This window comes from Eumetopias jubatus, unplaced genomic scaffold (genome assembly GCF_037043125.1).
Source record: "Eumetopias jubatus isolate StellerSeaLion01/CBP00866 unplaced genomic scaffold, mEumJub1_p1.0 scaffold_12, whole genome shotgun sequence".
NCBI lineage: Eukaryota > Metazoa > Chordata > Mammalia > Carnivora > Otariidae > Eumetopias > Eumetopias jubatus.
In genome coordinates, this window is record NW_028274818.1 from 88,420,327 (window position 1) to 88,491,002 (window position 70,676).

The following is a 70,676-nucleotide window of genomic DNA, read 5'->3' on the forward strand; positions in this document are numbered from 1 at the left end:
TTCCTCTGATCCCTGCTGCAGTGAGGCTGGAATTTGGAGTTTGACCCGCAAGGAGGCTCTCAGCTGTAGGCGGTGCAGGAGAGGGTGGCCACTGTCCTCTCAAGCTTTGGCTGTGAGGGGAGAGGGAGCCCAGGCGTTCCCCCATCTCGCAGCCCCCTCCTGCCTCCGAAGCCACGGACGGCCCCCCGCCCCGGGCAGGCGAGCCCTGAATCTGGAGGAAGGTAAGATTCCTTACCTGCCCCCCCAGCCAACCTGACAGCCATTCTCCAAACTGGGGAGGTTGGTCTGGGGACAGGAGGACATGGTGGCAGAGAGGACTCCAGCTGTGAGCAGGGGGCCCGGGGGTGGGGGTGTGGGGCACGGCTCCTCTCCCTGGAGAAGGCTCCTTGCATACCAGGCCACTGGAGTGCGTTTGGGGGGGGACAGCCAGGATACCAGGCATGTGTCCCTGTTCTTCCATATCCCAAGTTCAGAGACTCAGCTCACTGAGCCTCAGATTCTTACCTGTTTTTTTTTTTTTTTAAGATTTTATTTATTTATTTGACAGAGAGAGACAGAGCGAGAGAAGGGAACACAAGCAGGGGGAGTGGGAGAGGGAGAAGCAGGCTTCCCGCAGAGCAGGAGCCCGATGTGGGACTCGATCCCAGGACCCCGGGATCATGACCTGAGCCGAAGGCAGACGCTTAACCTAAGACTGAGCCACCCAGGTGCCCCTCAGATTCTTATCTGTTAAAGGGGATTATAAACCCCAGCCCAGCCCAGCCTCTAGGCGTGGCGTCTCCGAAGGACCCAAAGAAAAATGCGGGTGGAAATATCTATGTAACAGCAGAAGGCTGGCGGGATACGTTGCTGCCACCAGGGCAAATCTGAGTTTCACTGAAACATGCTGGGCACGTGCAGAGGGCTTCCCTCCCCGGGCCTGGTCTCACTGGACAGTCATCCTGGTCTCACTAGGACACTGCCACCCTAACTCACAGACGGACAGAAAGCCATTAAGAAACATGCCTGAGTTTGCACGGATCGTGAGTGGCAAAGCCAAGACTCAACCGTCACAGCCGCGAGCTGACCCACAACGTCTGGGTTTCCGATAGTGTTCTTTTGAGTGATCCTGGGGACGTGGGAGGAGAGAAGTGCCCTCCCCAGGTCCTGAGGATAGGACTTTGGGGAGGAGGGCCCACAATGTGCAGGGGTATATGTATATAGCAAAAGCTCTGAAAATCCCATGTTTGTTACACAGATGTATATTGAGTGTCAGCTTTGGGGACACCAAGTGAGTAAGGCAGACACAGTCTCTGCCTTCAAGGAGCTTCCAGGGTCTCGGGCACAGGCAGTGATGGGACTCGTACAAATCAGATGTGCTGTTTGATTCGACAGACAGTGAGGAAAAAATGTTTGCTATGATGGCAGATCACTTAAGGACCCAATTTAGATTGAGGCTGAAAGAAAGCTCCTCTGGGGGGCGCCTGGGTGGCTCAGTCGTTAAGCGTCTGCCTTCGGCTCAGGTCATGGTCCCAGGGTCCTGGAATCGAGCCCCACATCGGGCTCCCTGCTCTGTGGGAAGCCTGCTTCTCCCTCTCCCACTCCCCCTGCTTGTGTTCCCTCTCTCACTGTGTCTCTCTCTGTCAAATAAATAAAAATCCTTAAAAAAAAAAAAAAGAAAGAAAGAAAGCTCCTCTGGGGAAGGGACAGTTGGGTGACATCTGAAGGATGGGTCAAGCTGGTCAAGCTGAGGCCGTAGGGAAGAGCATTCAGGCAGAGGGGAATGAATTAGGGACCATCAGATTCTGGGAATCGAGAAAGAGACACTGTAAATGCTTTGGTGGTGTGTTGGCATGCCGTGGCTGCTGCTGTCCTCAGGCACATGGTAGGTGCTCACGGACCACTGGATGGATAAGTCAGTGATGACCGCAGGACTTTAGGCTCACGAGTGTCTTGTATGAGCATCAGGGTGGGCGAAGTGGCCTCTTGGGTGGGATGGGGTTGTGCTGAGGTTGAAGAGCATGGTCTCCAAGTAGGATGTGTTTTCTTGGAGAGGCCATGTTGGCATTTGGATGCTCTATTCTCTAGGAAATTATGAGACAAGGTCATCACTCCTGGAATTTTCCCTGCCAAGGGTCCACGTGCCAGGCGGTAGTTACGAGCTCAGGGGTTAAGCCTGGGCTGGACCTGGGTTCAGTCATTTACCAGCATTGTGACCTTGGGCCCGGGGCCTCGGCTTTGTTTTCCTCACCTTTCAATGGGGTTAATCCAAGACCTGACCTCTTGGGGTGCTCTGCATTTAAAATGAGATTTACACATGCAGGTGGTCAGGATCTGCTGGACCACAAAGTCCAGGCTTTTTTTTTTTTTTTTATAACAAGGACAGGGACAGACCCAAGTATTCTAGACCTAATCATGTTATATAATGAACTCACCTGATACTCTTAACAAACCTGTGACAGGTCTGATTACTATCTCCATTTGTTTTTTTTTAAGTAGGGGCTTTTTTTTTTTAAGATTTTTATTTATTTGTCAGAGAGAGAGAGGGAGAGAGAGTACAAGTGGGGGGGGCGGCAGGCAGAGGGAGAAGCAGGCTCCCTGCTGAGCAAGGATCCCGATGCGGGGCTCGATCCCAGGACCCTGGGACCATGACCTGAGCTGAAGGCAGACGCTTAACTGACTGAGCCACCCAGGTGCCCCAAGTAAGAGCTTTTTTAAAAAAATTGTTTTATTGTTATGTTAATCACCATACATGACATCATTAGTTTTGGATGTAGTGTTCCATGATTCACTGTTTGTGCATAACACCCAGTGCTCCACGCAGAACGTGCCCTCTTTAATACCCATCACCAGGCCAACGCCCCTCCCCTCTAGAACCCTCAGTTTGTTTTTCAGAGTCCATCATCTCTCATGGTCCAAGTAAGAGCTTTTTTAATGCGGGGCTTGAACTCAGAACCCCGAGATCAAGATCAGACACTTAACCGACTGAGCCACCCAGGTGCCCCTCTATCCCCATTTTGTAGATGGGGAAACTGAGCCTCAGAGAGTTTCCTGGCCCAAGATCACGGAGCTAGTAAGAGGTAGAGTTGGGATTTGAACCAGGCCATGTAGTTCTAACATCTTTATTAGAGCACATCTCTTTTCCGGAGAGTTTTTGTCTATAATTAAAACTTGTAGTAAAGCTGTCATCTCTGGTCCCTGCAGGGCCCCTCCCTAGTATCTGTCTGTCTCTCATTCTCTGTCCCCACTGATGTGTTTGACATTCTTCGGCAAATAAGTCTGCACCCTGGCAAAATACTCGAGCTATTTTGTGTCTTGGAATGTATTTAACATACGCAGATGGTTTTACGCTGTAAATTTTGTTCTGTTCATTTTTCTTTTGTTATGAAATGTTTCAAGATGCACAAAAGCTAACGAATGATGTTGTACGCTTCCCCGCCCACCGTGGATGCACACAGGGGAGCCAACCTACAGAACCAAATGCCCCCACCCCACCTGCAGCCAAGTTTCCCAGTCTTGTCCTCGCACTGGGGCATGGAAAATTTCCACATCTGCTATGGCAAATTATGTAACGGCTGCAAGGAAAAGGGTGAGCAGCCGTCCCTGGGTGCTGAGCTTCCTTTGTTCTCTGGCCCATCGGTGACTGCGAGGCCAGGGTGTTCTGACAAACAAAGCCGATGTTACAACGCTGGCTTTGTCCAAAGCCAGACTCCCCTTAACCCGGCCCTCCCACACAGAGGGTCCCTCACAGGAGGGGAAGCCGGAGCCCACCCCCAGCTTGGCCATTCTGGAGCAGTGCAAGGGCCAAGGGCTGCCAGGGGCTGGTGAAAGAACCCACCAGGACAAGGGACCATGCCCGCCTTGCTCACTACTTTGTCCTCTGTGTCTAGCACAGAGCCTGGCACATAGCTGGTGCCTAATGTGGAAGAAAACCAGAAGGATGGAGGGAAGGAGTGAGGGAGTTGAGCAGATGGGGAAGGAGGTTGGGAGGAAGGGAAGGAATAAAGACAGAGCAGTCAGTATTGGGTGATGGCAGTGCCTGCAGTTGAGGACCTGGTTTTGAATCCCACCTCCTGCATTTCTGTGCCCTAGAAGCAAGGGGCTAGGACCCGAACCCCAGCTCACTGTTCCCTCTTCATGCCTCCCTTTCACACCTGTAAGGGGACTGGTAACTGTGTCTGCCTCACCAGGGTGACCAGATGCGGTAAGAGGCCAGCTGTGAAGTGGGTTCCATGCCTGGTGCACAGTGCTCACGGAATCGCCGAGAAGGGGCGCGTTAGCTTGTGAGCGTGTGGCCCAAGCGGCAGCAGCGGGGTTCCCAGCTTCACTGGTCCCTGCTCCTAGTCCTGCTGTGCAGAAGGGCCAGTCCCTCCTGGCCCCTGGCAGGGCCCCCACCTCCCGGGCACTCAGGAAGAGCCTGGAGCCGGTGCCAGTCTGCCCAGAGCCGCGATGAATAAGTTGTTTATCTGCCCCCACCGCCCTCGGTGCCTGGCGGGCAGAGGCCTGCAAGGGGCAGCTTGGGGGAGGGGCTGGCCCCATGGTCGGCCCACTGCCCGCCCCTCCTGCCTCCCTTTCAGACCTGTTGGGTTCTAGAACAATCTACCCTCCTGCCCAGTTCAGCATCAGTCTCCACCTTGAACTGTTTCCCAAGCTCCTAGCCCTCACCTTTCCCAAAGGCCCCGGATTTGGAAGCAGCAGGTTGAAGTGTTTAAAAACAGGCTGTGAAACCATACAGATGTGGGTTCGAGCCCTGGCTTTGGACATGATGCCAAACCTCCCAGAGCCACAAGCTCTCACCTTGCCTGTAATGTGCAGTAACAGTACCTAATAGGGATTTCATTCCTGAGATAACGTGACAGACCATCTCCTCGAGCCTCCAGAATGTGCCTTTCCCTCCTTTGTTATTATTTTTTAAGATTTAATTTTAGAGAGTGTGAGTGGGGGAAGGGGCAGAAGGCGAGAGAGAGAGCGGGGGCGGGGGGAAGAGAGAGAGAGAGAGTCTCAAGCAGACTCTGCACAGAGTACGGAGCCTGTCTCGGGCTTGATCTCTTGACCCCGAAATCATGATCTGAGCCAAAACCAAGAGCAGGATGCTCAACTGACTGAGCCACCCAGGCACCCCTTTCCTTTATGGGCCTCTGTTCCCCCTCTAGAAACTGCAGCCTCCTTCCCACTTCCTCGCACAAAGGCTTTGCAAGTATCTGGTCCAGGTGGGTTCGTCCGGAGCAGGTTATTACCCCATTTCATAGATGGCAATGATCATGAAATCTAGACTGAGGGGTGAGGGGAATTCCGGCTTCTGCTACTTCCTTCCTCCCGCATTAGGGCACAGTAAGTGTCTGAGCTGGACGAGCCCAGGAGCGGCTGTCTCCCTTCTCTTCCTCCCTCTCCCGCTCTGTCATTTTTCCTTTCCATCAGTGCAGTGGATCCCTGCTTGCTTGGGTCCTCCTTCCCCGGGAGAGGGCCACCACGTCCGAGGTCTGAGCAGCGATGAGCTCCCTTGCAACAATACAAAGCAAGGTGCAGCCCCAGGGAGAAGTCCAGAGCGTGGGAAGGGAACTTAAGATCCTGGAGCGCCCCCCTGAGGCATCTTGTCTAAATGAACATCCAGCTGCCTTGTTTAGGGCAATAAGACATCTCGTAGCAGGAGGTTGTTAAACATCCTACAGTGCACAGGATAACCTTCCCACCCCATAACAGAATGATCCAGCCCAAAATGTCAATAGTTTTGAAGTTGAGCGAATTTACTCTAGGAACAAAGAACATCCTGCTCAAGTAATCAGGTAGTTCTGTCTGTGGGAGGCTCTGATCAGAAGCACGAAAGAAGCATTACCCTGTTGACTAATCACCAAGCCCTACTGATTTTAACCCCAAATTACTTCTCAGATCCTCTGTGCCCCCCTCTCTACTTCATCTCAAGTCTGAGTCATTACACTGTGACCTTCCTGCCTCCCTTCTTCTACTCAAGCTTCCCCCACCCCTGTCTGATCACACTATTCACTTGTCCCTTAACCTAGAGCAAGGGCATACAGCGGATGCATTGCTGCCCATTGGGAGATGCACTGAACATGTATGGGAGCACTTTCAGCTGTGACCATGATTTGGGGGTACCATGGAGGCCAGAGATGCTAGACTCCCCGAAATACACGGAACTGCCCCATGCAATATGAACTTTCAGATATTCTACGAGACCTTCATGTGGGTGAACAACATGCTTATAACTGAGACTAAAACCTACCTTCAGTTTACATGAAACACAAAATGTTGGTTTTTTTTTTTTTAATTTTAAAGCAGTGAACGTGCCCGCTTTTATCTCGACAGCATTGTCTCAGATATTTTTCAGAGTGCTTGGTCTTAAAAAGATGGCATATCATGGCAATTGCTTGGACCTTTTTTTTTTAAAGATTTTATTTATTTATTTGACAGAGAGAGAGACAGCGAGAGAGGGAACACAAGCAGGGGGAGTGGGAGAGGGAGAAGCAGGCTTCCCGCTGAGCAAGGAGCCAGATGTGGGACTCGATTGCAGGACCCTGGGATCATGACCTGAGCTGAAGGTAGATGCTTAACCATCTGAGCCACCCAGGTGCCCTTTTTTTTTTTCTTTAGATTTATTTATTTGAGAGAGAGCGCACGAGTGGGGAGGGACAGAGGGAGGGGGCGTGGAAGAGGGAGAAGCAGGCTTCCCACTGAGCAGGGAGCCCGATGCGGAGCCCGACCCCAGGACCCCGGGATCATGACCTGAGCTGAAGGCAGACGCTTATCCGACTGAGCCACCCAGGCGGTCTGGACTTTGGGGGATCCTGGCTGGCTCAGTCAGTAGAGCATCTGACTCTTGATCTCAGGGTCATGGGTTCAAGCCCCCCACTGGGCATGGAGCCTCCTTAAAAAATAATGAAATCACAAAGTATGCTCACAAATGCAAGCATTTTGTGTATATACACTTGACCCTTGAACAACATGGGTTTGAACTACACAGGTCCACTGACACATAGATTTTTTTTTTTATAAATACAGTGCAGTACTATAAATGTATTCTCATATTTTTTTTATATTTTATCTTCTCTACCTTAATTGTAAGAATACAGTATATAGTACATATAACATACAAAATATGTGTTAATCAACTATTATTGGTAAGGCTTCTGGTCAACAGTAGCCTATTTGTAGTGAAATTTGGGGGAGTCAGTAGCTACCTGTGGATTTTCTGCTGCACGGGGGTGGGGGTCAGAGGCTGTTCAAGGGTCGACTGTTCAGTTTCTATGCTGGTGTTCCTTTGCAGATCCACTTTTTATTCTGAGTTTGGGGAATAAAATGGCTTTTGACTTTATTTCTCTTAAATTCAAAACTTAGTATCGTAGGTACAAGTGTCTGACTGCCTCTTAGGGTCTGCCCGTGGAGTGAGACAGAATGCAATTGCATGTTGATGTATTCATCATTTTATCATTAATTGATTTCCTTTTATTTCTCTTGGAGTTAAAGCATTGACTTTTTAAAAAATTATTTATTTACTTAATTTTTAATTTTTTGTAGTTTCTTATTTAATTTTTTTGAAAATTTTATTTATTTGAGAGAGAGATTGAGAGAATGTGTGGGAGGAGGGGCAGAGGGAGAAGCAGACCCCCTGCTGAGCAGGGAGCCTGATGGGGGGCTCAAACCCAGGACCCTGGGATCATGACCTGAGCCAAAGGTGGATGCTTGATGACTGAGCCACCCAGGCACCCTACTTACTTTAGAGAAAGAGAGAGAGTGGGCAGAGGCAGAGGGAGAGACAGAATCTTAAGCAGGCTCCACACCCAGCATGGAGCCTGATGTGGGGTTTGATCTCAAGACCCTGAGATCATGACCGGAGCTAAAATCAAGAGTCAGCTGCTCAACCGACTGAGCCACCGAGGCTCCCCAGAATCTGGTGGATTCTTAATTGTGACATGCTTATTTGCACCTCAGTGTGTAGATGCTGTTGTCTTGGCCTGGAATGCTCTCTTATCCCTGCTCTCACATCTAGAACCACCGACTCATTCTTCAAAACTCAGCTTTTATGCTACTGTTTGGATCTCTTCATTGACAGTGAGGTGGTCTTTACCTCACTCACTGAATATTGTAGACAATCCTGTTAATCATGATAATAATAGCGGCCAGAATTTATGGGGCACAACTGTGCAAGCAGTGCACACAGACCTTCATAAGTATGAGCTCACCGCGGTCTCTCAATACACACTCTTATTGACCATTTAGAGAATTTGTCCTGGTTCTCAGGATTGCCCAGTGGTGGAGCCAGCTCTGTGGCTTCTAAGCCCCCATCCTTAACACATCTGCCTCTAAGCACCTCCCCTATATGGAACATCTTTATGTTGTTATCTGATGAGTGAATTTCCCCATTACTGGGCTGCCCGTCGTAGAGGTCAGGGACTGAGTCTTTTCATTCTCAACACCCCAGAGTGGAGTCATACATTAACACAGGAATAAGTCAATGCTTAAATCACTTATGGTCAAAAATCACACTTGGGAATTTTATTAGTTAACAATTACCAGCAGTGTAGCAGCTTGAAACAACACAGGGTTATTATCTTACGGTTCTGGAAGTCAAAAGTTCTAAGTGGGTCTCACTGGGCTAACATCAAGGTGACAGCAGAGCTGAATTCTTTTTGGATGCTCTAGGATGGAACGCATTAATTTGTGTTTCCAGCTTCTAGAAGCCACCTGAGTTCCTTGGTTTGTGGTCCCTATTTTTCCATCTTCAAAGCCAGCAACATTCGGCCAAATCCTTCTCACACAGTCATCTCTGGTTCTCTCTTCTGATTCCCTTTCACTTTTAAGGACCCTGTGGTTGCATTGGGCTCACTCAGATAATCCAGGAAAAAAATCTGCAAATTTGATTGTCCTCCGGCCATGTAACTAACATATTCACAGGTTCTGGGGATTAAAATGACACATCCTTGAGGGGGGCATTTACCTGCTTACCACAGAAATCCCTTAAATTACACACAAATGCAGGATACTGAGAAACAGCTTAGGATAGTAGTTCAAAGTATGGATTCTGGAGCAAGATCGTTTGCCTTCAAATCCTAGCTCTGCCACTTGAGCTGTATTACCTTAAGCAAGTAACTTATCTTCCCTGTGCCTCAGTTTTACCATCTGTAAAATGGGGATGATGACAGTAGCACTTACTAATAGTAAACACTTAGAATGATGCCCAGCACTTAGGAGGCACTATATGTATCACTAAATATGTGCAATTTTATGGGCCATCCAGCATTGGAATAAGATAGTAGTGTCTAGCTGACCCTCGGACAAAATGGTCAGCTTGACCTTCACCCAGCTCAGAGGTTCCTCAGAAATGGGGAGTAACCCAGGTGTCTTGCTTTACTTACACTCTTGGAGTGGGAAACCGTTTGTACTATTCATGCTGTTTATTCTTTTTAATATTTTGCCAAGTGAGTGACTGAATTGCTAAAAAATCAGCAGTTGATTGGATGTGACTTCACTGTATATGCTGAATGAATGAGTGAACGGATGGACGGACAGATGGGTGGGTGGCTCTGCCTTCCCGGGGGACGGGTCCCCACTACACATCCCCCTGCACTGTCCTCTGGTTTGCGTGCTCCGAGGAGGCAGCCGCGGAGAGGGTGAGAAAAGCGCCTCTGGTTCTGGCATCTGATGCACATTTGCACTTCCCGCAGGAGTGAACGTTTGCTCAGGACCATGGAGAGCAGCTCCAGCAGCCCTCAGCTCACCCAGTCAGAGCCCCTGGAGGCTTTTCCACAGAGGAACCTGGAGCCAGGTGACATTGCCGTGCTGGTTCTGTACTTCCTCTTTGTCCTGGCTGTGGGACTATGGGTAAGCCAGGCCAGGGAAGGCGGGGGAAGAAACTCGCCTAAGGTCATCAAGTAATCCAAACTTGACACTTGTAAAAACGGACCGAGTGTGGATCATAAATCAGGTGTTGTCTTAGGCACTTGCAAATTTGTGTTACCCCATGTACTTTGCACAGATGTCTATGAAGAAGACACTACTACTGTACCCATTTTATAGGCAAGGAAACTGAGGCTCAAAAATGTAAGCTCCTAGGGGCGCCTGGGTGGCTCAGTCATTAAGCGTCTGCCTTCGGCTCAGGTCATGATCCCAGGGTCCTGGAATCGAGCCCCACATTGGGCTCCCTGCTCGGTGGGAAGCCTGCTTCTCCCTCTCCCACTCCCCCTGCTTGTGTTCCCTCTCTCGCTGTGTCTCTCTCTGTCAAGTAGACAAAAAAATCTTTAAAAAAAAATGTAAGCTCCTTGTATGTTAGTTAACAGAGCTGGAGTTAGAAGCCAATATTTCCTTCACTTTGAAAGTCATGTTCTCTTTTCTTTTTTAAAGGAAGGTTTGTTTTTTGTTTTGTTTTGTTTTTTTAAAGGCAATACAGCCTCATGGTTCAAAAATAAAAGCAACTTAAAATGACATACAGTGAAAAGTCTCACTACTACACTTCCCTTCACAGGTAACTACTGTTGTTAACTTGTTCGCACGTTAGTTTGAGTTTCCTTATGGAAATCCAAGCAAATATTATTGTGTGTATTTACCTCTTTCTTAAATGGGAAATTGCTTATTCTACACATTTTTTAAAAAGATTTTATTATCTGACAGAGAGAGATACAGCGAGAGAGGGAACACAAGCAGAGGGAGGGGGAGAGGGAGAACCAGGCTTCCTGCAGAGCCGGGAGCCCGATGTGGGGCTCGATCCCAGGACCCTGGGATCATGACCCGAGCCGAAGGCAGATGTTTAACGACTGAGCCACCCAGGTGCCCTACATGTTGTTTCTTCACCTTGCTATTTTTCACCTATCATAGTCTCTTGGCTATTTTTTCATATCAGTACATAGATGCTTCCTTGCCTTAAAAGTTGCACAGGATTCCATGAGATGATCGTACCGTGATTTATTTAGCCTGTTTTCTTCTGAGGGTCATTTGGATTGCTTCCTGTCTCTTACTGTCACAAACTATGTTGCAGTCAACAAATCAACAAATCTTATACACTCATTATTTTGGATGTGTGCAACTATAATGTAGGATAAATTCCTACAACGTATGAGGTTGTCAGACTGAAGGATGTAGGAGTCTGTAATCATTGAGACCTGGGTCTGAATTCCCGGCCTTTCTGCTCTCTAGAAATATGGCACAAGATAAGTAACTTTGCTTCCAAGCCTCAGGGTCTTCATCTGTTAGGTTGTGGTCTAATGACACCAACTTCATAGAGGTTGGTAGGGAATAACATGAGATGAGCTCTAGAAGCTTAGCATGGTGTCTACCAGCTCTGTTACTGTGATGCTATGCTGCACTCGTTCTCAGGAAATGGTACCCATCATGAGCTCTCCTACATAAGCCCTGGGTTGAAAACTCAAATACGTAGGTGAGCCGTACATATGCGAAGCAGGGTGTGGCAGGAGTTGTATTGACCCGAAGAATTTGTCTCCTCTAAAGCATTCAAATTAAAATCCTCTTAAACCATGGGTTTAAAAAACAAAACAAAACAAAAAACCCTAAACGATATTTGATGTCCAGATCTGGCCTGCTGGACTCTAGTGGTTGGTAATCTATGGCTCAGGAGCTCTGGGATGCCTCTGATTGTTACCTGCCCTCTTCTTTGTTTCAGTCCACAGTGAAGACCAAGAGAGACACAGTGAAAGGCTACTTCCTAGCTGGAGGGGACATGGTGTGGTGGCCAGTAAGTGATCTTTGATTCAATTAAAGTCACTTCTCAAAGATTCTTCGAGGGCTGATGTTCTGTTTAGCGTTGGGTCTCGCAGGACTCCGGTTGTATGTAGTGTGAAAGTCACAGTCTAGAGAAGGCTTAGCTCCAATGCAAATGTGTTTGAGCAAAAAAGATTCATCAGCTCACCCAAGGGAAAAATCTAGTTAGGCTGGTTTTAGGGATGGCTGAGGGCAAGGGCTCAAGTGTTGTCACTAGGACCTGTTTTCCCTCCCTCCCCTCATCCCTTCTTTCCTTCTTTCCTTCCTTCCATCTGTCCATATCAACTTTTCTTCTTCTGGATAGACACTATTCCCAAACAGGGCCAACTTCATGGCAACAAGATGGCAGACACTGCTCCGGACTTTTCATCTTCTTAAGTTCAGTCCCGTATGGGAAGAGCACCTGCCTCCATGGCAGTATCCCCGGAAAATATTTTATCTCTGATTGTGTCCCATGCCCACCTCTGTGCCAGTCTCTGCCAATCCTCCTGATTACATAAAATAAAAATTCACAGTTTAGTACTAATATATCTCTATCAACCTTCCATCACTGGCTAATCTCTATGTTTAGCCAAGAGAATGCCGGCCTCAGTGATCGAAACTAGCTAGGATTTAGTAACAGAGATTGTGTCCCAGTTCCAGATTTGCAGGAGAGAAAATGTAATTGATCCAGCTTGGGCCAGGTGCCCAGGGCTGTCTGGTCCAATCAGTTGAGACCAGGGATTGGGATCACTGAATATAAGCTTGGCCACTTAGTGTTCTACCAGGAGGGTTATCTACATGCTAAATTAGAAGCAGAACTGGAATAGAACACAGGCTTCCTGATTCTCATCATGAAGCACCTTCCACAATACCCGTCATCCTTTTCCCTGGGGTGCTGCATACAGTTGTTCATGTTGTGCACTGCACAACCCTATGGCGCACAATTCACATTTTAGCCATCATAAATATACATGTTTATTATGCTAATTTTTGATGGTTGGAAGTAAAAGAGTCTTGGGGAAGAAGAATCTTTTTCTAATTTGGAAAAAAAAGGTGTCAGATAGGCTAGGGATGGCCCTGCCTTCTCTACTTCTCCTTCTATCTTGGTCCCTCTGGAGCATGGGAAGAACTGAGGGTGGGGAGAAGGTACCATAGACCATCGCTCCAAGATCGGACTTGTCCATCTCCTAACAGGTGGGCGCATCCTTGTTTGCCAGCAACGTGGGAAGTGGACATTTTGTTGGCCTGGCAGGGTCAGGCGCTGCTGCAGGCCTTTCTGTCACTGCTTATGAATTAAATGTAAGTATTTTACCAGGGCGGGTACAGCTCACCCTTTGCCTACTAGGTAGATCCTGGGGGACAGTGTGAATGCCCCATACTTTCATTTATTTATTTTTGTTAAAGATTTTATTTATTTATTTTAGAGAGAGAGAGCAAGAGAGGGAGCGTGAGTGGTGGAAGGGGTGGAGGGAGAGAATCCCAAGCAGTCTCCATGGCTGAGCACAGAGCCCGGGGCGGGGCCAATTCCCTGACCCTGAGATCCTGACCTGAGCTGAAACCAAGAATCGGACGCTCAACTCACCAGGCCACCCAGGCGCCCCTACCCCGTACTTTTTAAAAATAGAGTTGTACTTCATGAGAAAACAAACAAGCACCAAAGGCACCCCTGGTCAGCAAAAATCAGTTTGATCTGCAAGCTTCAGGCTTGTCTGGTTTTGCTTGATCCTGGGACCAGAAGGCCGGGACCCTAAAACACCAATGTGCAGGAGAAGAGGACTCAGAAGCTCTCCCTTGTGGATGCAGAAGATAGAAGGACCTGAAGGGTACCAGTCAGCCATCACAAAAATGTAGTTCTGTGGTTCAGTGGTTCTTAACCTTTCTGGCACCCCACAGACACCCCAGAGATGGGACACACTGTCCTGTGTAGCAGGGCTCGTGCAGGGCATGATGTTCATTGACCGGGCAGGCATGTACTCTTAGTAGTGAGTTTCGTCTTCACAGTGACTAACAATTTTTTTAAAAAACAAGCTTTATTTATTTATTTATTTATTTATTTATTTATTTATTTATTTTTAAGTCGTTTCCACACCCAGCGTGGGGCTCGAACTCACTACCCCGAGCTCGAGAGTGACTCGCTCCACCCACTGAGCCGGCCCCTTAGTGACTAACATTTTTAAAATGCTCATTCTGTGCTGCACACTGCAGTACACTACGCATATTACTGTATGATGGGGTTCACTTAAGGAGCCCATCCTGGCTCACGCCTGGATGAAGGGGGACGACGTGAGGTTTTGGGGGACATCGAATGAGGAGTCACGGGAAAGCTTCTATTTCCACGCTTCCCTCCTTCTTCCCCTTCTCCCATTATCAATGTGGGAATATGATAGCCTGGGGAGGATGAGGTACTGAACCCAAGACTGAGCCAGGCCAGGTGACCTCCAAGTGCGGAGGGAAATCCAAATCAGCACCTCGATGTAGGTGGGAGCTGAGTCCTGATTCTGTTTTCTCGGGCAGGGCCTGTTCTCTGTGTTGATGTTGGCCTGGATCTTCCTCCCCATCTACATAGCTGGGCAGGTGAGTTGGGGTGCTCTGGGATGCGGAGACCCTTGGGGAGGGTCACCCTCGAGTTCCCTCCCTCCCACCTGAGGACATCCGTTAGCCAGTCCCTGGGAGCTCCCTGCATGGTGAAGGATGCTGCCCAGGCGATACCGGGGAGCCCTGTCCTCAGCACCTCCCACCTCCTGACCCATGAGGAAGATGGGCACAGGCTTTCAGATGTTTCATGTTTCAGAAACATTTTTTTTCAGTGCCTCACACAGTGATAGATGGGTATATTCCCCTGCACAGAACCCCAATTCCTCCACACCCCACTCCTCTGCCCGTTTCCTCCTTCCTTCTTTTTTTTTTTTTTTAAGATTTTATTCATTTGAGAGAGAGAGCGAGCACAAGCAGGGGGAAGGGCAGAAGGAGAAGCAGGGTCGCCTTGGAGCAGGGAGCCCGACTCAAGACTCGATCCCAGGATGCTGGGATCATGACCTGAGCCGAAGGCAGATGTTTAACCCACTGAGCCCCCATTTTCTCCTCCCTTCTTAAGTCTATGATTAAGAAGACCATCAGTGCTGCTGAGTTTGGAGAGGACATGGGGAGGGGAGGGGAAGGGCCAGTGCCCTGAGGCCATTTGCCCCAAATTGGGTGGGTGGTGACCGCTCAGCTCTGGCCCCCAGGTCACCACGATGCCAGAATACCTAAGGAAGCGCTTTGGTGGCAACAGGATCCCTGTCATCCTGGCTGTGCTCTACCTGTTCATTTACATCTTCACCAAGATCTCGGTAAGGCGGGGACGCAGCCTGGCCACGTCCCTACAGCCTGGTGAGAAGATCGATTACAGCCATTAGTCGTGTGTCCTGCGCATGCATTTCCTACCCTTGGGCAGGCTTCAGGGAGCTTGGTAGATGGGAGGGGTGGGGAAGAGGGTAAGCATGGGGAGGAAGTTGGGAGAAAAGGTAGAGGGAAGGACACCTCTTTCCACTCCCGCTTTGGCAACATGTCAGGGTGGTGCAGGTCTCAGAACGGGACTCTTTGAGAGCCCTGCCAGGCCTTGGTGGGGGGCTGTTCTTTTCCTCCTGGGATCAGGCCGTCATCAGGTATTCATCAGGTGTGCTGAGGCCCATTGGGCCTGCCCCATCCTGGCCTTTGGTTGGATGGGCAGATCTCCAGAAAGAGGCCAAGAGCAGATGCACTGCAGCCTCCAGGCACGTGTGCTCAGCCAGCCTGACTCAACGCTGATGCTGTCTCCGCTTCCAGCTGGGGCTGGGGAGAGCTTGCCCCAAGTGGGGGGGTGGTGCAGAGAAATTGCATTCAATCCAAACAACAATAATGGACTCTACACCAGCTGCAGGCTTGAAAGACAGACGTTCGATGACAGCATCCTTTCAGAACTCTGCCTCTCAGTCTGGTGGGAAACTATAGATGTGGGGAAGCTTTCACAGGGGAAGTTATGACCGAGGATGATTACCAACTGGGGAGAGGGGGACTGGCATTCCAGATGGATGAGCAGGGCTTGTTAGGGAAGCAGGGAATGTGAAGGGAGTGAAGGAAATGAGGCCAAGGGGCGAGCAGACTGTGAAGCTTGGCATGCAATTCTAATGTATTTATGTAGACATTATCATGGGGGCCATGGGGGGGCACTGAAGAATTTTAATGAGCAGGAGAAGGATGTTTGATCATGACAGTATTTGATAAAGGTTGCAGTGTTGAGGGTGGAAGGTGGAAGCCCAAGAGTAGAAGCAAGACCACTGAGGAGGTTGTTGTATTAGCCCAGTGAATGGGTGTCACATGTAACTGCCCACAGGGCTGCAATTGGAGAACCCTGATCTGGGAAGAGGTGGCTGAAGAAAGGGGAGTAGAGAACTCTTCCATGTTTGCCAGAATCCAGGCCTAGCAGAGCCTGTGCTGAAAATGTCCCTCCTTTCATTCATCTGGCAACTTCCTGTCTCCCCAGGTGGACATGTATGCAGGCGCCATCTTTATCCAGCAGTCTCTGCACCTCGATCTCTACCTGGCCATAGTTGGGCTGTTGGCCATCACGGCTCTGTACACTGTTGCAGGTGTGTCTGAACAAGGGGTGATGCTTGAGAGACTGTGGCCCACCACCCCCCCAATCTTTTCCTGGCCCATGTTCTGATGTTCCCGTGTGTTAAAACCATTCATTATTACATCTCACTCCACAACCCCAGACAAGGTGATTTCTCTTAGCCATTGTCCAAAGGAAGAAGGTTTCCCAGTTAGAAGGAGGATTTAAAAATGCACCACAACTGCATCAAGCTATTTTCCATTTGTTTATTGAAGAACTATCAGTGCATATTTATTCACGTGCACTCTGTAAAGCTAGAGGGTAAGCGGCTCTAATTCTGGAGCTGAGGTCAGGCAGCCTCCTCTTTCCCCATCAGAGCTGCATTGTAGGAGAGAGACTGGCCTATAGTAGGACCCGGACAAGTATCTGGTTTGGAATATTTGCCTTTTTATTTTCATTCTGCTCCAGCTTCACCCTTGTCTGTCTCCTTTTGGTGTAATATAATCCCTTCTGCAAATATATCTGTATATTACCTAGTATGTGTGAGACATCATGCTAGGAATGGGGCAGAGCAGTAAACAAAACAGACAAAACCTTTACCCGAAGGGACTTTATATTCTAATGGGGAGACAGACAACGAACAAGGAAACGAAGATATTTCTTGGTATATCATGGTATATCAGGATATATTAGTATAATCTGATAAGTGTTCCGAAGGAAGTTTAAGCAGGGCAAGATGGGGAGTGATGGGATAAGGGAGTTTTGTTTTTTGTTTTTTTCCACATAGAATGTCCGGGGAAGGCCTTTGTAAAGTGATGCTTGAACCACATTTAAATGATATGAAGGCAGCTCTAAAGAGAAGTGCAGGGGAAGGGAAGTCCAGGCAGAGGGCATATGTAAGTAAAGACTCTTAGGATGAGAACATGCTGATTTGGGAAACAAAAGGGCGGTCACTGTGGCTGACGCTGAGCGAGCAAATGGTTGTTCGGGCCGCGTCCCGCTCAGCTCCAGGGGCCGTTCCCACAAGCCAGAGAGGGATGCACGCCTGGCACTGTGTGGCAGAGCAGCCCTAATGAGGGAGAAAGACCAGCCACCAGCGCCTCGCAGGGGACAAAATGTGCCTGGATTTTGTTCTAAGTGCCGTGGATCTCCACTGGAGGCTCTAAGCGGAAAAGCAACTAAATTGAACATATGCAAAGGCCCCCCAAAGGATCTCAGGGGGGTCAGCACTCATGGAAGCCCTGTGCCTGGAGCCCAGGGAAACAGAAGGGCTAGCGGCAATAGCCGGTTTATCTTTGTGTTTCCTTGTTTGGGGGTCTGTGTCCCCATTACACTGATCTCTCTGAGGACCGGGGACATGCTGTTTTGTTTGCCTCTCTTTCCCTACCACATAGAGCTTGGCAGGGCGCTCCCCAGAGATTCGGTGAACAATTGAATAAAACACTGAACCCAGTGCGTGGCGCATGATAAATGCTCATAATCGTCAGTATAGAAATAATGCTGGCTTTTAGTGGTGGGATCTCACCACGCTCAGGCCGGCTAATTGCAGCAGCGGGCTGGGGCCACAACAGACCCCGGGTCTCTCTCCACGTTTGTGACGGGGCCCTGTTCCCACTGGCAAGGAGGCAGAATCAGAGTAGAACACCACAGCTCTGTGCAGCGTTTTTTGTTTTTTTTAAGATTTTATTTATTTATTGTCAGCATAAGGCAGGGAGAGTAGCAGGCAGAGGGAGCAGGGAGCCTGATGCAGGACTCGATCCCAGGACCCTGGGATCATGACCTGAGCTGAAGGCAGGTGCTTAACCGACTGAACCACCCAGGTGCCCCTCTGTGCATGTTTTGTATTGCATACTGACTTTGCCCACTAGTAAACGTGCTCATATCAGAGAAGCATCTCTTTCCCCTTTGGGAAGAAGGAAGAGGGAGGTATGGTACAGAGAAGAGACTGGAAAGATCGCCCTGTCCAGATGTCGACAGACTTGCTGCCATTAATTATATGACTATGATCAGCTGGTCTCACCGGGCTCCGTCGAGAACAGGAGGTTGATGACATCTGGCACGGCTGTCTGGGGCAAGGTGGACTCACTCACTTGGGCAGCTGGTGGTTGGCATGGGCTCTCAGCTGAGCTTCCCCCCACCCCGTGTGAGCCATCACCCTCTGGGAGGCAAGCGTGGGCTATTTAAAGAAGCACAGTGGTCTCAGGACAACACGAGAGCAAGAGCAGAAGCTTCCGGGCCCTTGAGGCTTAGGCTTCGAGCTGCACAGTATCACTCCCACCATGTTCTGCTGGTCAAAGCAAGCCATCTGGCCAAGCTCCTCGTTAAGAGGTAGAGAAATCAGCTTCACCTCAACATGGAAGGAGCAGCAAAACCACAGTGCAATATGGGCATGTGCTCAGGAAGGCGGTACTTTGGCCATCTTTGCAAACAACACTAAGAAATCTCCTCAGGCAGGTTGAACTTGCAGGTTCTGTCTGCTCCCCAGGGTAACTCCTCTCCACCATGGTACCCGACTCTCACCTCGGTGCTTATGCCCACCCCTACCCCCAGGTGGCCTGGCTGCTGTGATCTACACGGATGCCCTGCAGACTCTGATCATGCTTATAGGAGCACTCATCCTGATGGGCTACAGTAAGTGGGGCCCCAGGGCCACTTGGGTGGATGACAACCCCTCTCTCAGTGACATCTGCTTTCATCACTGTGATCAGCAAGCCCAGGGTCAAAGCATACCACGGGGGCATTCCAGTCACGGGTGATTTGCTTGAGACATGGTTATTTTAGCTGGAAGAGAACTGGGCTTATGGAAACTTACTGTTTTGTTTTGTGTTTTTTTTAAGATTTATTTTAGAGGAAGGGGGAGGGGAGGGCAGAAGAAGAGAGAATCTCCAGCAGACCCCCTGCTGAGTGAGAAGCCCCATGTGGGGCTCCATCCCACGACCCCAAGATCATGACCTGAGCTGAAATCAAGAGTCAGCCTCTTAAGCGACTGAGCCACCCAGGTGCCCCTAAGTGGTATATACTTCTCTGTCATTTTACTTTGAACCTATCTATGTCTTTATAAACATAGATATGTGTTTATACAAACATACATATATTTCCTATTCTTTATATTTTAAGTGGGTTTCTTGTCGACATCATATAGTTGGGTCTTACTTTTTATCCAATCTGACGATTTCTATCTTGTCATTTGCATCTGTGGGTCAAGTACATTTATGTACTGATTGATAGGGATGGATTAAAATCTGCAATCCTGTCAGCTGTTGTCCATTTGTTCCAAGTGTCCTCTGGCTCCATTTTTCTTCTTTTAAAAAATTATTTTGGTGTTGGCCCTAAAGTCTACAATGTCCATCTCAGTCTTACTTCTAATATTATCCTACTGCATCATGTATCATTTAAGAAGCTTACAATATTCCACTCCCAAATGCTCCCTCCCGTCTTCTGTGTTATTGTTATCATACATTTACACATGTCCTAAACCCCGATACCCTGCTACAAGTTTTGCTTTACACAGTAGATTATCTTTTAGAGTGATTAAAAAGAAGAAAAAAAGCCTTAAAAAAATCTTTTGGGGCACCTGGGTGGCTCAGTTGGAAGAGCTTGAGACTCTTGATCTTGGGGTTGTGAGTTCAAGCCCCACATTGGGTGTGGACATTACTTTAAAAAAATCTTAAGGGTTGCTTGGGTGGCTCAGTCGGTTAAGTGTCTGCCTTTTGCTCAGGTTGTGATCCCAGGGTCCTGGGATCCAGCCCCGCATCAGGCTCCAGCCCCGCATCGGGCTCCTTGCTCATGGGGGAGCCTACTTCTCCCTCTCCCTCTGCCTGCTGCTCACCCTGCTTGTGCTCTCTCTCACTACCTCTTCTCTCTCTCTGCGTCAGATACATAAAAATCTTTAAAAAAGAGAAAAGAAACCAAATTGTTATTACAGGGGAGCCTGGCTGGCTCAGTTGGTGGAGTGTGTGACACTTGATCTCAGGGTTGTGAGTTCGAGCCCCATGTTGGGCATAGAGAGTACTTAAAAATAAATAAATAGTTATTAGACCTACTGCTAGGTCTTACTGTTTAATGGAGCAAATAACTACTAAGCCACAGTTTTTGTGTTTTGACAATTGCTGTCACTATATCCGGTTTCCTTTATAATCCTATGTATTTTGTATTATGCATTGTTATTAATATTCTGAGAAGCAATACACAATCACCACCAAAGGCATAAAAACAAGGCTGAGAACCTTTAAGGTGACTAACTTTCCTTGTTAGCGCTGCTCCAAGTAGGTTGTCACCCACCCAGCCATCGCCTGACCACTCGCCATGGATTGCTTTGAGTTTCTGACAAATTTGGGCTTCCTCTGCGTTTTAGGTTTTGCTGCAGTTGGTGGGATGGAAGGCCTGAAGGAGAAGTACTTCTTGGCGGTGGCGAGCAACCGGAGTGAGAACAATAACTGCGGGCTGCCCCGAAAAGATGCCTTCCATATTTTCCGAGACCCCCTGACTTCCGATCTCCCTTGGCCCGGGACCCTACTTGGAATGTCCATTCCGTCCCTCTGGTACTGGTGCACGGATCAGGTACAGGGCAGCTGATGAGGAAGCACCTCCGGGACGCTTCTTTGCTTGAGGGGCTGGAGACTGGGCTGGTTTCCTCCATCTCTTCTCTTGTTTGCTTCCCCCACCCCCGCCCGCCCCCGCAAGCTCGACTACACCTTCTTTCCTACTGCTCTACATTATTTTACTTCTTGAGCTTGCTCATGTAATGGCAAATCCAGGGCTACTAATATTTGCAAAGGGGAACTGTTTTTTGTTTGTTTTTAAAGATTGACTTAATTATTTTGAGAGAGAGACAGAGCAGGGCGAGGGGCAGAGGGAGACAATCTCAAGCAGACTGCTCAGCACAGAGCCCGATGCGGGGCTCGATCCCAGGACCCTGAGATTATGACCTGAGCTAAAGGCAGACACTTAACGACTGAGTCACCCAGGTGCCCGAGATGATACATTTTAAATGGAGTTTAAAATTGATTTCGGGTATCATTTACTCAACAAATATTCACTGGGTGCCCTCTGTGTACTAGACACTTGGAAATCATGAGTACACACATCAGACAGGGCTCTCTTCTCTCCTGGAGCTCACTTTCTTCTAGTGGGGGGGTAGACAGACAATAAGTAAATTATATGGAATATTTAAAAGTGATAAATGCAATTTTTTTTTAAAGCAGGGTAGGGAAAGAGGGGTTAAGAAGGTGGGAATGCAGTTTATTTACTTTTTAAAAAGATTTTATTTATTCCTTTGAGAGAGAGAGAGAGAGCACGAGCAGGGGGAGAGGCAGAGGCAGAGGGAGAAGCAGGCTCCCCATTGAGCAGGGAGCCCAACGCGGGGCTCGATTCCAGGACCCTGGGATCATGATCTGAGCCGAAGGCAGACACTTAACCAATGGAACCACACAGGCACCCCAGGGCTGATGGAAGTTTAAAGTAACCATCACGTAGTAGGGCAACTGAATTTATGCAGGTGACCGTGCCAAGAACAGAGCCCAGTTCCCCCCATGGGCCAGAGTTCCTCTATACCCGGGCAGTAGTGGGCACAATACGCATGCCCCTTTAAGGCGAGACCATCATTGGCAAATCTCCTTTCCCCCCACCAAGCAAATCTCAGGTAGGAGAGAGTTTGGGACACAGTATAAGATCTAGGCTAATAGCATGGGCTTTAAATGTCACAGGCCTAGAATCAAGTTCTGGGGGCATTGGAATACTAACATCTTGTTTCCTTGTTTCCTTACTAACAGTGTGGTTACTAATGGTTACAGAAGAGGGAAGCATGAGGAATTTGGCCATAATCCTTTGGTCACAGGGACAGTTAATAAACCATTAAAAACATTTACATTTTTGCGATGGTTTATGTTAGTGCTCTTGACACAGCTCACCACCAGCTGATACTTCTGAATTTATACAAATATTTCCTCGAGATGCCTCAAGCCCTTCTTAGCTGGAATTCCAGCATGCACCCTGTGAAAGCCACCTCCAACCCACCGGAGTTGTTCAGGAGCCTGGGGACTTAGTCACAGAGGACTCAGTCTCCTTCCAAATGCCAGGCAGGGCAAGAGGGCCTAGAAACCTAAGCCCACCTTGACCATGTGACTTTGGTCTTGATCACACGGTGTAGCCGCTGACCTGGGTTCTGCAGAGTCCCGAGACTACATTGCTTCACTGTGCTGGTCCTGCCCTAGGGAACGTAGAGCTTTGCTAGCTAATTTTAAGATTTTATTTATTTATTAGAGGGAGAGGGAGAGCTCACGGGCATGCGTGTGCAGGGGGAGATGCAGTGGGAGAGGGAGAGAGAATCTCAAGCAGACTCTGCACTCACCACAGAACCCCACACAGGGCTCGATCTCACAACCCTCAGATCATGACCTGAGCCGAAGTCAAGAGTTGGACGCTCAACTGACAGAGCCACCCAGGTTCCCTTAGGCTAATTTTAGAACAGGAGAAAGGCAAAACTAAGCATTTGTGATTCACTGACAGAGAATATTCCAGATCTTCCTGGGTTGAGACTAAAAAGATAAGTAACAACGGACAATCGTAATGGCACTTAAACGTTTACTGCTGCTGTGCTGTGGCCAGTCCCTGGTCTAACCATTCTACATGAATTAATTCCTTTTCATACCATCCCTCTGAACTGTGGTTCCGTTACTTGGGCCTGGGGGGTTGTCCTACAGGGGGATCCCCTTCCCCTCGGGCTTGTGGGTTTTCAAGGAACACAGATCTTTTCAGACATACTCAGCTGCTTCTTAAATTGATGTTTGTATTCTCCACTTCACGGGAATAAAAGCCAGAATCCTTTTTGGTCACAGTTTTGGATCTCTAGTAGAAAGGGCTTTGTTTTCCAAAGCTATAAATGCTTTCCTCTCAGCTTCCAGAGGGACGGGCTAGGATTAAACCCTGGGTGCCTCTTTGGGCACCTTACTGAAGCAGCCAGATGTATTCTATAGACCCTGATATCCTCACATTTTACTACCACATTCTAAAGTGTTCTAGAAGGCTGCCTGTGTGGCTTAGTCGGTTAAGCGTCTGCCTTCGGCTCGGGTCATGATCCCATGATCCCTGCACTGGGCTCCCTGCTCGGCTGAGAGCCTGCTTCTCCCTCTCTCTCTGCTGTTCTCCCTGCTTGTGCTCTCTCTCTGTCAAGTAAATAAATAAAATCTTTAAAAAATTAAAAAAAAATAAAGTATTCTAGAAAACCTCAGTAGGTATATATCTGGAGTTCTAAAAAATAACATAACAGTTAAACCAAATTCTATAAATTTTTTTAAAGATTTACTTACTGATTTGAGAGGGGGAGAGAGAGAGAGAGCATGAGGTGGGGAGGGGCAGGGAGAGAGGGAGAGAGAGAAACTCAAGCAGATTCCACACTGAGCAGGGAGCCCAACACAGGGCTCTATCTCACAACCCTGAGATCACGACCTGAGCCGAAACCAAGAGTCAGATGCTCAGCTGACTGCACCACCCAGGCGCTCCCATTAAACCAACCTCTAAACAAGGATGGCTAACTTCCCAGCTCTGGATTGAGGGCCTCCATGCTCCCCACCTTTTCCTCACATAAGCCAACCCTACATTTTAGAGTCTTTCGCTTTATGGCAACCAAACAAATATAATTTATGCCTGTCAGGGTACATTTGGTTGCAAGTGACCAAAAAAAAAAAAAAAAATTTCAAATTGAACTATCACAGAGAAAGGATGGGGGATGTAGTAGCTCATGGAATACAAACAGGAAGTTGAACGAACCTTCAGAAACTACTGGAACATATTCTGGTTTCCCCCTCCATCATCCATCTTTATCACCTATAATTTTGTTGCCTCCCACTGCAGACCAACAGGAAAGAAGCTGGAAACTCCCTAAGTCCTAGTCCAAAAATCCTGTAGAAGGGTCTAGCATGGGTCAGGTGCCTACCCCTGGATTAGGCAACTGTGCCCAAGATGATAGTGTAGCCATGTGGACAGGGCATGGGTTTCAAAAGAAGGAGCAGGACACTCTAGGAATAGACTACCCAATTAATGCCCACTGTCAAAAAAACTGGGAAGAATCCCAACTTTGTCCTGCTCATCATAGCAGTGGTAATGATTTGAGATTTCATTCCCTTTTTTTAAAAAATAATTTTTATTGTTATGTTAATCACCATACATTACATCATTAGTTTGTGATGTACTGTTCCATGATTCATTGTTTGGGCATAACACCCAGCACTGCACGCAGAATGTGCCCTCTTTAATACCCATCACCAGGTTAACCCATCCCCCCACCCCCCTGCCCTCTAGAACCCTCAGTTTGTTTTTCAGAGTCCATCGTCTCTCATGGTTCATCTCCCCCTCTGACTTAATCCCCTTCATTCTTCCCCTCCTGCTATCTTCTTCTTCTTCTTTTTTTTTTCTTAACATATATTGCATTATTTGTTTCAGAAGTACAGATCCGTGATTCATCAGTCTTGTACAATTCACAGTGCTCACCATAGCACATACCCTCCCCAATGCCTATCACCGAGCCACCCAATCCCTCCCACCGCCCACCACTCCAGTAACCCTGTTTGTTTCCTGAGATTAAGAATTCCTCATATCAGTGAGGTCATATGATACATGTCTTTCTCTGATTGACTTATTTCACTCAACATAACAACCTCCAGTTCTATCCACGTCGTTGCAAATGGCAAGATCTCATTCCTTTTGATGGCTGCATAATATTCCATTGCATATATATACACATCTTCTTTATCCATTCATCTGTCGTAGGACATCTTGGCTCTTTCCACAGTTTGGCTATTGTGGACATTGCTGCTATAAACATCGGGGTGCACGTACCCCTTCGGGTCCCTACATTTGTATCTTTGGGGTAAATACCCAGTAGTGCAATTGCTGGATCATATGGTAGCTCTATTTTCAACTGTTTGAGGAACCTCCATACTGTTTTCCAGAGAGGTTGCCCCAGCTTGCATTCCCACCAACAGTGTAGGAGGGTTCCCCTTTCTCCGCATCCCTGCCAACATCTGTCGTTTCCTGACTTGTTAATTTTAGCCATTCTGACTCGTGTGAGGTGATATCTCACTGAGGTTTTGATTTGGATTTCCCTGATGCCCAGCGATGTTGAGCACTTTTTCATGTGTCTGTTGGCCATTTGGATGTCTTCTTTGGAAAAATGTCTGTTCATGTCTTCTGCCCATTTCTTGATTGGATTATTTGTTCTTTGGGTGTTGAGTTTGATAAGTTCTTTATAGATTTTGGATACTAGCCCTTTATCTGATATGTCATTTGCAAATATTTTCTCCCATTCTGTCGGTTGTCTTTTGGTTTTGTGGACTGTTTCTTTTGCTATGCAAAAGCTTTTTATCTTGATGAAATCCCAATAGTTCATTTTTGCCCTGGCTTCCCTTGCTTTTGGCGATGTTTCTAGGAAGAAGTTGCTGTGGCTGAGGTGGAAGAGGTTGCTCCCTGTGTTCTCCTTTGGGATTTTGATGGACTCCTGTCTCACGTTTAGGTTTTTCAACCATTTGGAGTCTATTTTTGTGTGTGGTGTAAGGAAATGGTCCAGTTTCTTTCTTCTGCATGTGGCTGTCCAATTTTCCCAACACCATTTGTGGAAGAGACTGTCTTTTTTCCATCGGACATTCTTTCCTGCTTTGTCAAAGATGAGTTGACCATAGAGTTGAGGGTCCATTTCTGGGCTCTCGATTCTGTTCCATTGATCTATGCGTCTGTTTTTGTGCCAGTACCATACTGTCTTGATGATGACAGCTTTGTAATAGAGCTGGAAGTCCGGAATTGTGATGCCGCCAGCTTTGCTTTTCTTTGTCAACATTCCTCTGCTTATTCGGGGTCTCTTCTGGTTCCATACAAATTTTAGGATTATTTGTTCCATTTCTTTGAAAAAGGTGGATGGTATTTTGATGGGGATTGCATTGAATGTGTAGATTGCTTTAGGTAGCACTGACATCTTCACAATGTTTGTTCTTCCAATCCATGAGCATGGAACGTTTTTCCATTTCTTTGTGTTTTCTTCAATTTCTTTCATGAGTATTTTATAGTTTTCTGAGTACAGATCCTTTGCCTCTTTGGTTAAATTTATTCCTAGATATCTTATGGTTTTGGGTGCAATTGTAAATGGGATCGACTCCTTGATTTGTCTCTCTTCTGTCTTGTTGTTGGTGTATAGGAATGCCACTGATTTCTGTGCATTGATTTTATATCCTGCTACTTGACTGAATTCCTGTATGAGTTCTAGCAGTTTTGGGGTGGAGTCTTTTGGGTTTTTCACATACAGTATCATATCATCTGCAAAGAGTGAGAGTTTGACTTCTTCTTTGCCGATTTGGATGCCTTTGATTTCTTTTTGTTGTCTGATGGCTGTGGCTAGGACTTCTAATACAATGTTGAATAGCAGTGGTGATAGTGGACATCCCTGCTGCGTTCCTGACCTTAGGGGAAAAGCTCTCAGCTTTTCCCCATTGAGAATGATATTCGCTGTAGGTTTTTCTTTTTCTTTTTTTTTTTTAAAGATTTATTTATTTATTTGAGAGAGAGAATGAGATAGAGAGAGAGAGCATGAAGAGGGGAGGGTAGAGGGAGAAGCAGACTCCCTGCTGAGCAGGGAGCCCGATGCAGGACTCGATCCCGGGACTCCAGGATCATGACCCGGGCCGAAGGCAGTCGCCTAACCAACTGAGCCACCCAGGCGCCCTCACTGTGGGTTTTTCATAGATGGCTTTTATGATCTTGAGGTATGTACCCTCTATCCCTATACTCTGAAGAGTTTTGATCAAGAAAGGATGCTGTACTTTGTCAAATGCTTTTTCTGCATCTATTGAGAGGATCATATGACTCTTGTTCTTTCTTTTGTTAATGTATTGTATCACGTTGATTGATTTGCGGATGTTGAACCAACCTTGCAGCCCAGGGATAATTCCCACTTGATCATGGTGAATAATCCTTTTAATGTACTGTTGGATCCTATTGGCTAGTATTTTGGTGAGAATTTTTGCATCCATGTTCATCAAGGATATTGGTCTATAATTCTCCTTTTTGATGGGGTCTTGGTCTGGTTTTGGGATCAAGGTAATGGTGGCCTCATAAAATGAGTTTGGAAGTTTTCCTTCCATTTCTATTTTTTGGAACAGTTTCAGGAGAATAAGTATTAATTCTTCTTTAAATGTTTGATAGAATTCCCCTGGGAAGCCATCTGGCCCTGGGATTTTTTTTGTTGGGAGATTTTTGATGACTGCTTCTATTTCCTTAGTGGTTATAGGTCTGTTCAGGTTTTCTCTTTCTTCCTGGTTCAGTTTTGGTAGTTGATACATCTCTAGGAATGCACCTATTTCTTCCAGGTTATCTAATTTGCTGGCATAGAGTTGCTCATAATATGTTCTTATAATTGTTTGTATTTCTTTGGTGTTGATTGTGATCTCTCCTCTTTCATTCATGATTTTGTGGATTTGGGTCATTTCTCTCTTCTTTTTAATAAGTCTGGCCAGCGGTTTATCAATGTTGTTAATTCTTTCAAAGAACCAGCTCCTAGTTTCGTTGATCTGTTCTACTGTTCTTTTGGTTTCTATTTCATTGATTTCTGCTCTGATCTTTATTATTTCTCTTCTCCTGCTGGGTTTAGGCTTGATTTGCTGTTCTTTCTCCAGGTCCTTTAGGTGTAGGGTTAGGTTGTGTATTTGAGACATTTCTTGTTTCTTGAGAAAGGCTTGTATTGCTATATACTTTCCTCTCAGGACTGCCTTTGCTGTATCCCAAAGATTTTTTTTTTTAAAGATTTTATTTATTTATTTATTTGAGAGAGAGACTGAGAGAGAGCATGAGAGGCAGGAGGGTCAGAGGGAGAAGCAGACTCCCTGCTGGGCAGGGAGCCCGATGTGGGACTCGATCCCGGGACTCCAGGATCATGACCTGAGCCGAAGGCAGTCGCTTAACCAACTGAGCCACCCAGGCGCCCCCCAAAGATTTTGAACAGTTGTGTTTTCATTTTCATTGGTTTCCATGAATTTTTTTAATTCTTCTTTAATTTCCTGGTTGACCCATTCATTCTTTAGTAGGATGCTTTTTAGCCTCCATGTATTTGAGTTCTTTCCGACTTTCCTCTTGTGATTGAGTTCTAGTTTCAAAGCATTGTGGTCTGAAAATATGCAGGGAATGATCCCAATCTTTTGGTACCGGTTGAGACCTGATTTGTGACCTAGGATGTGATCAATTCTGGAGAATGTTCCATGGGCACTAGAGAAGAATGTGTATTCTGTTGCTTTGGGATGGAATGTTCTGAATATGTCTGTAAAGTCCATTTGGTCCAGTGTTTCATTTAAAGTCTTTATTTCCTTGTTGATCTTTTGCTTAGATGGTCTGTCCATTTCAGTTAGGGGGGGGTGTTAAAGTCCCCCACTATTATTGTATTGTTGTCAATGTGTTTCTTTGCTTTTGTTATTAATTGCCTTATATAATTGGCTGCTCCATGTTAGGGGCATAGGTATTTACAATTGTTAGATCTTCTTGTTGGATAGACCCTTTAAGTAGGATATAGTGTCCTTCTTCATCTCTTATTACAGTCTTTGTTTTAAAATCTAATTTGTCTGATATAAGGATTGCCATCCCAGCTTTCTTTTGGTGTCCATTAGCATGGTCAATTGTTTTCCACCCCCTCACTTTCTTTTTTTTTTTTTAAAGATTTTATTTATTTATTTGAGAGAGAGAATGAGAGAGAGAGAGAGCATGAGAGGGGAGAGGGTCAGAGGGAGAAGCAGACTCCCCGCTGAGCAGGGAGCCCCATGTGGGACTTGATCCCGGGACTCCTGGATCATGACCTGAGCCGAAGGCAGTTGCTTAACCAACTGAGCTTCCCAGGCGCCCATCCACCCCCTCACTTTCAATCTGGGGCTGTCTTTGGGTCTAAAATGAGTCTCTTGCAGACAGCATATTGATGGGTCTTGTTTTTTAATCCAGTCTGATAGCCTGTGTCTTTTGATTGGGGCATTTAGCCCATTTACATTCAGAGTAACTATTGAAAGGTATGAATTTAGTGCCATTGTATTGCCTGTATATTGTCTGTGTTCCTTTCTGATCTCTGCTGCTTTTAGGCTCTCTTTTTGCTTAGAGGACCTCTTTCAATATTTCTTGTAGGGCTGGTTTCGTGTTTGCAAATTCCTTTAGTTTTTGTTTGCCCTGGAAGCTTTTTATCTCTCCTTCTATTTTCAATGATAGCCTAGCTGGATATAGTATTCTTGGCTGCATATTTTTCTCGTTTAGTGCTCTGAAGATATCTTGCCAGTCCTTTCTGGCCTGCCAGGTCTCTGTGGATAGGTCTGTTGCCAATCTAATGTTTGTACCATTGTAGGTTACATATCTCTTCTCCTGAGCTGCTTTCAGGATTTTCTCTTAGTCTCTGAGACTCGTAAGTTTTCCTATTAGATGTTGGGGTGTTGACCTATTTTTATTGATTTTGAGAGGGGTTCTCTGTGCCTCCTGGATTTTGATGCCTGTTTCCTTCCCCACATTAGGGAAGTTCTCTGCTGTTATTTGCTCCAATATACCTTCTGCCCCTCTCTCTCTTTCTTCTTCTTCTGGGATCCCAATTATTCTAATGTTCTTTAGTCTTATCGTATCGCTTATCTCTCGAATTCTGCCCTCGTGATCCTGTAGTTGTTTATCTCTCTTTTTCTCAGTCTCTTTATTTTCCATCATTTGGTCTTCTATATCACTGATTCTTTCTTCTGCCTTATTTATCCTAGCAGTTAGTGCCCCCATTTTTGATTGCACCTTATTAATAGCCTTTTTGATTTCGACTTGGTTAGATTTTAGTTCTTTTATTTCTCCAGAAAGCATTTCTCTAATAACTTCCACGCTTTTTTCAAGCCCAGCTAGTATCTTTAAAGTCATGATTCTGAACTCTAGGTCCGACATCGTACTAATGTCAGTATTGAGTAGGTCCCTGGCAGACGGTACTACCTCTTGCTCTTTTTGCTGAGGTGATTTTTTTCGTCTTGTCATTTTGTCCAGAGGAGAACAGATGAATGAGAGAACAGAATGCTAACAGGTTAAGAACGTCTCCAGCAAATATGCTCTATACAAATCAGAAAAGACCTGAAACCAGGGGACAAGAAAGGGAAAGAAAGAAGAGAGGAAAAAAAAAAAGGAAAAAGAAAAAGATGAAAACAAACAAAAACAGAAGAAAACAAAAAAAAACAGAATATGATCAAGTATGATCAGGCTAGTGCATAGATCAGTGCCACACACTAGCTTTTGGGCATATTTTGGTCTGTTAGAAGAAAGTGCCTGCTAAAATTTTAAAGGAAGAAAGACATATATGTACAAAATAAGGGTTGATACAATGAAGGGATGGCAGATGACTGTAAAGATGAAAATTATGAAAGATTTTATAAAAGGAATTGATAAGTTGTTTTTTAAAAAGAAGGAAGAAGATTTAAAAAGAATAAGAAAAAAGAAAAAAAAGGAAAAAAAAGGGAGAGAATGTGATCAGGCAGGAGAATAGAACAAAGCCATACACTAGTGATTTAGGGTATATTTTGATCTGTTAGAAGAAATTGTATCTCAAAATTTTAAAGAGAGAACAACTTATATATATATGCCAAAAATAGGGTAACTACTATGAAGGGATAAAAATAGACTCTAAAAATGAAAAATAAAAAATGTTTTTTTTAAAAAAGGATTGATAAGATGTTGTTTGAAAAAGGGAAAAAGAAAAATTAAAAAAAACAGTTAAAAAATTAACTTTGAAAAACTAATGAATTATGGTAAAAAAGCCATGAATTCTATGTGCAGTATTCCCCTAGCGCTGGAGTTCTCCGGTTCTCCTTGATCGGTAAACTTGGTTTTGGCTTGCTGGCTGTTCGTGCTGATCTTCTGGGGGAGGGGCCTGTTGCCGTGGTTCCCAAATGTCTTTGCTGGAGGCGGAATTGCCCCGCTTTTGTGAGTCCGGGCTGGGCAAGCTGTTCCGGTTTGCTCTCAGGAGCTTTTGTTCCCTGCAAGCTCTCGGTACAACTTTGGAGGACCAGGGTGAAAATGGTGGCCTCTCAATCTCTGCCCAGAGGTGCTGAGAACTCGGGGCCCCGCTCCTCAGTGTGCCCCCAGAGAAAAGCAGTCACTCCCATCTCCCCGGTCTCCGGCCGCACTCCGTGCTCACCTGGCCTGTGACCGAGCGTTGCTATCTCTGGTACCCGACCCCGTGTGGAGTCTCCAAACCCAGCAGATCCCTGCGGTGCACTTCTGCGCCACTCCTCCCGGGGGAGGAAGGGGAGTCTCCCGGCTCTGCCACTTGTTGGGTCCCTGCTGGAGGAGCAGTGGCCCGACTGGGCCGCGGATCACAGTTTATGGCCACCCCGAGCTGAGAGCCCGGTGCCTCGGCTCCGTCTCTGCAGCTGGCTTCCCCACTCCGATACCTGAGAGCTCTGCCGCACTCAGGCACCCCCAGTCTTTCTGTGACCCCGAGGGTCCTGAGACCACACTGTCCCGCGAGGGTTCCACCCCCCACTTAGCCACTGCAGCGACATCCCTCAGCGGAGCCGACTTCTAAAAGTTCTGATTTTGTGCTCCGTGGCTCCACCACTTGCCAGAAGCGGCCGATGGAGGCCCCCTCCCCCGCCGTCTATCCTCCCGAATATCGCCTTGGATTCACTTCTCCGCACGTCCTACCTTCCAGAAAGTGGTCGCTTTTCTGTTCAGAGAGTTGTTGCTATTCTTATCTTCGATCTCCTGTTGAGTTCGTAGGTGTTCAGAATGGTTTGATCCCTATTCAGCTGAATTCCTGAGACCAGACGAAATCCAGGTCTCCTACTTCTCCGCCATCTTGCCACACCCCCTATAGTCGATTTCATTCCCTTTGTCCATAGTTCACTGAATCGGCTTGTAAAGGCTCTGGTAACTCAACAAGGCCTCTGTAGCTTCTGCAGATGCTTCAAGACTCAAAGCAGAAAAAAATAGGAGAGAAAGTTCTGGGCTCATGTCAATTCAGTCTGAAGGCTGGAGGAGGATTTTGGGGGACCACTCTCCTACTCAGAAAACACTCTGGAACAAGTTATTCCTTTTCAGTAGATAAGGTTTTTTTTTTTTTTTTAATTATGTGATACACATTTTTAAAGATTTTATTTGAGAGAACATGAGTGAGGGGAGGGGCAGAGAGAGAGGGAAAAGCAGACTCCCCATTGAGCAGGGAGCCTGATGTGAGGCTCGATCCCAGGACTCCGGGACCATGATCTGAGCTGAGGGCAGATGCTCAAACAACTGAGCCACCCAGGCACCCCGAGATGACTTGAATTTTAAAGAATCTTTCCAAATACGATGGCAGAGGTGCAGCCAGTGGTCTAAGCTCCTCTCATAGTTGGCAATTCTAATGGAGGCTGTAGGTGGTAGGGTGCTTCTTTCCTTTGCCTCTTCTAGGAAGAAATTCCGTGGGAAGTTGTAACTGGCCCACCTTGGATTCATACTTTTCCTCAACTGATCATGGTAGCCAGAGAAGTGGAGAAACTCTATGTAGAAATCGAATTGGCCAGGTCCAGCCCCAGGATAAAGGAGTAGGGAGGGGATGGAACAGGATTCTTAGCTTCCTCAACTGGACCACAGGGATTGGGAATAGGAAAGTGATGTTTCCTCAAGGAGAAGCTAGACAAACCAAGATCCCAGGTCTGCGATGCCTACCAAGAAGCTTTGCACACTTAGCCACTTTGGCCTCCAACCACCCCACTGTTTTCCAGGTGATCGTTCAGCGGTCTCTGGCTGCCAGGAACCTGTCCCATGCCAAAGGAGGCTCTCTGATGGCTGCCTACCTGAAGGTGCTGCCTCTTTTCATGATGGTGTTCCCTGGAATGGTCAGTCGTGTCCTCTTCCCAGGTGAGTAGACAGTGGGGAGAAGAGATCATCTGTCTTTGAGTCGCAGACCCTATGAAGTGTTCTAAACATATGACTGCCATCAGATATTGGGACTGGAGTCCCTGCAGAGTGATTTGGCTGAGGCATCTCTATCCAGACATCTGACTCTATCCTGTTTCCTAACAGGGCTTCAACAGGAATGTCTAGTAGATGTCCCAGGCCAGTACAGGGGAGACCTATTTGGGGCCTTGCCTCAAAAGAATTTTTTTTTGAAGCCACAAACTACAGGCTAAGATCCTGTGCTTCCAGATGTCAGTTTCTTAAAGACTAATGTGAGAGTTCCTGTTGTACTTTTTAGTATTTCAGCTCAATGGTTTGGTTAGTTTGGCCCAGTGTAACCCCTTTGGGGGTACATAACAAAAACCAGGGGTGTCAAAGCCTCTAGAATATTTGCCTTAGATTTTTTTTTAAATGTGGTAAAGTGATGAGATTTGCACTGTGTGGATAAACAGGACTGGGGGAGGGTGTCATTGGGAGTCACCATGATGTCAGGAACTGCTGATCTGTAGGGAAGAGAGCTCCTCTTTTTCCGAATCACTGAGCTTTCCTCTTGTACCCACCAAGGCTGTTATTAACTCAAAGGGGAGGGTAAGGTAGGTAGAGAGCTCCCTCCCCTGCATTTTATCCTACACAGTGTCATGCACAGGTAAAGAAAGGGTAGGATGGCCTAGAAGTTTTGTCTAAATAATTTAGGACAATAAGCCTTAGGAGCAAAAAGCTGGGGAGGGAAGGGGGCGGGAGCTCTCCGTGGTGCTAGACTCTGGGCTTCCCGCTCCTCCAGCGCAGAGGGCATGAAGAACCTAGTCACTGGTCCTGGTTCCAGGGAAGGTGCACAAGACTTGGGAAAAGCCAGGTCAGAGTAAGACCTGGGATTTGGGATTTGTGGTGACTTGATGGAAAATACACAGCTTTTGGGTAAGGCTTGACATATGAACAAAGAACACAGCTTTAAACAACCTACGTTCATCATGCTAAGAGTCTTACAGAGAGTGTGGTCTTTCTGAATATGGACTCTGATTTGAATGTTGCAGCCAGAATCCTGGCTCTGCCACTTCCTAGCGGTGTGACCTTGGAAAGCCACTTGCCTCTGTTCCCTCACTCATAAAATGGGGATAATCCTTCATGAGGCTTAAAGCAGTTCTCGGCACGAGGTAAGCACTATAGAAGTGTTTACTCTTATTTTATGTATTATCTCATTTATTCCTCAAAACAGCCTTATGAGGTAGGTACTGTTAGGGCTCTTTACTTTTCTTTTTTTTTTTTAAGATTTTATTTATTTATTTGAGAGAGAGAGAATGAGAGACAGAGAGCACAAGAGGGAAGAGGGTCAGAGGGAGAAGCAGACCCCCTGCTGAGCAGGGAGCCTGATGTGGGACTCGATCCTGGGACTCCAGGATCATGACCTGAGCCGAAGGCAGTCGCTTAACCAACTGAGCCACCCAGGCGCCCCTAGGGCTCTTTTCATTTACAGATGAAGAAACTGAAGCTCATCCACTCATTTATTCTTTCATGTGTCCATCAAAGATTCTGAGAGCCAATGATCTGCCAGGCCTTATTCTGGGAGACCCTGGGGATCCATAAGTGAACAAGACAAACAGTATCCCTGCCATTGGTGGGGCTCACATTCTAGTGGTGGAGGAGACACACAAGAGATAAGGAAATAAGTAAATGAGACATTCATTGATTATGTTGAGAGCTGTGAGCCATTCGTTGTGTTGAGAGCTGTGAGTAAAAGGCACAGGGAGACATCAGGGAATGCTTGGTGGGGTTTCTTTTGATAGGGTTTCCAGGGATGGCCTCTGTGAGGAGGACGAGGCAACAGTTGATCCATATGGGTCATTTTTTTTCTTTTTTGGGGGGAAGGGCAGAGGGAGAGAGAGACAGAGAGAGAATCTTAAGCAGGCTCCATGCCCAGCACAGAGCCTGATGTGGGGCTCAATCTCACGACCCTGAGATCTGAGACCTAAGCTGAAATCAGAGTCAGACACCTAAACAACTGAGCCACCCAAGCACCCTGGGTGGTTTCAAAATACGTTTCAGAGTGGATCCAACAAGATTAATGATGGGTTGGATGTGGTGCATAAGGAAGAGCAATCTAGACCCCTTCCTAGGTTAAGTAACTTGCTAGAAATTAACCTGGCTAGTGCTGTGTGAGCTGGAATTGGAACCCGGGTGCATCTGCCTCCAAAGCCCAGCTCTTAATGATGGTATTGTCTCTCTTAGCAAATTACATTTCAGGCTTTGGGTCAGTGTCTGGAAGATCAATAGCAAGACCTTGACCATCATTCTTAACAGCCAACAATCATGTCAATCAACAATCATGATTAAGTGAAACATAATGCTATGCTCTATGTCCCTAAGGACTTTTTAATGTAACAGATGAGTATGGTACTCATGAAAAAGCAAGATAAGATATAAATCAAAACACTCTAGCATATGGTACTAACAATAAGCAAAAGGAATTTGAGAGTGAAGTAGGGTGGAGAGGGTGAGGTGGGCATGGTGTGTTGGAAGGCCTGGACAAGTGTTTCTCAAAGTGTGGTTCCCTGTCCAATAGCATCAATGTCACCTTGGAACTTGTTAGAAATGCTAAGCCAAGATGTCTTTCAATGGATGAATGGATAAAGAAGATGTGGTTCATATATACAAAGGACTATTACTCAGCCATCAGAAAGGATGAATATCTACCATTTACATCAACATGGTTGGAACTGGAGGGTATAATGCTAAGTGAAATAAGTCAATCAGAAAAACATAATTATATGGTTTCACTCATATGTGGAACATAAGGAATAGTGCAGAGGACACAAGAGGTAGTGGTGGGAAATTGAATGGGAAGAAATCAGAGAGGGAGACAAACCATATGAGACTCTTGACTCCAGGAAACAAACTGAGGGCTGCAGAAAGGGAGGTGGGTGGGGGGATGGGGTAACTGGGTGATGGGCATTAAAGAGGGCACATGATATGATGAGCACTGGGTGTTACACTGAACTGATGAATCACTGAACATTATATCAAAAACCAATGATGTATTATACCTTGGTTAATTGAATTTAAATTAAAAAAAAGAAATGCAAACTTTCAGGCCTTGTCCAAGACCTGCTGAATCAGAATCTCTTGAGGTTGAGGCCCAGCAATTTAATAAGCTCCCCCCAAAATTGAGAAGCCCTTGCCTAAAGTGCCAGGCTCCAGACCAAGCCACTCTACCTTCCTGTTTCCATGTCTCCCTCTATGTCTGCTCTGCCAATTCCCCCTGAATCTTCAGTTGGGTCCAAAACCACCCAAAAGGATGCTCCAATATTGAGCTATAATGAGCCTGGACAACACCTTCTTCCGCTTATCCATCTGATAAATGGTACACACTTTGAAAGGACTCATAGTGGAAATTAAAAGAGAAGCAAAACCACCCCCCAAAACAGTAAAACACAAGTCTAGAAATGTACCCATTTACAAACCCAATCGTCCCCGCCTGAGCTCTGGAATACCTTAAGGGTATGAGACCTATTCATGATATTTACTAGCTGTTTGATTTGGGGAAGCCTTTCCACCTTTCTGGGCCTCAATTTACTTATCCTTACAATAGGTGTAATAACCACATCTTCCCCATGGAGTTGTGAAGAATACAGTGAGAATTGTATTGAATTGAATGTTAGCATTTGGAAATAGGAGATTTTGTGTTGTTTGGATCTGACCTTGCCAGAAGCATCCTTTTTTTTTTTAAGATTTTATTTATTTATTTGACAGAGAGAGACACAGCGAGAGAGGGAACACAAGCAGGGGGAGTGGGAGGGGGAGAAGCAGGTTTCCCGCAGAGCAGGGAGCCTGATGTGGGGCTCGATCCCAGGACCCTGGGACCATGACCTGAGCTGAAGGCAGACGCTTAATGACTGAGCCACCCAGGCGCCCCCAGAAGCATCATTTATGTCAACTATCAGAGGGCCTGATAAGAGAACCCACACCATACATGAAATGGTTGATTAATTAGCCCAAGATAGGTAGGTTGTTGTTACTCAATGGTGGGTTAATGATCCATAAGGCTGTTGGTTTCAGTTGTAGCTTAGCCAACTAATATCCTAGGATGAATATATATATATATATTTTTAAAGTAAGCTCCATGCCCAGCATGGAGCCCAATATGGGGCTTGAACTCATGACCTTGAGATCAAGACCTGAGCTGACATCAGGAGTTGGATGCCTAACCAACTGAGCCACCCAGGCTCCCCGGATGAAGCCGAACAGACAAGGACAACTGCCACAAACATGCTGTGTAAACTGTGTCTGTCACGTTTCATGGTTGAAAAGTGCATGTCTGGAAGGTTAAACAACCTAAGGTTAACAACCAAAGGTTAAACTATGTAGTTAATTAAATATTCCAGGGAGAGTCTTGCTCCATCTCAGTGTACCTTGAAGAGAGGAGCTTTTGGGGGTGCCTGGGTGGCTCAGCTGGTTGGGCTACTGACTCTTGGTTTTAGGTCGTGGTCTCAGGGTCCTTGGCTCAAGCTCTCTCTCTTCCTTTCTCTCTAAATTAAATAAATCTTTAAAAAGAGAGAGAGAGGGCGCCTGGGTGGCTCAGTTGGTTAAGCGACTGCCTTCAGCTCAGGTTATGATCCTGGAGTGCCAGGATCGAGTCCCGCATCGGGCTCCTTGCTCAGCAGGGAGTCTGCTTCTCCCTCTGACCCTCCCCCTTCTCATGCTCTCTCTCTCTCTCTCATTCTTTCTCTCAAATAAATAAATAAATAAAATTAAAAAAAAATAAATAAATAAAAAGAGAGAGAGAGGAGCTCTTGGACAAAAAGAGGTAAAGTCCATATGATCTGAATGTGAATAAGACCTTTGCCTGACCTGGGAGGCTCCTTACAACATTCTGGGCATGGGAATGAAACTATTTCCTTATCTTCTTTTAAGACTTCTCAGAAGAATCATAAAAAGCCAAGAACTTTGACCTGTCAAAAGCATTTTTCTCAAGATTTGTTTCTGCTCTGGACTTCTCTTCAAATATCACTTTTGGTCTACAGTCTTAATTTTGTCTAAGGCTTGAACCAGAGCTTTGGAGGCATCTACTTCTATTCGGTAGCAATTGCATTATTAATTGTGGCCACAACACCCATTGGTGTATGTTCGTGAGTCGAAGGGTCTCAGCCTTTGAGAAGACATAATAATGTGTGGAGAAATTTTATGAAGACCAGTTTGCCCTTGGACTTCCCAGTGGATGAAAGGGCCTAGGGCTATATCCATTTCTTAGGTCTTACATTACATTAAAAAGAAAAAGAAGATAGAACAATACTGCATTTTAAAATTGTGGTGTCCTTTAAGTGGTTATATTTATTCAATTAGCAGTTTCAATGCAGGTAAAAATATAGAGACTAAGTGTACAACCTCATCTGGAGATACTGTCAAACATCTACACTTGGGGTCTCAGTTAAGTGGTCATCATGACCTTGATAATGCACTGGAACCAGGCAGGAAATTGGCATGAGCAGCGGAGGGCTTCACGTTCACTTGTAAACTGAGGTTCGAGATGCGGACAGGCAGCCCATCACCCTTCAAAATGAGAAGCAAGGACTGAAGACTTTGGATTGAGCAGAGGGGGCTCAGGAGGGATTTACGGGAGTTATTTCTCAGTCCACCTGGTGAAGGAGACTTGAGAGGTAGTAAGTGGCCCAGCTGGGGTGAGTGGTGTTGGGTAGGCATTGGGGCATTGGTGAGGAGCATTGGTTAACTCAGATGTCAGGAGCTGAGGAAGTCAGAAGGCGACAAGAAAGGTATCCTTCAGATGCAGGTGTCAAACCATTGAGACCATACAGAGTTCTGAAGGTCCCAGTGGCCAGGACTAAGTCTTGGGTAGGGTGCCTGCCAGACTCATTAAAGACAGAAAAGCATATACTCTCTTGGTCTTCCTTCTCTGAAAAATTGGATTTCAAGTCAGGAGACCTGGGTTTCAGTTCTGCCTCTGGCATGACCTTGCTGGGTGTTTATACTCAGGTCCCTTGCCCTGATTCTTCATCTGTGAAACGGTGGAAGTAAGCACTGTGATAGCTAGCTCTGTTCCATAGAAATTTGTTGAGCTCCTGCTCTGCCTCATGCTCTGGACTCCAAGCAGGAGTATGGACGTGTATGCTTGGGGCGTGTTCATCGTCATACTAGGAAGAGATGACGAACTGCAGATGCCAGGAAGGCTGGGTGGCTTTACACCAGAAAATCAGAATGCTGCTCAGGAGAGCAAAGACCCGACACAGAAATGCAGGAAGAGGGGGAGAGAGATATTCAGCTAGCACAGCTGGGTTGTTAGGAGCCTAATACGAGAACAGCTCTTGAGGAGCTGGGGAAAAAGAGGGATTTGGAAAATATTTGCCCTGTGTGGGGCAATGGCATTCTCCTGTGCATCCCCAAGGAACTGTAGGCAAGATATGAATTGCCTGTGTCCCCATTTCGGGGGGCCTGGGGGATGCAGCCTGATGGGGGACGCTGTGGAGAATGGCCGCTAGGTGTCTCAGTTTTATTTGGGTGAGAGTAATAACAGCCGAAGTGCATTCAGTGCTTCCTACGTATCAGTTTCTGGGCCAAGCACATTACGTCTGTCATCTCGGCAAACCCTCATGATAATCGTACAAAGTAGACTTACATTACTGTCCCAATTTTACAGATAGGGCAAGGTTAAGTAAGAAGGTCGTGGTTTATAAAATCTAGGCTTCTTTTTTTTTTCACTGAGCTATACAGGTATAGACAGTCATCCTGTCTCCTGGTATGGGCCTACGTCAGGCCATGCTAGTGGCTCGGCCTGGGCTCAGAGGGTCTGTCTGCTCACCCTGGGCCTTGTTTTTTCCACAGATGAAGTGGCTTGTGCAGATCCAGAAACCTGCCTGAAGGTCTGTAGCAACCCCTCTGGCTGCTCCGACATCGCATATCCCAAACTAGTGCTGGAACTCCTGCCCACAGGTAATGTCCACTCATCCCTAAATGGAGTCCCCGTGGTGCTCCCGGAAGGGAAGACCTTGGCCAGGCCCTGATCTGAGGGAGGGACAGGATGGGAGGGCAGCAGGAGGGAGTGCACTCTGGGCTGAGGGACTGAGCCCCAGAGCCAGGGCGCTCAAATAAAACCCAGTTCCTGGCTATGCTCCCTGCTCCAGCCCCTGTCCCTCCTCATGGGTCCCACCCCTGAGTTCTGCTTCCTCCCGGTGGCACCTACTGAGATCAGCTGGTGCTGTGGGCCTGGGGTAATGGGGTCATGAGTGGAGGCAGCAGCAGTTAGCAGGAAAAGCTTGAGGCCCATAGACCTCCCTTTTGCCCCCAGGGCTCCGTGGGCTCATGATGGCTGTGATGATGGCGGCGCTCATGTCCTCCCTCACCTCCATCTTTAATAGTGCCAGCACCATCTTCACCATGGACCTCTGGAATTACATCCGGCCTCAGGCATCAGAGAAGGAGCTCATGATTGTAGGCAGGTAAGGTTGTACTGAGTGGGCCTGGGGAAGGAGAGTGAAAAGTTTAGAAACCCAGGGAGGAGAAAGCTGAGCCCACCCAGAGGCAAAGCCCGACCAGCCACTCATCCTGGAGGCTCAGCCTCTTCTGATGGCAAAGGTGACGTTCCTTAAAACTCTGTATGAATAAATCACTCATTCAAGAGATGTTTGCTGAGCACCTACTATGTGCCGGGTGGCTGGACGCAGAGCAGGGAAAAGCAAAGATTCAGTTTCTGCTTTCACAAAGCTAAAGAGAAGATAATTAAAGAGAGAGGATAATTAAGGGCACCTGGGTGGCTCAGATGGTTAAGCGTCTGCCTTCGGCTCAGGTCATGATCCCAGGGTCCTGGGATCGAGTCCCGCATCAGGCTCCCTACTCCTTGGGAGCCTGCTTCTCCCTCTGCCTCTCTCTCTCTTTGTCTCTCATGAATAAATAAATAAAATCTTTAAAAAAAAAAAAAAAGAGAGAGAGGATAATTAAGAAATCACAACCCCAATGAGTGCTATGAGGAGGAGCCAGGAGATGTAGGGATTCAGAGGAGTCCCTAGCCTCGACTGGGTGAGACCTGAGGGATGAATAGGAGTTAGCCAGGTAAAATGGAGGAAGGGGCTCTGGGGACTGGGCCAGGGTGGGGGGGTGGGGAAGGTTTCCCTACTAAGGCTTCTGTAAGGTCCTGAAATCTAGTGGGGGGGAACAGAAGGGACCAAAATGGACAGTATGCAAATCTTATGTAAAATACATGCTAATAAGCATCTTGGGGCCCCGAGGGCTATCTTAGCTTTTGGTTAGGGAAAGAGTTCTTAGGTCTGACACTGAGAACATAACCCATAAAAGAAAAAAAGAAACAAAACAAATACATTAGACTTCATCTAAAGCTAAAACTTTTTCATTTCAAAAGACACTATTAAGGAAATGAGAAGACAAGCCACAGATAAGGAGAAACTATTTGCAAGTCATGTAGTTGGCAAAGGACTTTTGGTCTAGAATGATCTGCAAAATGAGATCATAACCCTAGAAAACTATAGGGAGATACCATGACGCGCTCACTAAAATGGCTATAATCAGAAAGACAGAGGGACGCCTGGGTGGCTCAGTCGGTTAAGCGTCTGCCTGCCACTCCCTCTGCTGTGCTCTTTCTGTCTCTGATGAATAAGTAAAATCTGAAAGAAAGAAAGAAAGACAGACCGACAAGGAGATAGAGAAGTTGGAACTTTCTTAACACTGCGGGTGGGAATGTAAAATGGTTCAACTGTTCAAAACAGTTTGGCAGTTTTTTAAAAAAATTAAACATACAACTTATCATATGACCGAGTAGTTGCATTCCCAGAAATGAAAACATACCCAGAAATGAAAACATACGTCTACATAAAGATTGCATTCCCAGAAATACATAAAGACAAGAACACAAATATTCACTTAGCAGCTTTTGTTTACAAGAGTAGAAAAATAGAAAAAACTCAAGTGTCCACTGACCACCGCAGGATAAACAGTGGCATGTCTTGGTAGATCCATTCAATGGAATATTTTTCAACAAAAAGAATGACATACTGTGATCATGCACGATGCATGGATGAACCTCAGAAGCATGCTACATGAAGGAAACTGCTGCCAAAGACCCCATGCTGTTTTTGAATCCTATTTCTGTGCAATGTCCAGAAAAGGCAAACCCATAGAAACAGGAGCAAATAAGGAATAAATTGTAAATGGGCGCAAAGGAACTTGTTTGGAGTAATGGACTTGTAAAACTTGATTGCATCGCCCAGAGTTACAGGATTGTACTCTTAGAATGGGTGAATCTTGTGGTATGTAAATTCTACCTCAATAAAACTGTAACAGAGAAAGAGCAGTAAGTGTTCCTGGGGAAGACATGCTAATGAGGGGCTCTCTCCGCCTGGCACTAGGGTGTTCGTGTTGCTGCTGGTGCTGGTCTCCATCCTCTGGATGCCCGTGGTCCAGGCCAGCCAGGGAGGCCAGCTCTTCATTTACATCCAGTCCATCAGCTCCTACCTGCAGCCACCCGTGGCCGTGGTCTTCATCATGGGATGCTTCTGGAAATGGACCAATGAAAAGGTAGCTCATCACCCATGAGGATGTCTTAGTGACATTGGTGGCATTCTGGAGGATGAGTTCTGGGGACGGAGGTGTGGGGAAGGGGCCACCTGGCCTTTGAAGAGCAACCATGGGGGTTCTGTTTCGATGCATTGTGTCATGAAACAGGAAGCTAAGTTCATAAGGAATGAGTAAATTATTCATGAGTGATTAGTTATGTGTGAAAGATAAACAGATAAGTAGCTGCAATCCTTTTCAAATTACTGACGCCTGCATCGACCGTCCCTAGAAAGGCAGGCTCTTGAAAATGGCTCATCGAGGTCTGCAGAGGCTCAGGCTGCCCCGTAACCCTGGACGTCTCTAAGATGGCCTTGCTCTGATTTGCAGGGGGCCTTCTCAGGTCTGATCTTGGGCCTTCTCCTAGGCTTGATTCGGTTGGTCCTGGACTTCATTTACCCGCAGCCTCGGTGTGACCAGCCAGATGACCGCCCCACCGTGGTGAAGGATGTTCATTACCTGTATTTCTCCATGATTCTGTCTGCAGTGACTCTGATCTCGGTGTCCATCGTGAGCTGGTTCACAGAGTCGCCCTCCAAGGAGATGGTACCTTTGGGTTTGATACCATATAACCACTGAGATCCTTGGCCGCGAGTGACAGAAAACTGACCCAAACTGGCCTCAGCGAAGATGGTTTGATTGTTCAAGAAGCTGGGACATCCAGGGTTGGGCTTTAGGGACAGCTTGATTTGGGATGGAAGACCATCCGAATCCATCCTTCATTTCTGCCCCAATTTTCAGGCGCCGTGTGGGGCTGGCAGTTTCCAGGGATTTTATCTTTTCTCATGCTCATTAAGCAAAAGCAGAAACACGTTTGTCCCAGCATTTCTGGCAGAGTTCCTGATTCCCATCGATGCAGTCAGCTCAACACATGTTTACCCATGAACCAGTTCAGTTTCTGTGGCTAGAGAAATGCACGTGCTGAATGGCTGATGGGGGGGTCCCCCAAAAGCCCCAGGTTAAGCTCTGGGGGGCCAGAATGAAGGAGGGTGAGATCCCAACAGAATTAGGGCTGCCGAAGAAAGCCAGGGGAATCGTGGGGGAAATGTCCATTGATTCTTCAGAGGGCAGGGAGCTGGAACTTGTTGGAGGTGCGGTGATGGGGGGGGCATTCTCACATGTGAGGCGGAACATGGGTTCGAGCAGGGGACCCTAATCTGATCCATTCTGCTCCTTAGGTAAGCCGCCTGACCTGGTTTACTCGTCATGACCCCATGGTCCAGAAGGAACAGGTACCACCAGCAACTCCCCAGACTCTTACCATCTCTCCGAATGGGACACCAGAGGCCAGCATCACCAACATCCAGTTGGAGATTGTTCAGGAAAACAGAGCCAAACCCCACTGCTGTGAGTTGCCTCTCCTCGGTTACAGTAGAAGCCCAAGGAGCATTAGGTGTTTAAGGGGAGATTTTTCTACCAAATCACCAGCCAGAAGGGGGGTGTCCTTGGAATGTTAGCATCCCCTGGCCCCCAGTATCTGTTCTAACTTTCAGCAGATGCTCACTGGGGAGCAATAACAACAAACGCATGTTGAGTGCTTGCTAAAACATGGCTCACTCAATCCCCATGAAATCTCACCAGGTAGGCTGGAATGCTATTGGCTTTCTCTAAATTGCTGGTTTCAAATTGGCAGCTTGCAGACATACTGTGGTATAGTCCACCTATCATTTTAATAAAAGGTGCGTTAACATTGAAAAATCAGGAGATTTCACATAAAATTCCAGATTTCCATCTCCTTTTGAAACGTGGGAAGATGTAACAACACTGGGCCCCCATGTCTGCATGACTCACGTTGTCCGGAGCTTGGAAAGCAGGCCCTTCAGACCTGGGCTGTGCCCTTCAGTGAGCCAAGGTCCCCACCCACCCCTATTGCCCCATGACCCTGTGGCCGTGGGCTGTCAATTTACCATTACACGTGGCCCTTTACATCTATCAGTATACATGTACATACACGTAAAAACGTTCTGTGGCTTTGTATCCATGTCAACCTAACGAGATAGATCCAGAAGACCGTGTGTTTCAATAAAAATGAGAGTATCTTTCCTGGTTCATATTTTGACAAGTTTAATAAGCAAGGTGGCTCCCCCTGACCATGTGCCCGGTTCTAAAGGCCGTGGAGCTTGCAGCCCCAGCTTCAAATGGGGAAATAGTTTCCCACAAGAGTGCCCTTCTCGGCCTTGGGCCTTCTGGCAGGCAATGTGATAGAGAGGAGGGAGTCAGACAGATTTGACTTCTAAACCCACCCCTGCCACTGCTTACCCACATGGCCTCACCCAAGTCAGTCAAGTGAGGCTCTGTCTCTTCATCTGAAAGTGATGACAAGTCTGAAAATACCACTCTTCCAGATTAGGTATTCATGAATACTTTCCAGAAAAGGTACGGAAAATACTTCTCACGGGGCACGGAACACAGCTGGTCGGCCCCTCTGCTCCCTTCTCTGGGAGACACAGCCCACATCCTCATGACCTTCCTTTGGGTTCTTTTAGGTGACACGACCCCAAAGCGGTCCAAAGTGATGCGAGCCATCTTGTGGCTCTGTGGAATGGAGAGCCTGGATAAGGAGCCCCCGAGCAAAGCGGAACCTGTCATAGTTTCCTTGGAAGAAAACCCCCTCGTGAAAACCCTTCTGGACATCAATCTCATCATCTGCGTTAGCTGTGCCATCTTTCTCTGGGGCTACTTTGCTTAACGTGGGGGGTGAGCCCAGGGGTCCAGTCTGTTGTCCGCGCCCTGTTTTTGTAATGAAAGGAAATAAATAATAAAGCTTCGTTTGTTTACCGTGAGGCTTCAAAGGAGTTCATGGGCCATTTTCAACGTGACATTTAGCTCTTTTCTTCTTAAAAGGGAATGGAGGGTAGAAGGTAGGGGAGAAAAGAAGTGTCAAAGCTGCCTCTTCTCAAAAGGCTATTCACTCTTCTTGTCTATTGCGTGACACCAAGGGCGAAATTCAAACAGATAAACAAGTGAAGAGACCTGCCAGACCCCCCAGCCTGGCAGCAGCCCCATCTCCAGGGCCGAGCACTAGCATTCGGACTTTGCCCGGCTCACGTTCAAAGCGCAAGGAATGGGACCCACAGGCCACCGCTTGCCTCCACTCCTGCTGGCTTTGGGTGAAGGAATAGCTGGTCCCCAGAGCTTTCTTTGCTGTGACACTTGCTTTTCCATATGATCTCTGGGAAGTAGACCAGAGGGGACGCCCTGGAATCTTGTGCTTTAAGAAAATCGGGAAATGTGTGCACTTCCCAAGTGCTGGCATTGACTCTCTTTCTCTGCTTAATTCCCATAAGGCTGCTTCCCCTCAAACAAGCGGCCAGAAGGATGGGCAACCCCACAGCAAATCTCTACTGGCCGAGGGGCAGTGGGGCTTTGGACCTGAAGAGCAGCCACCCCCTGTTCCCAGCCATCTTCCTTTCTGTGTTCTGGGCTCTGCTGGGGTCTGCCGGAATGACCCACACAGGCTGTTTGCCGCGTGCACGGCTAAGATCAAGGGCAGGCCCACAGAGCCGGCCCTGACGCCATCTCTGGGGGAGGCCAGTGCCTCGAGTCGTGATTCTGGTCCTGGGATAAAGGGAGCTGGGGCGGACTGGAACCACTTATTGGCATAACAGAACTCGGAACTCTGTTCTCAGAGCAGTCTCTCCAGGGACCCCGATTTCCACACCTGAAAGGAATACGGACAGGAAACCCTGAGGCTGAAGAGCCACTGGCTTCACTTAGTCACCCAGTGTGTCTCTGGAGTCCCTGCTGGTTGCTCTCAGGACCTGGGGCCAGCCTTGTCAGAGGCCTGGCTCTGCCACATTGGTCCCGAGGTCAGCGGTGGGTCCGGCGAAGGCACATCCCTGCCTTTGTGGGGAGCCGTTCGCTAACGTGGCTACTCTCCAGACCCTCAGGAACTGGCCCCTGACCGGAGCCTGGGACGGTGTGCAGCAAGTGGGCTTCAGGGGGAGGCTAAGTGTTCCTTCCCAAGGGCCCGAGGAGGGGAGGGGAGGCCCAGCAGGCTCTGCTGGGGTCCTGAGCTCCTTCCCCACGTGGCCCCCCAGCCAAGCCACAGAAACCTCTGCTGCCACTGGTGGGGGTTGGAAGTGCGTCTCAGTGGGAGCCATCACGACGGACACGCAGGCTGATGCCACCTCTCCCCCGGGTCACTGTCACAGCCTCCCGACTGCTGGCCTTCCTGTCTCCAGTGTTGCTCATTGTGCGGCCACAGGCAAAGAGAGTGAATCCGACTGCGCCACTCTTCTGCCTAGAATCCTTCAGTGACTCTCCCAAGCTCCCGGGATGAAGCCCACATGCCCTGATGGGAATTACCCCTCATGGCCAGGCCCCTCTCTGGCTTTGACTCTGATCACTCTCCCCTCGTCACTTGGCCGTGCCAGATCTTTCCTTGTCCCCAGTGCTGCCATTACGACGTTCCAAAGTGGAGGCTTAGAAACATCCACCAGTGAGCTGCTACCCCATGTGATGCAATAGACTGAGTCACAGATGTCACTTGGTGCCCCGGAATGAAGAGATGGCAGAACAGGGTCTACGGGAAGAGAGGGAAGGCTCTGGAATATGGTCACAGACCGCCAGGGCCATGGTGCTGATGGGAAAATCAGCTGGTGGGAACAAATGTCAGGTGGAGAAGGCAGTGGAGGGTCTGTCTTCATACCTTCAAATATGAGCACCTGTGGGGCTCACTGGACTTGTGGGGCACCAGGAGCTGGAGTCCCAGGAGGGGGACAAGGGTCTCCAAATGCTGGACCAAGAACAGGTTAGATGGGTCCTGAATGCAAGGCGTGGTGCGAGGAAGAGGGCCTTGACCCTGGTGTTGCCATGGGTGGGGGAGCAGAAAGAGAAGGCCTGAGCACATAGGGCTAGAACGTTCTATGAGAAACTGTTCTGAGGGAAGGAAACGGAAACCAACATCTTCCTAGACACCAGCACCTTCCTGGATGACCAGGGATGACCACTATGAGTTTAGATTATAAAACCTCTCCTCTCTGATGGTGTTAGTGCCAGAAGGGGACAGCAAGGTGGTGACAGTCTCAGCAGGGGTAATCACGTCTCTGCAGGACCTCACAGATGCTTCCACCATGATGCGCTTGCAGCTCCGAATGTAAGCCGAGCCCCCATCAAGAAGATGGGCAGTAGCCTTGGTTTGGTATTTACCTTTGACACGCAGACAAAACCAAATTATTACCATTTTTCTTTAGATTGGAGCTGTTGGGGTTGGGAGATTTTAACAAATGAAGGAGAGTGAAAACAAACATTCTTCAAATAAAGAGGGTGTGTGTTGCGTTTCAGAGCCAGCAATAACAAAACACATGTGCCACTCTGGGGAGAATGTCCAGCACGGACCTTCCTGGTCCCCAGGCACCCACACCATCTCCTCGGCAAGCACGGCATCTCAGTTTCCTCCTGAGCACCAGCGCTGCAGAGGAAGCACGTCCAAGGTGCCGCCGAGATGCCTCACTGCGCACAGCGGGCTCCCTGGAGAAGGGGCTCAATGCCGATGGGCAACCGACACTGAGACCTTTGGTCTCTACGAGGAGCTTGATCTACAGTCAAGGGGGGATGGCTTCTGAGGAGGGAGAGAGTCAGCCTTAAGCAAATATAAATTTAAGATATGGGGGAAATGGGTTTATGGGTGTATATTTTCAATGTCATTAATAAGTATAGGAAGTACTCTGGAGGCACAGGGATCTTTGACGTCTCACCCAAATTCTGTTTGGTTAAGTAACAAGACAACACGCATGCATGCACACACACACACACAAGCCACAGTTTTGTTTCCGAGAATTATAAGGTTTTCATATAAACCACAGAATATATTTAATTCAAATTAAACATGAAACTAGAATAATGTTCGGTCCTTATCAAGTAGCAATTACATTGTTTAAAAAAAAAAAACAGTACATTTCTTTCTACATTCTGGCAATCCAACAAGGCACAAGTCACATCCAGTTTGCTGAGGTGACGGATCCAGCAGTCACCATCAATGCTCGTGATTTTGAGGGGGTTGGGGAGGCACGACCATACTTCATACAAAATGATTCTGCAGCAATTATGAAGGAGAGGAACCTCCCTCCTAATATATAAGAATGAAAGTCCAAGTAGCAGGAAGTAGGCGATTTGCATAATGCATGTATTTTATTAAATAGATAGTTCACACGCTGCTTCTTCTTCATTCCAAATTGCCTTTCGTGCCACCTGCCTCAACGGCAGTGACAAAGATTCCTACACACATCTCGGCAATAATACTCTTTCCATTCTGGGTACTTCTTTTTTTTTTCATTTTTTTTTTTCATTTTTTTGGCATGATTTCTTTCCCGTGTAAAGAAAGCCAACTTCAAGACACAGGTCATTCAGCTTAAAGTGTCAGCCTCCACCTTCTCCTGGGGCTGTGGGAAGGCGAAGGCCTGCATGCCAGACCTTCTCTTCCCTTCACTGCAAGCTCTTCACTGTTTGGTCTGCAGAGAGAAGCGCGCACCTGCGCCTGTTCTGTTCACCAGGGTGAAAGGGGGCGGGGCGGGGGCGGGGCTTTCTTCACAGGGCGGTGCTTTCTGTATCGTTGTCTATATCCAACAGAATGCGTCCGGGCAGGTCTTTGCTGGCTGAGTCTGAAAGCAGGTCAGGAAAGGTGCTGCGAAGCGGCTCTGAAACTCTAGAACTGGTGTCTGGACAAAAACAGGAGACATGCTGTCAGCGTGTGGTGATGCCCACGAGGCCGCCCGAGGGCGCTCTAGTAGAAGAGAAGCTGGACAGTCCGAGTCAGCCCATGCACACACACCTTCGCGCACCACGGGCACCGTCAGCCCCTGGAAGCTGGATCGAGCCTCTCAGACCCCAGGGCAGCCGAGTGGCACAGCCCTGCCTCCTGGCTCTGGTGGCCCTTCCCGGGAGCCCTCAGAGTTGCAGCCCTTGCAGGGGGCGCTCGTTCTGACCGAAGAGAGGAAACCTCATTCTCACCAAGCCTCTCATGTGCTAACTAAAACCTCCTCACAAATCAGGGCTGAGGGGATAGGTGAGCCTCACTGGAGAGAGCCCCCTCCTCTGGGGCCGAGGAGTCTGTTCTCCTGTTACTCATGCTATGCCAACCCTGGCACCAGTGACATTTTGGGCTGGATCAATCTGGGTTGGGGGGCCGTCCTGTGCCCTGTAGCAGCCGTCCTGCCCTTCATGCATGAGATGCCAGTGGCAGACAGCCCTCTCTCCCCCAGTGTGACAAAGATGTCTCCAGACACGGCCAGATGTCCCCCGTCAACCCCTGGGTGACAATCACTGAGGCAGAATCACCAGCCTCTCACAAATACCGATTTCTCTTCTCCTTCTAATACTTATACTCAGTTCCTTTTTCATGTCTTATTATGTTGGCCGGAATTCCTCTAGCAAGAGGGCAAATGTGGAATCCTCAAGCCGTCGGTCCCTCACTCCTCAACCCACAAGAGACATCTTCACCTGTCATGGCCAGCCTCCTGGTGAGGCCGGGGAGGCTCAGATGCATTCGTTCATGAACAAGTACTTACTGAGCATCTACCTGAGATGGCACAACAGCGAACAAGCCAGACACAGCTTTAATGAAGCCAGCAGTCCAGTGGGGGAGACGGCCTCTGATCAAAACAGAATCATTTGTTTCTCTAGGAGGTGTGTGTTTTAGCAAATCGTGAGGGCCTAGTTAGAGGTTTTAGGGCCGGTGAGGGAGAGAAGGGAGAGGTTCAGATTTGCTGTAGTTTCACGTTGCCGGGCTAGAGTGCGCTGGGAGTCTCCCCGATATGTTTAAGAACTTCTTTTAATTTCTCTTTCACCTGCTCCTTCTCCACACAGGCCGGGGGCACACGCAGGTGTGCTCTGGGGGCCGCACTACTTTGAGACTGGTTCCTGCTCCAGCATAACCCTACAGTTCTGAGCTGAGCGATCTATTTACTCCCCTTTCTCACAAGGGCTCTTGGGTTGGTGGCCCCAGCCCTCCAAGTTTCCTATGCAACCACAATTCAAGAGAAATTTCTAGATTTATGGATATGCCAAGGTGTGGGGGTTCAAGTGCTGAATGCACTTGACAATTCCAGTCTTACAATAATTGTAAAACCAACTGAACTGTGCTGCATTGCACTGTCCAGTGGTGCAGTCAAGGGTGGGCTGCGTGCACAGAACAGGGATCCAAATGTCTCAGACTTGACCTCAGCAGAAAGGAAGTCACGAGAGCAGGGACTGTGTCTGTTTTGTTCAGTGCATCCCCAATGCCTAGAACAGTGGCTGTTTAATGGCTCAATCTCAATAAATTTTGTGGCTGGCCAGCTGGATGGATAGATGAGGAAGAACCCTCCAGCCCTCCCATTTTTCCAATCCTCCCCTCCTATAGTCTCAGGCAGAGTAGTCACGTCTCAAAGACAAGACTGGTACAAGAAATCCATTGCAAATTCAATCCCTAACCCAACAAGACAGATGGTGCCACCAGTCAGCGTCTCTTTTTAGCCCAAAGAGTTTACTAGAGACTATGGAACTGCCATGCCTGGTGGGGGATGTGTGATGCAAAGGCACTATACGTACTGATTAGATTTCTACTTGTTAGTATGTGGATTTACATGCAAACCAACACCGATCAGCCACAGATCCTTTTCAGAGGACAAACTTTCTTTTCTTTTCCTTTCTTTTTTATTCCTTTTCTTTTCTTTCTTTCTTCCCTTTCCTTTCCCTCCCTCCCTCCCTTTCTTCTTTCCTTCCCAACACATATAAATAATTTCTGGATTTGTACTTTCCTGAAATTCTCTATTTATGATGAATACACACAAATTCTACACTCAGGAAAAAAAGTGTGTGGTGGGAGCATAAGGGACGTTCCTTCCCTCTGCCTCCTGCCTGCTCGCCTGGTTTGCCTGAGGTTGGCAGGTACATTATTTCCCAGCCCCGCGCCCCCTTACACAAACCATTTTTAGTTTTTATTTTTTTAAAGGCAGCTGATTTTATTTTTATTTATTTATGATTTTATTATTATCTTTAAAGTTTTAAGTAGATTCCATGCCCAACATGGGGCCTGAACTCATGACCCTGAGATCAAGAGTCACATGCTCCACTGACTGAGCCAGCCAGGCCAGCTGAACCATGTTTAAAAAGAAGACAGCAAATCTGTTCCCACACAAGAAGTAGTAAGAATCAGGATGTGTGCAGAGCCAGCTTTCAGAAGGAGACTACTCTTCATCACAATGGCTGGACCACTGAGCAGCTACCACATACCAGGCATGGTGTGGGGGGCTCCACACACATCATTGTGTCAGTTTACTGGCCCCCCCCGTGAAAGGACCCCAAGGCAGCACTAGTGTCACCGGAGAGGTAGAAAGGAGGACTCTGAGAGACTCAGTTCCACACGGAGGATCAGAGCCAGATGGGTTGGACCCTGGAGTCTGGTTCTTCATTGGCCTAGTGCTCTCCCTCTGCCCTGCAGGAGTCTGTGCGTCCTCGGGTGAGGGTCCTGACAGAGAAGATGGCCTCTGAGGATGTAACGCGTGAGTCTTAAACACTCTAGTTCATTGTAGCAAAAAGGTGGAAGAGGTTATTTTAGAAAGATTCTATTTTTTAGAAAATCTTTTGAAGGAATTCTATTTTTTAAAAATGCCTCTGGGGCGCCTGGGTGGCTCAGTCGGTTAAGCTTCTGCCTTTGGCTCAGGTCATGATGCCAGGGTCCCAGGATCGAGCCCCACATCGGGCTCCCTGCTCAGCAGGGAGTCTGCTTCTCCCTCTGCCCTTTACCCCACTTGCGCTCTCTCTCTCTAGCACTCTCTCTCAAATAAATAAATAAAATCTTTAAAAAAATTATAAACATGCCTCTAAAACCTTCTGGCTGCAAATTTACATAAGGCATCATTTTTCTTATATGCATTCTAAGAAGGGCTGGTTTGAGCATAGAGTTTGGAGCTAAGGTCACATGACTGATGTTATATCAAAAAACCCAAACCAAAAAGACAGAGACAGCCAGCACACTGTATCTCCTCTCGGGCAGAATGTTACCCCTGATCGGCGGCTTGGACAAATCTCACTGGGTTCCTTTCTTTTTTTTGAGTATCTGTATCAAGGAAGTTAGCCCCCCAAGGGCCAGAATGGGCCCTCTATAATTTAGGGTATGATCCTACAAGGTTTATTTGTCACCTCAACAAGATGTGCTTGTCCAAGTTTATTCGAATGGTCACTCTGAGAGGGAAGAGACCCAAATACAACCTTGAAATTAAACTTTCCAGGCATAACCACAGGCGAATCAACTTCCCCACCTGACCAGTCTGTAACCTGAGGGAAGGACCCCCTTCTGCCGCTCACCAGCTTGCTAGGGCCGTCAGAGCTTTGGCGCCCAGTTTTTATTATTTTAGTCAAAGGAGAGATCCTATTCAGGTCTCACTGGATATTTACCTTGACATGATTCTGATGTCTAGTTATTAAAAATAAACTGCAAGTAGAAGTAAAAGCCACTGAAATGTCCGGCTATGAGCAAAACTACGCCTGCTTAACGTTAAGGAGTCATTTGAAAAGATGGTTGTCAAAACTCCATCATAACATGGGATGTAGCATATGATGCAAGATCAAAACCTATTTTTGCAAAATAATTATGATCAGGCACCCCCTGGACTTTTAGGAAAAAAAAAAACTAGAGAAAAAATAGAATATGAATAGCAAACTTCTCCAACTGTAGAAGAGTGCCTTCTAATTAGTTCTAGTTTCCAAGTCTCCTTTAATATCCATGGTTAATTTTTTTAAATGTGTTTCTTTTGGCATATAAAAAGAGGTTAGTTTTAAAAAAGAACACTGTGAGAACCAGCAAAGTGTTGCGGTTTTAAGGACGATCCTGAGAGCGACATGGTGTATCACTGGACAGAGGATGGGTACCTTGTGGGTATTCTCAGGCTCATGAAATATCATGGAATATTAAGAAATATCTTCTACTCCTGAGCATTGTCTTTTTAACCCACGAAAGAATCGATATTGGGAAAATCAAGTGGTGCATCAGAATCTAAATATGGATGCCTGGGCCCCAGCCCTCCCGTGTCTGGGTTCTAGAAGGCTGGGTCTGGGCATATGAATTTTTAAAGCGTTGACCTATGAATCTAATACATAACTCTGAGTATCTATTTTTTTCCAAGATGAAAATTATCATAAATTACTTAGGACCCCGTGAATATTAAGAACTGTAAGGGCGCCTGGGTGGCTCAGTCGGTTAAGCATCTGCCTTCGGCTCAGGTCATGATCCTGGAGTCCCGGGACTGAGTCCCACATCGGGCTCCCGGCTCAGCGGGGAGCCTGCTTCTCCCTCTGACCCTCTCCCCTCTCATGCTGTTTCTCTCTCGCTCTCTAATAAATAAATAAATAAATAAAATCTTTAAAAAAAAAAAAGAACTGTAAGATGTTTTCTTATTTTATCTGATTTAACCCCTTCAGGAGAAATTCTCACAGACGTCACCCTCTAACTGATCAGCCAGGCTGTGCCTTATCTGATGTGACACAGAGAACTGCAATTCTAATTTGGGCACGTCGGAGTCTACAGTGTCTTCCTTCTACTACACCTCAAGCCTGCCTGGTATAGGAAAGAACAGAAGTGAGAGAAGTAACAGGGCCAGTCCCGTGAGCACCCGTCACACATCTGTGAGCACACTTCGTATCCAGGGTGATTGACAGCAAGCATGAACGAAGCCAGCCTCCTTCAGTACATGCACTGTTAGTAGGGATGCAAGCAGGCAGGGTCAGGGTGCCCAGTTAGTAACAGGCGTTAGTGCACAAACATGATCATAAAGTAGCACAAATGCTTTGGCCAATCAGGTGCCTTTTCCTTACCATTAAATATTCCAATTTCAGTTCCTACTGAATATGGCAGGTCATACATCTAAATTATTTAATAAAATGTTGAAATTAGAACACTCTTGGCTAGAATCTATTCCTTTAAAAACAGCAAGATGTAAACTCTCTTACTTTCGAAGCTAAAAGCCTTGTCGTGCTTTCTACAGTAACAATGAAGAAGGGATTCCAGTGACACCAGAACCCCTCCGTTCTCCCGGGCCGGTGCTGAACTGCCACAGGTTGGCTGCCAAAGGTGTTTGGCAGCAACAATCTCCCCCAAGAGTTTATCCTAATCCCCAAGCCTTAATTCCACCTTTTTGGGATTAACTGCTCTAAACGAATAACGTGTTTCCAGGAATCTGTCTGTGGTTTTCCATGTAAAAACACACAATGTCGTAATAAAGAAATGCCTTCCTCGGAAGTTAGGTTGAAATACCCAATAGCCATATCCAGGAATGGTTAATAATAGCGGACTCGTGAGTCCTAAATGCTGGCCTTCTGTGCGCTTCTGCGGGCAGTCTGGGCGTTTTTAAGCAATTAAAAGTTAATTCTGCAATACAAAGGTCATTGTGGTGGCCTGGAATTTCTTGAGCTTAGGAGAATTCATAACATAGATTGGTTTTTAAATACTTAGCTAATATCTTAAGGAAAAGTAGTTTTTATATAAAATTTCCCTGGCCTGATAATTATCAAGTACAGAGCCTTGCGGGACTGTACCGGATCAGTAAGATAGCTCTCTGGAATAAATACACCTGGGTGGAGAATGGTATTAAATAACAGACAGGATTCTGGTTTGCAGTTTTCTGTCTAAAAAGAAGGAAAGATCTGGGTGGAGGGGGAGAATTTTGGTGTGTCCCAAGTATTGACATGTTAAAAGGCTCAGCCTTGATTAGGGCTTAGTTACTTTACTGTTTGTGCATGACTTCCACACCCCATCAGGCAACGCCCGGCTTCTGGGTTATGAGGAGTCGGGAAGGGGGACTCATCCCTGGGCTCTCCTCTGTGTCCTAAAGGTCGCACTCTAGTTTTTCCCTTTCCGGTTTCTCCAGAAAGTCTAACTCAGACCAGAGCTGTGAATACTCTGTCGAAGTGGCCCACCAAAGGTTTAAGGCTCAGCTCAGCGGATGAGAGCAACCGCACACATAACGACAGTCTTGTGTCCAAATGCGGACCCAAAGGCAGGGTGTAGATGAGCCTCACGGTGCCCTTGGAAAAGCTCATATGGTTTAAGAAAGCAAAATGTAAGCATGCTGGAATGCAAAGGAATTTAGTGTGGGATCTTTGGAGGAAGATTTTTTTTTTTTGGTCCTGAGTATTTCAAACATCAAATTAAGAAGCTCCATGCAGTTAACTTGCACTTAAGATATACAATTAAAAAATTAAAGCTCAAGACACAGGGAACACGATTTTCTGTGCTGACTGCACCCGAGTCCTCTTTGGTTGGATGTGATGAGCCAATCGATGAGAGGTAAATCAGTGAGAAGAGCAGGACCCTTTAGGAAAGGCTTACCAACAAGAAAGAAGACACTCCTCGTATCTTATGAGAGTAGCTTGAAATTGGGTTCTCAATCTACTGACATCTACCTCTTGAATTTGGAGCACTGCAGCTCGGAATGCTTTTGGTAAGAACATATGGAATGTCTAATGCTACAGAACGGATGGCAGGGGCGTCAAGTAGCTGCTCCTGAGCACATAGTCACAAGCACATATGCAAAACACGGCTAAGCAGGAGCATTTGGAGCTGTGGTGCGAGCTGCTTGGGGGGGTTACAGACCTTAGTCCTGGGAACCTTCCCCACCTGTCAGGGCATCTATTGGGAAACAAACAAACAAACACACCAATATGGCTTTGTTTTTTTAAAATAAATGCTGGAGTGTCATCAGAAATTATTAACCATTTACAATACGTGCACTTATGTAGTATATTCCTGGAAAAAAAATACGGTTATCAAAAGATAGACTAGTTGGTTAACCCTCATCATTTGGGGTACCAGTCCAGGGGATACCGTTGGCTCATTTCAGCAGAGAAGTTGTGCAGTACAGCTGGTCAGCCCAGAGGTATAGTTCAGCTTCTTCTCTAAAACTAGCTCCAAGCAGGAAATTTAAAACTAAGCTGTTGTGATTCAGAGCTCCTAAGTGCCATTTTTAAAAACACATTAAAACCCCCCCATCCACCCCATCCTTAAATCAAATAGTGTATTAGAGCCCTTGGGGTAGAATTTTTTAAAGAAATAATAATTAAATAAAATGATCATGTTCTAGACTACCTGTAAAAAACAAAACAAAACAAAACAAAAAACACCCCATTAGGTAGCCCTCTGAAATCTATATAATCACCACCACCCAAAACAGGTTTCCACAGGAATTATGGGAAATTCTTGATCCTTCCCTTCCCTCACCACTTGAGGCTCGCACTCTGATGTGATCACGCCCCAAGACCTCTCTTCCCAGAGCATCCAAATGGGCACAGATCATGTTTTTTTAAAGTTATACCTGAAATGCTTCACTTACTATGAACATTTTTAGTTTTAGAAGGAAAATAAGTATCTTAAGGCGGAGTTCGCTAAGAGATGAATTTCATGCTCATGTTGTACAACACCTTCTACCTGCATTAGGTCATTATACTTAGAAAAAGGTAAAGGTAGATAGGTCTTAAACACATATGAAACTATAAATCAGAGGCCAGCTAACTTCAAGGGCCAGGTAGTAAATATTTTTAGGCTCTGTGAGCCAGATACTCTCTGATAGGACTATACCACTGTTACATTAGCACAAAAGCAGCCAAAGATGGTATGTAAACAAATTAGAGTGGCTGTGTCCCAATAAAACTTTATTTATAAAAATGGGCTATGGGCCGGATCTGGCCAGTGGGGATAGTTTGCTGCCCCCCTGCTGAAAACCAAGGCCTAAACTGAAAGGGGAGAGTCTAGAAGCAATGTAGCATGGATGAGTGGGGGGAAGGTCTGAGCCGATTTCTCACTTACCTGTTACTATTTTGGAAGCAGTGGGAGCTGCATTGGTGAGGGTGCCATCCCCAGCCAAGTGGGCACCAGGAGGATGTGGGGGTGGAGGCACACTGGGCCGGTTCCTCGGCTTTGGTACTGGTCGCGGTCTTGGTAAAGTTCCGGTGTGTGGCTGCGCCATCTCAGGGTTACTCATTGCCTGGGTCTGAGAAGCTGGCAGGCTGGGGTTCTGTTTTCCTAAAGGTGGAGTCCTAGGGGGCGTTGGAGTCTGGGGAGGGGTATGAGGCGGCTGCTCAAGTCCAGGCTCACCGGGCAGTGCCACGGGGGCAGGCGGACCCTGGCAACTCGGTCTGCTGTGCCCCAGCAGCGCGGCCTGCGTCGGGGGCTGTGGCGGCGGGTGACTGGGAGCTTGTATTGGGGACAGGCTGCTGGAGTACCTCCGGGGTGCAGAGGGCTGCGAGGTGGTGCAGGCCTGGCTGGGGGCTTGCCCCGCGTGCTGGGCGGGAGGAGAAGGGCTGCGGGTGGTTGGCTTTGGTGACAGGCTGGGTGGGTGCGGAGATGTTCCTGGAGAGCTCTGGCCCCCAGGGTGGCCAGGAGGTGGGTTTCCTGGTTTCGGGGGTGCAGGAGCAGGTTTTTTAACAGCTGCACAAAGGGGGAAAACACCTTTCAGTAAGAACAGCACAGCGAGAGCCAACACTGCCTTTATCAGGTGAACCTCACCACGGCGGATCCCAAGCACCCCGTGCAAGGACGCAAGTGGGAGGGCACTTCACCTCTGTGGTCTCCCTCCCCCAAGCCCCCAGGCCCAAGTCTAACCAGGAGAACAGCAGATGACAAACTCGAATTGAGGATGTCCTTCAAAACGCCTGACCGGCCCTCCCCCAAGCCGTCAAGGCCACGAAGACACAAGGGAGGAAGGAAACTGTCACAGCCCAGAGGAGACTCAGGAGATGAGGTGGCTGCATGCGCCGTGGTCTCCTGGATGGGAGCGAGCCTGGGACAGAATATGGACGTTGGTGGAACTGGTGGAATCTGAACAAAATACAGAGTTTTGTCCATAGTAAAGCAGCAGGGTTGGTTTCCGGGCTGCGATAAATGCACCCTGGGGACCTGGGACATTAACAGTCGGAGAAGTGGGTGAGGGGCATATGGGGACAACCCACACTGCCTCTGCCACCTCTCTGGAAATCTAAAATTATTCCCAAACAAGAAGTTTATGGTAAAAAGAAAAAGTACCTTATACACATAGGGACCTTTAAAGACCTGCTGTTTATCTTTCAATTTAAAAAATTTTTACTAGGGCGCCTGGGTGGCTCAGTTGGTTAAGCGACTGCCTTCGGCTCAGGTCATGACCCTGGAGTCCCGGGATCGAGTCCCACATCGGGCTCCCTGCTCAGCGGGGAGTCTGCTTCTCCCTCTGACCCTCTTCCCTCTCGTGCTATCTCTCATTCTCTCTCTCTCAAATAAATAAATAAAATCTTTCAAAAAAAATTTTTACTAATCTCTACACCCAATGTGGGGCTTGAACTCATGACCCCGAGATCAAGAGGTGTATGCTCTACACACAGAGCCAGCCAGGTACCCCAAGGCCTGTCGTTTGAAAAGTTCAATATGAAGAGAACTCAGTGAACGGGGGGGCCGCCTCCCTACACGGAATCGCTGCTCTAAGCCCACTGAGCTGCCCACTTGTCAGTGTCCTTCCCGCGTGATCTGAGAGCCCGGGAAGAATCAGGGAGAAGAACAGCTAGAAGAGGGTGACCCCCAAGCATGACTGATCTGCCTATACATACACCATGGCCCCTTGCCCTAAGCCGGCTTCTCTTAGAGGGCTTAACTTTTTTTTTTTTTAAATAACAGAAATTCTACCGATTCAGGAATCATTTGAATTAACAGATACGCTCTGGATAGAAGTACAAGTAAGTCTAGAAGAGTTGTCTTAGCTAGATTTCTCTAAGGAGAGTTGAAGCACATCACCATCCTTCTCATACCAGTTGAGATCAGTGTCACTAAGAGGGCTTGGGTGCAGAATTTGGTACTGAGGAGGGAGAAATGGAAAACAATGGGTCTGGAAACCAGGTTTTGGGCTGGGAGAGGTGGGTGGAAAGGAGAGACGTTAGTATTTTTCAAATTGTACTGAGATCCTACTAATCTTCCCCAAAAGCGATAGGGAAATTAAGGAGGATCATTTACCCCACATCACCAACACACAAGTTAGGTCTCCTACATAAACTGAAGTCCCATTTAAGTCTCATTTAAGTCCCATTAGCTCCCTGTAAGACAGGCATTGTCATACCCATTTCACGGCGGAGAAAGCCAAGGCTCAGAGGAGTTAAGTATTCGCAAAAGATCACACAGCTAATAATTGGCAGAACAGAGGCTCACAACCATGCTCTATGGACTCCTTGAACTCTTTTCAACCCCTTCCTCCTTCCTACACTGCCTGGCTCCCTGCTCACAGGGCTCAGAATTCAGGAATGAAAAGGGTATAAAGTCTGCTCTGCTCTGCTGGCCTTGAACTTTTGACCCTGGACCTTGGAAGACCTTTTCCCAAAGAAACAACCAACCAACCGACAAAGTAAGAACTCTAGAATAGTAGCCACTCTCTGGTTACCATAAGCAACTTAAAAAGAGAAATGTCTAGCTTTCTATTCTGAGTGATATTAATTGTAAATTCCCACGGGATGAAAGCATTCCTGGCAGGAAAGGATGCCGAGGGAATTAGGAGAGGAGGCAGGAGAGTCGGGTGCCGGGGCCAGGGGAGAATGGTGGACCTCATCCAAGGCCACCTGTGAACGTCTGGGGAGGCTGAGGCAGGGGCTGAAGGATCACACTCGTCCCCTGAGGCAGCCAGAGATCTGTGGTCTAAGGAAGCAGGAAAGCCCCCTAAGGTGGCCATAAGGAGAGCCTCAACCTGGAAGCAGGGTTATACCCAGAATCCAGGAAGAGAAGACCTAATTACCCTCCGGGATCAGCTGGGGTACAGATGAAGATGATGGTGGCTCAGGAGAGAGGGTCGCCTTAAGAAGGATCAAGTGGGGTCTGTAACCAAGCAGTGTCCCTGACTTTGCCTCCTTGCCTGTAACTTATAAAAATTCCACGCATATACGACCAGCTGATCTTTGACAGGGCACTGAGGATATACAATGAGGAAAGGATGGTTTCTTCAACAGGTGGTGTTGGGAAAAGTGGACGTCCACAGGCAGAATAAAAGTGGACCCTTATCTTATATCATGAACAAAAGTCAACTCAAAATGGATTAAAGATTTAAACATAAGAGGGGCGCCTGGATGGCTCAGTCGGTTAAGCATCTGCCTTTGGCTCAGGTCATGATCCGGGAGTTCCAGGATCGAGTCCCACATCAGGCTCTCTGCTCAGCGGGGAGTCTGCTTCTCCCTCTGCCCCCCCTCCTCCCCGCTCATGTGTGCGTGCTCTCTCTCTTGCTCGCTCCCTCTCAGATAAATAAATAAAATCTTAAAAAAAAAAAAGACTTAAACATAAGACTTGAGAATGTCAAGCTCCTTGAAGAAAATACAGGGGGGAAGGCTTCATGACATCGGAATTGGCAATGGTTTCCTGGATATGGCTCTGAAAGCACAGGCAACAGAAGAACGGACGTATAGGTCCACATCAAACTACAAAGCTTCTGCACAGCAAAGGGAATGACTGACAGACGAAGAGGTAACCCACAGAATCGGGGAAAACAGTTGCAAACCATCTATCTGATAAGGAGTTAATTTCCAAAATATGTAAGGAACACCTACAACTCAATAGCAAAACAACTAATAACCTGATTTTAAAATAGGCTAAACACCTGAATGGACTTTTCTCCAAAGAAGTCATCCAGATGGCCAACAGGCACAGGAAAAGATGCTCAACATCACTCATCATCAGGAAAATGCAAATAAAAACCACAGTGAGACATCACCTCACCCCTATCAGAATGGCTACTATTAACAAAACCCCCAAAGACAACAAGTGTTGGCGAAGATGTAGAGAAAATACAACCCTTGTGCACTGTTAGTGGGAATGCAAATTGGTGCAGTCGTTATGGAAAACAGTATAGAGGTTCCTCAAAAAACTAAAAATAGAACTACCATATGATCCAGCAAACCCACTTCTGGGTATTTAGCCAAAAGAACTGAAATCAGGATCTCAAAAAAATATTTGCATTCCTGTGGTCCCTGCGGCATTATTCATAATAGCCGAGATGTAGAAACAGCCTAAATGTCCATCGACGGATAATTGGATAAAAAAAAAAATGGGGGCACTTGGGTGGCTCAGTCGTTAAGCATTTGCCTTCGGCTCAGGTCATGATCCCAGGGTTCTGGGATAGAGTCCCAAGTTGGGCTCCCTGCTCCGTGGGAAGCCTGCTTTTCCCTCTCCCACTCCCCCTGCTTGTGTTCCCTCTCTCGCTGCGTCTCTCTCTGTCAAAAAAAATAAATAAAATCTTTAAAAAAAACTGTGGGATATATGTGCAACAGAGTATTATTTAGCCTTAAAAAAGAAGGATATCCTGCCATATACAACACCATGGATGAAGCTAGAGGACATTACGCTAAGTGACATAAGGCAGTCACAATAAGACAAATACTGCATGATTGCACTTATATGAAGTATCTAAAGCAGTCAAACCCACAGAGTCAGAGTGGAATGGTGGTTGCCAGGGCTAGAGAGAGGGTACTGGGGAGGGGCTAACGGAGAGCTGCAAGGTAACAGACATCAAGTTTCAGTTATGCAGGATGAGTAAGTTCTAGAGGTCTGCTGCACCACACTGGGCCTGTAGTACTCTTAGAGATTTAAGAGGGCAGATCTCATTGTAGGTCTTCTGACCCCAATAAAATTAAAAAAAAAAAAAAAAAAAGAACCACAAGAAGATGTTGTGGGTCAGAATGTTCCAGAAGAGAAAAAATGGAATGCAGAAGTTCTAAAGAGGGAATGAGGGGTGCCTGGGTGGCTCAGTTTGTCTGCCTTCAGCTCAGGTCATGATCTCCAGGTCCTGGGATCAAGCCCCACGTTGGGCTCCCTGCTCAGTGGGGAGCCTGTTTCTCCTTCTCCCTCTGGCTGCCACTCCCCCTGCTTGTGCTCTCTCTGACAAATAAATAAATAAAATCTTAAAAAAAAAAAAAAAAAAAAGAGGGGATGAGCTTAGTGCGTCCCAGGAGCAGAGAGCAGACCAGCACTGCTGAAGCTTGGCGAGAGAGGGGCGTGGTAAGTGTGGGGCCCAAAGGCAGGCCGGACCACACCGGCCCCACAGGGGAGGTCTGCACAGAAGCCATTGGAGGGAGAGTTTCAACAGAGAGAAGACACGATCTGCTGTGTTTTAGAGCAACCCCGCTAACTGCTGTGTGGAGGACGGTAGGGATATGGGTGGGAACCATTCAGATCATACAGCACTCAGGACCCAGAAAGCCCCGACCTCAATCTAGAGGTTACAGCGGCTTGCAGACCCGTACAGCCTGGCTACGACAGAGGCTGTGGGGGCTTCCAAGCAGAGGGACGGCTTGGAATGCCAGATTCCTGGAAAACTGGGAGTGCTGTTTCCAAGAAACAACTTTTCGTTTGTTAGGCTTTGTGGCTTAAACATATTCTTAAATGCCTGCTTTTCTGCTCTCTATTATTTCATTTCCTTTTAATGATTTTGCTCTTAAACGACTGATTTTTCTGCCTGCCATTTTTTTTGAAGTTCTTTGTTTTTTTTTTTAAAGTAATCTCTACACCCAATGTGGGGCTTGAACTTGCGACTCTAAGATCAAGCGATGTATGCTCCTTCGACGAAGCCAGCAGGTGCCCCTCTGCTTGCCATTTTATAACAGACGTGGAGATGATCTGTCAGAAAGCCTTGCAATGTGAATCCCTGTGCTAGCCGAAGGAAGTCTGCACATCCCTCCCTAAGGGGAAGGAGTAAAGGTGGCTACTTACCCCGGCGCAGAGTGTGCGGGCTAGGGCCAGCGGAATTGTGCCCCGGGCCAACGGAGAGCTGATGGGAGCCGGCCGTCTGTGCCTGGTTCTGGCCACTGGCCATCTGACTGCCATTTCTCCCTGGGGCAGGGGCAGGTGCAGAGTCCTTGGGTTTTGGTGGACTATGGAGAGCAGAAGTCAAGTTTGATGTCAGGCATTCCCCGAGAGAAAGCTAGTCAGCATGCTATCAAAATACCAAATTCCACCCCAGAGTTTTCACCTCGGCAGGCAAGGAGGTGATCGGGAATTTTCAACAGTTCACACTGGGTCTGCAAACCCACTATTTATTTGCGGACACACAGGGCTAAATATTTCAGGAGATTCACTGCCTCAATTGTATTCCAGCTACTCTGTCACTCGAATATCACAAGAGACACCATTTCACAGCTACCAACAAGAAATTTCTAGTTTGAGGGGCGCCTGCGTGGCTCAGTTGTTAAGCGTCTGCCTTTGGCTCGGGTCATGATCCCAGGGTCCTGGGATCGAGCCCTGCATCGGGCACCCTGCTCAGCGGGAAGTCTGCTTCTCCCTCTCCCACTCCTGCTGCTTGTGTTCCCTCTCTCGCTGTGTCTCTCTGTCAAATAAATAAAATCTTTAAAAAAAAAAATTTCTAGTTTGCTTGTACTTAAATTGGGCAGTATTAAAAAGCATGAAAGGGCTTTCGGACTTCAAAAGAAAGAGATTTGACACACGCAGTGTACAAAACAAAGCAAAAGCTGTGGCAAGATACTAACACTGTAAATTATAAAGTGCTAGGTTATTATCAATCATTTGGACTTGAGGAAAGAGTAACCCTGAGACTCAATGATGGCTCACAGCCCGGAGCTGGTTAGCAGCAGGGTGGACAGAGATCAGAACTCGGGCCGATTCCTGGCTCAGAACTTTGTACACTAAGCTTTACAGCTTCATCTTGTCAGGGTCACTAAAGCATGAACACCATTCGTGAAGGTACACAAAATACCCACAGCACACAAAGAACAAAAGCAAATTGAGGACTGACACTCCATTTGTCCTTCTGCAGGGCATCCTAATTATTGTCTTAATGTGTTTGGCCTTGATTAAGCAACCTGAAGGCTACAGGTAAATGAAAATGTGTGCAAATACTTTTTTTTTTTCCCTCAAACAAAAAAAATTAAAGCCAAAACAAAGACATGTGTGGAGCGTCAGTTTTGACAAGACAACAGGGAGCTTATGATGTGCCTAGGAAACCTTGGGAGGTGGAAGCCTTCGTGATTTTTAACCAAAATGTGAACTTCTGCAAATTCTGTGAGTCAAAAGGAACTCAGGAATATACAGAGCAGTCCAAATTCAGCTGTGAGGCTGGAATGAGATTTTTATCTCCTAAGCAGCTAGCCTCACATCCCACCAGGCACCCCTTCCCCATCCAGAGAAGCTGGATCCTTGTTCTATGCATTTATTTTACTTTGTATGTGGTTATCTAGTGCTTTATAGATGGCCATGGTAGAGAAAAGGACAAGAAAAATCATAGCACATATTCTGTAGAGGGGTTCATCTGTTACAGCAGCTTCCAGTCCTGAACTATCTGACATAGCACCTGAAGTAGCCTCCAGTGGAGAAGTGAATTCATGCAGATTAGATGAAAATCTCAAGTTCAAAGGTACTCTTTCTTAAAGTTGCTGTATATTTATACCCCACTCCAGACAGCTAATCAAAAGGTTAAGCAACAAAAGAGCCTTTTAAGAAAGTCTATCATATTTTCTACCTTGTATTCACCTATCAATTTGCCTGTAAGACTGAAAGCTAGGGGTGGGGGAGGTCTCAGTCCACCAACTGTGTACTGCATCCGGCACTCAGTTATTCAGTAAATCTGATTAGATGGATGGATGGATGGGTGGATGGATGGACGGATGGATGGATGGACAGACGGATGGATGGATGGATGGATGTATGGACAGATGGATGGATGGATGGACGGACAGACAGATGGATGGGTGGGTGGGTGGATGGGTGGGTAGATGGGTGGATGGGTGAGTGAATGAATACCACGAATACTCTAACTAAGTAACTTGCTACATTCAAGTGTTAACTACTTAGTGTGGAAGATGACAAGAGCAAATAGTAAATGAACACTGAGTGCTCATCAAACAGGGAAAAGAGGTTTATAGTACTGCTAGCTGCCTGTTGGCTTCTAGCACCAAAGCAGTATGGTAAAGAATGCAAACAAACGTTGCTTCTTTTGAACAACGGGAAAGGAAGCAAGCAATTTGCAGTCTTTTTTCCCATCCTTTGCCAACCAGAAGAGTGAAGGCAGATCTGGTTCACTCTCTGCTGAGCGATTCTGTGGGCATGGAGGCCATGCCTGCAGGCCAGCGCCTACGAGAAGGGTGGGGCACTGAGCACCCACTGCCAGCAGAAGCCGCCTTCTTACCTGTCGCCCGGGCTTGGCCCCTGCTCCAGTGTGCCCGCAGAGGAGGGGACCGTCCCACCCCCTGTGCTGCTTTCAGCCCTAGAGCTCTGGGGAGGGGGCTCTGGGCCTGCAGGAGCCAAGGTGCTGCCATCTGTGGGCGGGAGTGGCGGCTGGAAAGCCGGGGATATGTGCTTTCTAGTTAGAGTGCCACCCCGCCGGTGGGCCTGGAAGTCCATAAGCTTCACACCAAAGCTACACAGAAAGAAGAAACAGTCAACACAGCATGCAAGCCGACTATAGAGACAGAAGTCCATTGGTCCGCATGTGTTAAAACCCACGCACGGGGAGAGCCACCCGAGTTGCCCAGCATGCAGTGAGGCGGCAAGGACCAGACGAATGGTCACTGCTGTTACCAAGGCAAGCAGCTCAACCTGGCTTTAAACCTGAGCAAACCAACAGACCTGGTACTGATCAATGTCCTTTCTCAATTTGGGTGTGAACGGCTGAAAGCACACAGGCAGACCTCGTCCTGAGTGGGTGACATCGCGTTAGCGCACCTACCTGCCTACCACCCAACGGCCGCCTTGCGTCTGTGTGTTTGGGGGACAGGGTGGAGGCTGGGGGCAGCGTCAGGATGTCACAGCGCACTCTGCCTCTACAGCTGAGGTGTACGAGCACTGGTGTGGGTGGATGCAAAGAATGTATCTGAGAGGATTCGTGACCCCGGAAAAATATCATTGCTTTTGGGAAGGAGACGGTGGCTGGGGAATGGGGAGGAGGGAGATTCACTTTTCACGTAAGCCGACTGATGGATGAACTCTCAAGCTTTTCAGTTTGAAAAATAGAGACATGTGGCTCCCTGAGCTCGTGTCAGCTGGGTCAGCTGGCGGGGAGAATCCACCCCTGGAGATAACCGAGAATCGTTTCTTGCGTGCCAACCAGGGCCAGGACGCTGCATTTTGTGACTTCAAATACGTGAAGGCTAATTGTGCGGTGGCCAATGTGTCATCAGGAAGCAGGACCTAATATGTGATCGGGGCTTCAGAGAAGTAAAACCTCTGCCCATAAGAAATGTGGGTTTCAGAGGAACAGACGGAAAGTAAAGCATGGGCCTTTGCTATGGATTAAAAAACAACAACAAAGCAAAAGGAAACAAAAAAATAAAAAAATCAAAAAAAAATCAAAAAACAAAAAAAATCAAAGCTCACTATAAGATTGGGCAATGAAAAGAAGAGCTTGTTGTTTAGTTGTAAAACCACGTCCAGTGATGTTATTCCGTCTGTGCGCGAAAAGCACGTTACTCCACAGGCCTCTCTAACTTGGCCTTATGGGTGAGCACAGTGGCATTTCATCATTCAGACTGAACAGGTTGGCCTCTGAGGGCATAAATCACAGACAGCCTTATTAAGTTTTGAAAATCCCACTAAAATCGCCTGTGGAGCATAGTATAGAGACCTACGTCTCTCACTAAGTCCAAATACGGGAGTATCTCCAGCTGAACAACAGAGTCAGGGGCTGGCTTCCATTGAGGGGCCAAGTTATACCCAGAATGGGTCTCTTTGAAAACCAAATCCGACAACTCACTGTGAGAGGTGGGTTATTCTCTCATCTGTCCACAATATTTAACTTGCCCCTGCTTTTTCTCTCCTTTCCCCCCGTCAAGTATGTTTAGGTGGCTTTGTAGCATGAGTATGATAGCTTATCACAGACCAAGTGAAGCTTGGATGCATACGGAACAAATGTGTACTGACAAGCTACAAGCTGCCTTGTGGTCACGTTAACGTTTGGAATGAACTAGAGCAGAATTCCCGAAATATCTGGACCTAACGTCATGGGCGCGCCGTGGGCCACTCTCATACTACAGGCCCATTGAGGCAGTACCTGATACCAAGGGTTTAGTAATTCTTCTACATGACATCTGCTGTTGGAGGAAAGTGAACAGCTCTAAACACACCTCTCCTTCTTCACCAAGTCCCCTTCCATGACCGCCATGCTGGCAGGCCGCTTCCTCTCGAGGGTCCCTGAGTCAGAGTCATTTCCAGTGTGAGATGAGTGATTGGAATTTGGGGCGACGAGAGGCACGAATGCTTCCGATACGTTAAATTCCACCTCTGCAAGGAGAAAAAGAAACAAGTGTGCAGGCACACCTCAGAGATAAGGCAAGTTTGGTGGCAGACCACTGCAATAAGGCGAGGATCACGATTAAGCAAGTATTGTGATGAAGTGAACATCCCAATAAAATGAATTATCACAATAAAGCAAGTCAAATGACTCTTCTGGTTCCCCAGTGCACATAAAAGTTATGTTTACACTATGCTGCCCTGTGTCATAGCAGTATGTCTACAAACACAAGGCACATACCTTAATTAAAAAATACTTTATTGCTAAGAAATGCTAACCATCATCTGAGTTTTCAGTGAGTCATAATCACCGATCACAGATCACTATAACCAATATAATAAGAATGAAAAAGTTTGAAATACTGCAAGAATTACCAAAATGGGACAGAGACATGAAATGAGCAAATGCTATTGCTAAATTGGCACCAATGGACACGCTCAAAGCAGGGTTGCCACCAACCTTCAACTTGTAAAATACTGCAGCATCTAGGAAGTGCCATAAAGCGAAGCGCCATCAAGTGAGGTCTGCCTGCACATGAGGCGTACAGCATACAGGTGCAGGAGGCTTTAAAACTCCCATCAGCCCTCCCTGTTTCCAAGTGCAACTCCCTGCCCCCTCATCTTCTCAAGAATGGTTTGCCACACCAGGGGGAGGTAAAATGAGGAAACTAGAGATAAGGAGGGGGTGTGATTCAGAATATAAGTTACACAATTCCTCTGCCCTCTTCTTAAAAAAAAAAAATCAGGGAATATGGAAGAGGACAATAGCATGGATTACTAAAAAGAAAATGAAAGGTATTTACAGTTTGATATAAAATACAAGTAAAAGGCAACACCAACTCCATAATGCCTATAGAGTTTTTCTTTTCTTTTTTTAATAATTGTTTTATTGTTATGTTAATCACCATATATTACATCATTAGTTTTGGATGTAGTGTTCCATGATTCATTGTTTGTGTATAACACCCAGTGCTCCACGCAGAACGTGCCCTCTTTAATACCCATCCCCAGGCTAACCCATCCCCCCAGCCCCCTCCCCTCTAGAACCCTCAGTTTGTGTTTCAGAGTGCCTATAGAGTTTTTCTAAGACTTGTTTTCCCAAAGAAATCTTGGGCAAAACGCCGGTATTCATTCATGCATCACGTACTTATTGAGAATCTACATGAGTGAGGTATGATTCTCGATGATGAGGGGACCCCGGGAAAGGAGAAACGAGCTTGCCCTGGGGTCATGGAGCTCACATTCCAGGGGAGGGGACAGCGGGGCCACAGGTCTGCACTCTCAAAGCTTGCCCTACCAACGCCCTCAAAGGGGGTCATGGAATCTCTGAGAACCCCAGGACTACAACAAACGTAGTCTGGAAACCTATCGCCTGTTGGCTGAAATCCTCTTTCTCTGACACGGCCAACTCCCACCTTCACAAAATGGCTCCAGTCAACCTATCCGGCTTCATCTTCCACCTTTACAAAGACCCAGCTCTCTGCCTACAGAAACAAAAAGCCATTTTCTAAGCGGAAAACTACATATTCAGTGTCACCCCTTCTATAAAGAAGTCCTGGTTCTTTGTGCCCAACATCTGAGTTTGTCGAACCATCTGCCCTTCCTTCTAACTCGCCATGTGTGATGGTATCTGTTTATGTGGCCTTCTCCAAGGGCCAGGCTCCTCCAGGGAAGACTGCATATCTCACCAGTAGACATATGGTGTCAATGGGTATTCACACTGGCTGAGTGGACAACTCCAGGGTGAAGTGAAACAAAGCGAAATACAAAATAATGTGGACGCCAATATGTCAAAGATGAAACCAATCACATCCTCACGAAGGAGCTACTGAAGCATTTTCTTCTTTAAAGAATTTTTTGTACCGTTATTGTGCTGCTTGGAAGCACTATGAAATTGAAAATGTATGTTACCTTCAGGGAAGAACCAGTCGGCGTGCTGGATGATGGGCTCGATGACCGCAACCACGTGGACCGAGGTGGCTGCTGCCATTTCAGCCAGTGTTCTGTGAAGGACATTCACAAAGTTAGACCGCTTCCCCCAGGCAGCCTCTGATTTCTGCAGGTTGTGTCAGAGCAATTTAATTACTTTGTTATTAAAAAAAATATATATGTATTTATTTATTTGACAGAGAGAGAGAGCACAAGTGGGAAGGGCAGAGGGAGAGAGAATCTCAAGCAGACTCCTTGCCAAGCATGGAGCCCAAGGCGGGGCTCGATCCCAGGACCCGGAGGTCATGACCTGAGCCAAAACCAAGAGTCCAATGCCTAACCGACTGCGCCACCCAGGTGCCCCCAATTGAATTACTTTAAAACAAGAAAATATTTAAGCACAAATGCAAAAACCGGATTCACGGGGCTCTGGCCTCAGCGTGTGGCAGTGATGCCCCAGCAGGAAAATCACCCCGACTCAGCTGTCACTCCTTAGTCTGCACCGTGTTAACAGCAAGTGAGCTGGTGAACAATGGTGTGTCCAAATGCTGATTTTAAGTTGGTTTCGAACAGATTTTATTTATTTATTTGAGAGAGAGAGAGCACATGAGTGGGGTGAGGGGCAGAGGGAGAGGGAGAAGCAGACTCCCTGCTGAGCAGGGACCTCCCCACCCCCACCCCCCACGTGGGACTCGATCCCAGCACCCTGGGATCATGATCTGAGCCCAAGGCTGATGCTTAAATGACTGAGCCACCCAGGCGCCCCCAAATTATCTTTTTAAATGCAGTCTGATCAACTCATTCTTCTGCTTAGAA

At 47.2% G+C, this 70,676-nt stretch overlaps 2 protein-coding genes across 10 annotated transcripts in view; one reads left to right on the forward strand and one right to left on the reverse strand.

The window, feature by feature from the left end:
• Positions 1-9,678: 9,678 nt before the first annotated feature.
• SLC5A11 (solute carrier family 5 member 11) lies at positions 9,679-45,416 on the forward strand. Of its 6 annotated transcripts, XM_028090422.1 has the most exons (15): positions 9,679-9,813; positions 11,606-11,677; positions 12,880-12,984; positions 14,200-14,259; positions 14,910-15,014; positions 16,187-16,292; positions 18,809-18,889; positions 20,613-20,818; positions 32,986-33,121; positions 39,989-40,096; positions 40,452-40,602; positions 42,523-42,691; positions 43,058-43,273; positions 43,906-44,074; positions 45,214-45,416. In XM_028090422.1, the coding sequence occupies exons 1-15, from the start codon at positions 9,679-9,681 to the stop codon at positions 45,414-45,416; spliced, it is 2,022 nt and encodes a 673-aa protein (XP_027946223.1). The 6 variants fall into 6 exon arrangements, with proteins under 6 accessions (XP_027946223.1, XP_027946224.1, XP_027946225.1 ...); XM_028090423.1 differs by lacking the exon at positions 18,809-18,889; XM_028090424.1 differs by lacking the exon at positions 14,910-15,014.
• Positions 45,417-48,495: 3,079 nt separating this feature from the next.
• ARHGAP17 (Rho GTPase activating protein 17) overlaps positions 48,496-70,676 on the reverse strand; it is an 84,214-nt gene continuing 62,033 nt past the window's right edge. Inside the window, exons 15-21 of one of the 4 annotated variants that reach the window (XM_028090380.2) lie at positions 69,843-69,934; positions 67,766-67,922; positions 65,833-66,063; positions 63,405-63,565; positions 57,507-58,127; positions 56,298-56,333; positions 49,273-49,386 (exon numbers count right to left, since the gene is read on the reverse strand). In XM_028090380.2, the coding sequence (XP_027946181.1) occupies positions 56,299-56,333; positions 57,507-58,127; positions 63,405-63,565; positions 65,833-66,063; positions 67,766-67,922; positions 69,843-69,934 (1,297 nt within the window). In that variant the 3' untranslated portion in view covers positions 49,273-49,386; position 56,298. Of the gene's footprint in view, positions 49,387-54,520; positions 54,570-56,297; positions 56,334-57,506; positions 58,128-63,404; positions 63,566-65,832; positions 66,064-67,765; positions 67,923-69,842; positions 69,935-70,676 lie in introns of all 4 variants that reach the window. The other 3 variants (XM_028090381.2, XM_028090383.2, XM_028090382.2) reach the window with 3 other exon arrangements.

Excerpts from the sequence above, each read along its gene's own strand:
- SLC5A11 (XM_028090422.1), top strand. The coding sequence starts at position 9,679 with ATGGAGAGCAGCTCCAGCAGCCCTCAGCTCACCCAGTCAGAGCCCCTG. Across the intron at positions 14,260-14,909 it reads CCATCTACATAGCTGGGCAG|GTCACCACGATGCCAGAATA; the intron begins GTGAGTTGGGGT and ends TCTGGCCCCCAG. Across the intron at positions 18,890-20,612 it reads ACTCATCCTGATGGGCTACA|GTTTTGCTGCAGTTGGTGGG; the intron begins GTAAGTGGGGCC and ends TCTGCGTTTTAG.